General features: G+C 36.3%; 2 protein-coding genes across 3 annotated transcripts; both read right to left on the reverse strand.

The window, feature by feature from the left end:
* Positions 1-10,805: 10,805 nt before the first annotated feature.
* On the reverse strand, positions 10,806-52,765 carry LOC125837913 (D-lactate dehydrogenase [cytochrome], mitochondrial). 2 transcript variants are annotated; one of them, XM_049516987.1, is made up of 18 exons: positions 52,455-52,765; positions 51,636-51,735; positions 51,250-51,350; positions 50,481-50,529; positions 49,230-49,322; positions 48,166-48,280; positions 47,285-47,345; positions 42,460-42,496; positions 42,328-42,389; positions 40,082-40,178; positions 28,248-28,322; positions 22,954-23,062; positions 21,204-21,313; positions 19,130-19,192; positions 17,887-17,966; positions 17,646-17,776; positions 11,714-11,757; positions 10,806-11,129 (listed from the first exon to the last, which is right to left on the reverse strand). In XM_049516987.1, the coding sequence occupies exons 1-18, from the start codon at positions 52,721-52,723 to the stop codon at positions 11,010-11,012; spliced, it is 1,716 nt and encodes a 571-aa protein (XP_049372944.1). In that variant the 5' UTR covers positions 52,724-52,765; the 3' UTR covers positions 10,806-11,009. The 2 variants fall into 2 exon arrangements, with proteins under 2 accessions (XP_049372944.1, XP_049372945.1); XM_049516988.1 differs by lacking the exons at positions 21,204-21,313; positions 22,954-23,062.
* A 17,511-nt stretch (positions 52,766-70,276) lies between these two features.
* On the reverse strand, positions 70,277-70,693 carry LOC125837869 (uncharacterized). Its single transcript, XM_049516935.1, has one exon. It carries the CDS (start codon positions 70,691-70,693, stop codon positions 70,277-70,279), a length of 417 nt encoding a protein of 138 aa, XP_049372892.1.
* Positions 70,694-72,089: the final 1,396 nt, after the last annotated feature.

Consider the following 72,089-nt stretch of genomic DNA (forward strand, 5'->3'; position numbering starts at 1 on the left):
TAAGAAATGATAGAATCTAGACACAAACAGATGTCAAAGCAGGATAAAAGAAAATCACACGAGCATACCAGAATATAAAGAACTAAGTACAACTAAACTAAATCTAACTGGACCGCCATAAACCTAGAAGGAACACTTATTCGCAAGTTTAAATAAAACTCAAATGGATCCCCATAAGCTCGACAGGTACATAAAACAGATAAAACTATTAAGAATGAAGTACGGTGAGTTCAGATCCAAGAAGCATAAAACGGGCCTCTAACCACAAGTAACCAATAAAATGGATGCTCAACTAAAGAGTTTAGAGCTCGGACCCCTCACCGTTGATGAAACTCCCACGGGTTAGTAAGGGCCACCAAGCTAAAGAGTAAACTCCTAGGGGCGTCAATCTGCCCAGCTAAAGAGTAAACTCTCAGGGGTGTGTCGACTCCAAAGAGGATAAGACTAGACCTTTAGTTTGCGAATAAAGGGCCACCCAGCCAAAGAGTAAACTCCCGGGGACGTTAGAACATCGAAGGAACTCATATCAACCATCAATACCACTGTGGAATGACTTTCACTCCTAAGTAATTAGTGCAACACTCCAAGATCGAACCAACTCCAGTCTCATATCTCCAAACGAAGCCCGAAACTTCAAATATCACACTTGGGGTCGTAGAAAATGGGAGAATGGATAGAAGATCATCAAAGCTAGGTCAACGCATAAACTAAGGCTCGTTTTATCAGACTTAAGTCTTCTACACCAGTCTACAAGGAGTTAAGCCATTTGTCACCATCCAAAGTATACCCTAGGTGTAACATGGCATATAGAACCCCGAAAGGCCCTACACAAGCCATTTAATGCTCAGTCTACGGTTAATCAGGATATTCTGTTAAATGGTTGATGAGTTGAAGATAGTTATCGTAGGTAGGTCCTAGACTTGCTAAAATTTTAAGGTCCAATTTGAGTTCTACAGTTGGGGTCTACGAACAGTAAAAGGTTTTACGGGCCGTAGACCAGTTTCGTCAAAAGTGACCTTGAAATAGGCTACAATGCTTGGTCTACGGTTGATCAGTACGGACCATAGAACTTCACACCCGTATACCGGTCCCGACAGTTATTTTTAAGGGCTTTTGGGTCTTTTCCTCTATCTCTTAAGCCTATACTATGTTGTTTTGACATCTATCCTATGCCCTATATAAAGACTTTAAGTCCTAAATCTACTTACTTTAAACCCATTCTCCTATTTCCCAAAACTTAGCCAAATTTATTCTCCTAAATTCCCTTTCAACCTAAGGAAGAACAAGAAGCTAGGGTTCAATCCAAGGTCTTCCATTCAACATTCATCTTGGGCTTTGAGTAGCAAGTTATGTGGGTATCCACCCATGAAGTCCATTCCTCTATAGAGTCCCCAAGGTTTTCAATATCAAATTGATCAAATTAGGATTCTTCTTAGTTCTACATGAATTTCATTCAATTATTATTCTAATAGTTGTTTAAATCTCCTATTGCATGATTTAATGTAAATTACATGATATCTAGTTGAAATTACATGTACCCAAGCATGATCCATGACTTTAATTATGAACTTATAAAAAATCCATGAACTATGAATTTTGAAGGATTATGCATGTCTTATGAAAATGATGGGGTGCTTTTAGATGAAAGTATAAATGTTGTTGTGAAAAGTTTTCTCACATACAAATATGATCATGATTGAGAAAGGTATTTCTCATATATATATTCACATTGGTGAAAGGTTTTCTCACCTATGTTTGAATTGTAATTTATGGAGCTATTATATGTTTTGATCTTTAAGATATGTATTGGTATTGATCATTGCTTTCCTATGTTATAATGATATTTTATTTTATCTATTCCCTTCAGATTTAGACTTAGCACTGATAGGGCTTTGAGGTGGAGGCCTCACATAGGTAGTCTCTGGTAGCAACCTTTTGTCCCTAACTACGTGCCCCCGTAGGATTGTCTTAAATGACCTAGCTAGTGAATCCACTTTAGCAAAAGATAATGTGTACAAATTCTACCTTAGCAAGTAGAATCCCCTTCTTTCGGTATGAGGGATATACCGGATTCCAAGATATAATTCTCATGGTCCTATTTTCGGTTAACGCTATTATCCCTAAAAAATGATTAGGATTATTCAAAACTTTCTTATATCTATTATTTTTAATGCATTGACCATATCTTACGAATTTTATGTTGTTGCTTATTTAAGACATTAATTGTTCAAAATTATTCATGCATTACATGTTTAAGTTATCCACGTTGTTATGTCTATTTACATTTTACGCATATTGTCCCATACTTAGTATATGTAATATTACATATACTAATGCATACTTGTGCCTACATTGTCTCATTGATGTAGGGTCTGACGCTCCTACCTCTCACTCTCGAGGCTAGTTGATCATTCTATCGAATTCAAGATTGGTGAGTCCTCATGTTCCGAGGACTGATACACTTGCTTTATGTCTTTCTAGTTTTCAAAAATGATATATGTGGTGTATGGGTTACATCCCAACCACTTCTTTTGTTGTTTAGATGACTTGTTGAGACTATGTTAGACTTCCGTTTTATCAAACTCGTTTATGATATTCAATTTTTTCTTTTAAAATCTTTAATTCTATTATCTTGTATAATGTATGCTAAGTGACTTGTGTATACGCTATGTTACACCTAAGGTATACTTTGGGTCGTGACATTATTTGATTTTGATCTTATTGTGATTGTTTAGACTCAGTTAAATGCTTTCCAATCAATTCTATGTGAACCTATGCATGATAGATGATCTTGACTATTCCTAGAAAGGTATGAATTTATAATGAAGTTATGAAGCTATGATTGATGTTTTCATGAAAGATATGCATGATTTATGAAAAGAATTGTATTATGAACTAGGTCGCTTTAAGATTAGCATCATCTAAATTGTGAAAGGTTTTCCACATTAAGGGATCATGGTTTGGTGAAATATTTTCTCACACATGCATGATTCAAGATTTAAGGAGTTATTCTATGATGTTTTTAGCTTGAATTAGTAGCTTAATTGTGTTTTTTCATGGATGAAGATATGTTTATGTTTATTAATAGTTTCTTTAGGATGTTACCTAGTACAGAGAGGATATTGAGATGGAGACTCTCCCGTTAGTTGAGGCCAGGTCTCTAGTAATAATCTCTTTGTCCCTTACTACGTGCCCTCGTAGGTTGTCTTAAGTGACATAGATAGTGGATCCACCTAAGCTAGAATTTAAGTTCCTTGCCTTGGCAAGTAAGGACATCTCTTTTCGATGTAGGAGCAAGACACTAGATTCCACGTTATAGCTCACATGGTTTATGACAGTTAATAGTAAATATCCCAAAATATGAATCAAGTTACTTTCAATTGTTTTATTAATCTTTACTTATGATTTAATATGCATTGAACATGTTCAAGTTTTGTGATGTTTCTGTAAAGGCTTTTGTGATGTTTAGCTTGGTCATGCATTTCATGTTTTCGATTATGTCCCTTTATCATCATGATTCATGTTCTACGCATACCCCTCATACTTAGTACATTCCATGTACTAATGAATATTTCTGCCTACATTATTTCACTAATGTATGGATTGACGACACCTCCCCCTCTGCTCGTGGCGATTTGATCACTTTAGAGATTTGAAGACTTTGTGAGTCCTCATACTCTGAGGATCGTGTTGTCTTCATTGCTTTCTTATGTCATTACTTTTTGGATGTTGTACTTCGTGTACGAGTTACGTCCCGACCACTTCTTGATGTTGTATAAAGGGTAGTCAAGATTATGTTAGATTTCTGCATAAAAGTCAAACTCTTTATTCATATGAGATTCTTTACTTTTTATCTATTACAATGTTTATATGTATGTCAAGTGGCTTGTGTAGCACATTTTGGGGTCTTATACACCATGTCACGTCTACAGTGTACTTTGGGTTGTGACACTATCACTTTCTTAAAGCATTTAGGTGTCTTTACTTTCCATATCTACGTCCTTATAATAAACATAAGTTTTAGTTCCGAACAACACATTGTGTTTTTCTAGGCTACAGTACAAGATACTTAGGCTATATATTCCTTGATCCAAAGTCAGGTTGGTTATATTTGTCCCGTTATGTGCGTTTCGACGAAGACAAATTCCCTTTCTTCTCAAATTCTCTATTAGGCTCACCTCCAATGCACACGATCCAATCTAAATCTCCTGGGCTCTCATCTCCGGTTCAATTGCCTATCTCTTCTCCCACGTCTCATGTTCCTATACTACCTAATGTGTATAAATCAACCTCGACCGTAGTGTCTCCAACTTCCTCTCATAATCACACCACTATTCCAGTCCAAATGGTCCATTCGTCCCCTGTCCCTATTGATTCCAAAATAGTTGAGTCTCTTCCCTCCATACCACTAGTTGTTGATCTCTCATCATTCCCATCTCTTCCTGCTCACCCTATAACTACTGCATTGCACACCGCCAAACCTGCTCGTGTCCCCAAGTTGACTATTAGGACTAATACTATGCAGCTACACAATATGCCACCATCCACCAATATGCCATTGCATTGACCTCAATAGTTCCTCCAACTAGTGAACAAATATGCTTCACCACTACTAATAAGTTTTTGGAGTGGCGTGACGCCATGACTTGAAAGATGATTGCTCTTTTGCATAACAAAATATGGTCTTTTGTTCCTCGCAGCCCCTCGATGAACGTTTTGTGGTGCAAATGGGTTTCTTGATTCAAGAAAAAATCCGCTGGCATTATTGAAGGCTATAAGGCCAAGTTAGTGGCCAAAGGATTTCATCAACAAGAGGAGCACAATTTTTTTGAGATGTTTACTCCAGTCGTCAAACCCACCACAATTAGAGTTATATAAGCCATTGATTTAACTCGTAGTTGGCCTTTGCGACAACTTGACATAAAAAATGCTTTCCTTCATGGCGACCTTTGCGAAGAGGTATATATGCTTCAACTTTCTATTTTTACTCAGCCTCATCTCCCCGATCATGTTTGCAGGTTGCACAAGTCCTTATATGGACTCAAAAAAGCCCCTCGTGCATGGTATTTGAAGCTTCATAGCTTTCTTTTGAGATGTGGGTTTCTCCAGCTCAAAGTCTGATGCCTCTTTGTTTGTTTATAATTCTAATGGAATCAAGGCCTACGTGCTTGTGTATGTAGATGATACAATATTGGTTAGGATTTATTTTTCATTCTTGGAGAATATTATTCTTCGATTGGGTTCTGCCTTCGCCATCAGAGATCTTGGACCGTTGAGTCTTTTCCTCAGCATCCAGGTTGTGCGTACAAAAGCTGAACTCTCTTTGTCCTAGTGTCACAATATTAATAGCTTATTGAAATGTGCTAAATGCAGCTATGTAAGCCACTGGTAACATCCATGTCTACTTCTACGAAGCTTCACCAAATGACAACAATCCTTTTCATGGTCTGTCTCTATACCGACAAATTGTGCCAGCTCTTCAGTATCTCACCCTAACATGTCCAAATTTGTCTTTCGTGGTGAACAAAGTATGTCAATATATGCATAATCCTTCCATAATTCAGTGGGTTGTTGTCAAAAGGATATTACGATACCTGCAACACACTAAAAATATGTGTCTCTTCAATCCTAAGTCTGATACTCAATTTCTTCAAGCCTTTATGGATGATGATTGGGTTGGCTCGTTGGATGATCGAAAATCAACATGTGATTATGCTATCTTCATGGATCCGATCTAATGTCTTGGTCATCAAAGAAACAACGCTGCTAGGTTGTCAACTGAATCAGAATATAAAGCTTTAGCTGATGCTGCTGCTGAGCTAACTTGGATTTAATCACTCTTATTTAAACTTGGTGTCTCTCTACCCAAAGCTAACTTCATACTATCTGTTAATCCTATATTTCATGCTCGTACCAAACATGTGGGAATTGATTTCTATTTTGTCAGGGATAAGGTGGCGCGATAGGACCTACTTGTGCAGTTCATCTCTTCCAAGGATCAGCTAGCCGATATATTCACCAAGCCCTTGTAATTGGCTCATTTACAGTTCTTAAGGGACAAACTTCAAGTTAGTTGTCCATCTTTCGTTTGCAAAGGGGGAACTGAGACATAATTATTTGAATTGGATAACAATACAACTCTAAAGAGTACCTATTATAAGTGTAGGAGAAAACACATAATTCCCCCCCCCCCCCTCCCCTCCCCAAACTTGGCAGAACTACTTACTTTAGCACTTAAACTACAAGGGTTTTTAAATACCCCCCCCCCCCTAACATATTTGAAGTGAATTAAATACAACCCTTAGAGTAGAATACCACTCTCACCTGCCACGTCACAACCATGTAAGCACCACGTCATTAATTTTCAATCTCTTTTTTGCTTATTCACCTTTTTTCTTAAACATTTTCTTAAAATTCATTACGCTAATCAATTAATTAAAAATGCATTTTAAAATAAAAATTGCCCCATCTTCTTCCACCCCTTCTCTTCTACCTCCCTCCCCCATCTTTCTTCTTTCTTGATTTCACCATTTTCAACCTTCACTAGCTTCTTCTCTTTCTTGAATTTCCAGCCTTCAATAGTTATTTTCTTCTTCAACATTCATCAAAAAAGAAGAAAATAAATAGCATACTTACTTTTTCTTCTTCGAACCCTCTCTCTCCCCCACAAATTTGCCCCTTGGAGAATAATATTTTTTGAAAGTTATTTTTTTCTTAACAACTCAAATGAAAAATGAAGATTGTGTAAGAAAGTTGATAGATCCACATTTTTTGCATCACAACCAATAGAATTCAAAATGGGTTACTTAAAATTCAAGAAAGTTTACATTCAATAATATGAATTAGGTGTTGGGTTTTGTGATTAATGAAGGGCTGGTTAGGTGAGGGATGAAGATAAAGGAAAATTTTTAATATGGAAGAAGAAAGGTATAAAGAGTGCTTCAATGGGGAAGAAGACATTTGGGGAAGACAACAAAATAAAGAGAGTACAAAAAGATTAATATTTTTTTAAAAAAAATTGAACCCACAAATTTCATTTACTTCTATACAAGAAATTTCACATTTTTTTTAACTTTAACTTATAATTTTTTTTTAAAAACTATTAGTTATATATTAGCCAGTAAAAAAATGTCATGTGTATGATTTTACCATTTAGTTTATTTTTATTTTTATTATTTCACGCACTTTGAGGAGAGTGAGTACACTTACTTTGCCACGTCATCTCTTAGGGTGGTCTTTAATCAGTTTAAAATTGTTAAGGGGGTATTCAAATGCCCGTATTGTTAAAGTACTAAAGTAAGTTTTGCTGTCAAATTCAGGATGAATTTAATGTATTTACTCTAAGTGTAGTTGTGTGTATCTAAAATGCCTTAATAACTCACAATCCTTATAGAACTCTTCATAGAACTAGTACTGTCCTATATAAGATGTACGAGAAAATAACATAAATAGTCCCTTAACTATAGGAGTAGGTCTAAAATGGTCCCTTAACTATAAACTTAACGGATATAGTTCTTTAACTATTCAAAAACTTATCAACTTTGGTCCCTTAACTATATACTTACCGGTTTTAGTCCCTTAACTATAAAGTTACCGATTTTAGTCCTTTAAGTATTCAAAAACTTATCAGGTTTGGTCTTTGTCCATTTTTTAATATAAATAGCTTAGGTTTATATTAACGGAATCCATGCCTCGAGAAATTAAATTCTTTAGCAATTTTTTATGTTGTTTCTCTCTCGGCTACTTTTTCTTCAAATTAACCTTATGTGAAGAACCTTAACCTTAACGATTTAAAATAAAATTCACGAGGAAAGAAAATATAAGTCATAAAGCATATTTATTGCTACTAATGACTTGAATATGCTAAACTTTATTATAAAAAGGAAAAAATTATTTCCCGTTAAATCCAAAGTTTGAACTCCAATGACTTCATTGAACGAAATTTGTTTAATTTTTCATAAATTGAAATTTATAAAATGGTAGATTTGCACTTTTTAATTTTTTTAAAATAGATCAATTTTATTATTCTATTCATTTTATTTTACGTAAAGAATTTGAGTAAATTAAATAAAATCCGCACTAATTAGAATATTCAAGTGCGGCTTTAAGTCATTAGCAACAATTATATGCTTAATTTTATCCTCCATTGAGTAAAATTAAAACATATATCTTCTTTCCTCATTAATTTTATTTTGAATTGTTGACATTATTGTTCTTTTCATAAGAGTAGTTTGAAGAAAAAAGGGAGGGGATAGAGAAACAACTTTAAATATGGGTTAAAGATTTAATTTCACGAATATTTCCGTTAATATAAATCTAAGCTATTTGTATTAAAGAGATGGACAAAGACCAAACCTGATAAGTTTTTGAATACTTAGAAGACTAAAATCGGTAACTTTATAGTTAATGGACTAAAATCGGTAACTTTATAGTTAATGGACTAAAATCGGTAAGTGTATAGTTAAGAGACCAAAGCTGATAATTTTTTGAATAATTAAAGGACTATATCCGTTAAGTGTATAGTTAAGGGACCATTTTAGACCTACTCTTATAGTTAAGAGACTATTTATGTCATTTTCTCTGAGATGTACTATTGTCGTGTATTCGTTATTGAAAGAAGAGAACTTCTTGACATAAAAATTTCTCTGTATTCTAAGAGAGACCAAGATACACTTAACAGGATAAAGTGAAATAAAGACAAAAACTGAGCTAGTGCTTCGCGCCATGGTAAATGTTGAGAAAGATGTTTTTGATAAGAGTTTACCCATCAATTGTGGTACCTAGTGTCATACTTAATTTTGCACTTCATGTCATACTTAGTCATTGAACCCCATATTCATCCTGATTTAAATTCTTAGACTTCTGCTTATACTTCAAAGTTTTAAAGTGTCAGTTTTATCTCCAAAAATTCTTCTTAGCTCGAAATCAAGTTTTACACAATAAAATTTCACGTAATAAGTATAAAATAATTATATATCGGCTCAAACACTACTAAAGTATAGTATTCAAATGGTGAAATGTAGTCAAGAATCAATATATTTGTAGTAAACTATAGTATAGTCTTAATTCTTGTTAGATGGCTAGAAGATAAGGTTATCTAAATTGTTCTTGTACATATATCTAGAATAGTATCTAGAATCATCCTTACACAAGTATAAATAAGGATGACCTTGTACATTCGTATACAACCCAAATTGAAAGCAATTCAAGAATGTTCTTCCTCAACAAAGTTCTCTACCAAAATTCTTCATTCTCCTTTCTAGCTTCCTCTTCTTTAGTTGAATCTTCTGATCTTAATTACAAATCTTGGGCTAGTACAAAGTCTCCTTAATTATACTTTTCTTCTGCTATTCTCTACATAGTATCAAAGCCTTAGCTGTAGATTGGTTTCTAGTTATTATTTCAAGATCAAGTTAGGGGAAAATTTAGCTGATTTTTGTATATGGATTTCAATGATCGTGCTAACGAATTGGGGATGGAGTTGTTGAACCAATCCAATTACAATGTAGGAAAGACATGTATGGAATCATACATTGTGGGAGAGAATTTGCGGATTGTTGTTAATGGGAGTAACGACAAGTCCTCCTAACGACGGACCAAAAAATAGTAACACATACAAGAAGTGGAAGCAGATTAATGTAAAGACAGTTCATTCTAAAGAAGAAAATCTTCTCCAATTTATTTGATCATATTATAAGGTGTAAATCAGCTCATGAAATATGGAGGACCCACGATCAACTGTTCAACAAGAAGAACAAAGCTCAACCAGAGAAGTTGGAGAATGAATTTGCTAACACGTAATCTCTCTATTGCAAAATACTTCTTAAAGATTAAGAACTAATGTTCTGAGAAATCTTTATTGAATTTTAATGAGGTTATCTCTGAAGCATAAATGAGAAGAATTGTCATTCGTGGTTTGAAACCTAGATATATTATATTTGTAACATCGATTCAAGGATGGGCTCAACAACCATCCTTGAAGGAATTTGAAAATTTATTATCGTCATAAGAGTTACTAGCCAAATAATTGGCTGCTGTATTTGCCAAAGAAGGGGAAGGAAATGCTCTTGCAGACGACAAGAAGAACTTTAAAGGAAAAGCAAGAGATGTGCCACACTCTCGCTTCTCAGATGGTTCAACCTCACCTAGAAAGAACGAAGTGTCTTCTAACAATTATAGTAAGAAGACTCTCAAATGTTATCGGTGTGGCAAAATAGCATACATAAAAAGATATTGTCGAGACAAGGAGAGCAATATGGCTCGAACTGATAAAAATACTCAAGAAGAAGACCAGAGAATGTTCTTAGTATTTGAGACTCTAGCTTGAGGGGGAGTGTTGATTTGTAAATATCTAAGTGTGATTAGATATGTTTTTGTAGGATTTCAATTGATCTAACACAATCATAATATGCTATTGAATAAGTTAGGATATTAGAATATCTCTTGATTCTCAAATCTCCTAGAATCAAGGGATCTAATTGCTAGCTAGTTTATTTTTCTATACTATAAAATTGCATCTCTATAGATGAATAAAATTGTACAATTTTGATACCAAAACTTACATTATGGTTACCGATTTACCATACTGAAACCGAACTTCAACATACCGAATTAAATTGGTATGGTAATGGTATAATGATTTTAAAAACCGAATACCAAAATTACGATATCAAAACTTTCAAATACCATACCGTACCATACCATGCCCACCCCTAGTTATAACTACTAAGTTAAATTGGTTGGTACGTGGGTAAAGATTTACCAGTGTGTGTGTGTGTGGAAGAACATAAAAACTCAAAAGGCTGTCATGAGAAAGGGAAATGAATTGCTGCAATGTTTCCTGCAATTACACGGCTTAGAACTTGCTGAATCTGCAGATCTTAAATTGTTATCATTCTGCATTAGCAACGTCACTGCTAGTACACAAAACTTGATCTAACATAGAATACAATGTCACAACAGATAATTGGGGGAAAAGAGAACAAAGGAAACCATTTCACGCAGCTATCTCAAAAACATATGTGAGGGGGAATAAGCTTGCCGGGGTTCATGATATTTTTGGGATCTAAAGCATCCTTTATCCTTTTCATCGTCCTCAAATTCTCAATCCCAAGTTCTTTTTCAAGATACTGAAAATACAGTGTAAAAAAAGTCAGTTAATAACACGTTTAGAAAACTAGGACACTGGAAATTAGTTTGGGTGAGCAAGAAACAAAGCATACAAATTGAATCCAACACCAACTTAATCATCAAAGATGAAGTCAGACACATTTTATATTATCCAAGAACAAAACCTTTGTTTTTTACTTTTTTTTTTCATAACAGGGAAACTAGAAATTGTTATAAATTGCACTGGAAATTACCATTTTCTATTTTCTAGTGAATATCGGAAAATAAAATCGATTCTTCTTGTTTGGGAAAAAGCTCCCTCTTATTGCATTGCAATAAAAAAAAACCGATCTAGTTAGCTCTGATATTACTTTGCCTTTTTTCATTGGCTTCTCCTTTTTTCTTTTTGAGGTCTAATAATGTCTACAATGTTGTGGTCATCAAATATAAACAGAATTTGCTTTTATAACAAAAAACTCGTGCAGTGTTTTTCTGGTGTACCTTGTGGATAATGTATAGTTAACCAACATTCATCACTAATCATGTTTATGTGAACAATTAACAATAACACATCAAAAAGCCAAAAAGTGTTTGAACATTTTACCTTCATTTTCCCAGTACCAACACCATGTTCTCCAGTACAGGTGCCTGTTTGGCAAAAGAATGAAAATGGTAAAGACCATGCACATGACTTTGATGAAATGGTACTTCTATAAATCATGAAAAGAAAGAAATACTTTCAGGTGAATCATTAATGGCCAGAACTACAAAAGCTGCTTAAAAAAGCACGCATGTTCAAATTTCACATGCAAATAACCTGAATAGGACAATTGGTGTAAGGTTTTGGGGAAAATCCAGGAAACATATCAGAGGTTGAGACAAATCCACCAGCTGCTCGTTGTCCTAGTGGCTGAGGTTGTCTTCTCTTGGTGCTAGGGTCAAGGGTTCAAGGCTGGTATAAAGGAAAGAAAATCAAGAGGTGGAGACAAATCCAGGAATCAAATCAGTTGACTGAATAGAGGCAGAAAATCCTTATTATTGAAAAGAAGGGAGGAAAGAAGAGTGGTAGCTAAGCTTTCTCACCCCATTGGATCATGCCACTCAAACAACTTTTCTTGGAGATGCAGATTACTGGACAAGCAGACCAAGTAAGATCAAAGATCAAGGGTCAGATTATGCAGCTCCTGTATTAGCTATACTTACCCTTCCCAAACTCTGGCGGTGATGTACTGATCAGAACATCACTCATTGCTTCTGCTCGTGCTTTCACATGGATTGAAACTTTGGAAAAGGGTTGGATATACCCCTGATCCCTCTACAATTTTTTATTGTTTGAACCACTCCATTATACTTTCTATTCACATATACCCCTACTGTCCATCAAAGTTCTAATATACCCCTATTTTAGTAGGAATGACACATGGCATCCTCTAATCAAAAGATCCAACCCACAAGGTAACTAACCAGTCCATTTGGATAACCCATAACCCAGTCGGAACTCCCCTTTCCTCGATTGGACTCGAAGCTTCCAGTAACCTTTAATGGAGTTTTAACTTTCTTCTTCAAGTACTGATTCAAAATTGTTTGATACTCGTGTTTCAAGTGCTAAACCTCAATTTCCCTTCAGATTTAAGCAATAATTGGTTGCCATTTGAAGATTAGAACCACCAAATTTGAAACATTGAAGAACTTCCAATGGAGTCTTTAGCTCACATTCCAGTTCAAAGCTATCCTTAGTAGCTACAGAGGCAAACCCACTTGGAAGGTACGGGGGTCACGTGCACCCATTGAGATTGGAACTTTTTGTGTATATATATATATAACTAGGCACCCACATACACAAGTCTTCATTGGGGCCTCTGGTTTAGCTGCTGCTTTGCTTTGCTCTTTGACTATTGTAATGCGAGTTCGAGTCCTAATACCAGCAAACATGTTTTTTTTTTTTTTTCAATTTTAGCTGATTGAGTTTTCTACCACTTTTCCATTTTTCCCCCTCGTTTTTGTTTACTTTCAGCCCAATCCCCTTCCCCTCCGCCACCTGTGCTTTAAAAAAGTAATTAAACCCACTTTTTTCTTCACCTAGTATTTTTCTTTTCTTTTCCCGGGTTACTCTACCCAAAGCTTGCACCTTACCCTCTTTTATGTTTTATTTGTTCCCTTCTTATTCTACTCTAGTTATTTTTTTTAACTTTTCTTTGTCTATTTTTCATTTTATTTGAAACAAGCATGTTATGTTCTTGAGAATTATAAGTAATTGCTAGATAACTTTTAAGATTCAGATATATGAAATGCATTTGTTCTCATTATGTCACTTTTCAATTAATTTATCCAGGGTATGTAGCTTAAGTTTGTCATTTACATTAGTTAAAATGTAAAGAATTCTTTTTTTTAAAGATTATCTTTGCTTGTATTACTAGTGGGCATGATTTTCATATTGAAACTTGTATTGATGCTTGAGCGGAGTATTGCCTCCGTTTCAATTTGTTTGACCTATTTTAACTTGACATGAATTTTTAGAAATTAAAGAAAACTTTTGAATCTTGTGGTTTAAAATTAAAGATGTGTCAATGTACCAAAATGCCCTTTAATCTTGTGGTATTAAACATATCATGTGGAAAGATGAAATTAAAGAAATGCTAAAGAAAGAAAAGGGTCATTCTTTTTGAAACGAACTACAAAAGAAAAGTAGGTGAAACAAATTATAAGGGTCATTCTTTTTGTTGAAAAATATTATTTTTGCTATTTCTTTTGTAAAGATATTGCACTTGAACCTAACTCAATCCCAAAAACTAACCCATGAGGGAAGGATTGCCCAAGTCTATATAAGCAGACCATCTTTCCATTCCTCAATCAATGTAGGACTCAGACCCACTCTCACACCCCCTTCACGCCAAAACCCAACGGAAGCGTGGGCTAGAAGTCCAAATTGGATGGACCTGGTTCTAATACCATGTAAAGATATGGTACCTAGGCCTAACTCAACCCCAACAGCTAGCTCGTGAGGGTAGGATTTCCCAACTCCATATAAGCAAACCACCAATCCATTCCTCAACCAATGTGGGACTCTAACCCACTCTAACAAGCCTAATGAAAAGTGTTGTGTTACTAGAGTGAAGTTGTTTTTAATTAACAAAACAATGCAATTACGTTATTGAAAATGTTTTTCTTGCTTTATCCTTGTCGATAAAAGAAAGTAATTTCTCTATCGAACATATCAAAAACCTATTAAAAATCAAATAGAATGAACTAATAATAGATCAGGATGAATCGAACCGTATCGAATACACACTCAATCATACTTCATGCATGTCAGTGCAACATGTAGCTGAGGCACCCATTATCTTGAAATCTTGGGCCCGCCTCTGAGTAGCTAATCACAATTTTATAATTGATGGTGCTAAATTCAAATGTTTTAAAGCTAATGATTAGCTCCAAATCAAGCCCCAACAAGAAACAACTCGATTTAACAAAAAAAATCAATTCTAAAACCCAGGTAATGTTGTTCTTCAAAACTTCTATTCCAAATTTGCTAACGCACAATACTAACTGAATTCAATTACCAATGAACAGTGTGAAGATATGACACCTCAACCTAACTCAACTCGAAAAGCTAGCTCATGAGGGCAGGATGTCCAAGTCCATATAAACAAACATCTTGTCTAATTACCCTACCAATCTGAGACTCTAACCAACTCTAAACCCCACCTTCTTCAGCGCCCAGGCCAATTGGAGCCATATGAAGACATGACACCTGGACCTAACTAAATCCCTAAAGTTGGCTCATGAGCGAAGGATTGTCCAAGTTCATAAAAGTAAACCTCTAGTTCATTCCCCAACCAATGTGAGACGTCCCACTCTAACAAACAACAAATATTTTTAGCCCTTACTCTTGAAAAAAACACTTCAATGCAGCCATCAAACATGACATCTTTTAGTCACATTTTTATAATCCTTCATCCATGTTTTTTCTCACTAAAATGGGAGGGAGTTCAAAATCAAGCACTGATATTTACCTCTTTCTCTTTCACTGAAATGGGAGGGAGAAGTGTAATGAGACAATTTGTGTTTATTAAGTTTTAGCAGTGTTTTAGATGACGAAAGGCAATAAAAGGCGACAAGGGTCTGCCTCGCCACAAGGAGAGGTGAGCGGCGAGGCGCTTGCCTTTTTGAAGTGCGGCACCAATTAATATAAAAAAATTAAAATATTTAATTGCATATGTAAATAATCAAAATCTCAATAGCAATAACATATTTACAAATATTTAATTCAAAAACTGAAAATAGATAGTACATAATAAAAGTCGAGGACTTGAATGAGAAAACATAATAAAAGTCGAGGACTTGAATGAGAAAAAAAAGCAAAAGTCAAAACAGCGGTAGAAGTGACTTTGAAGTCCTAAGAAGAAGGAAAAAGAAACTAAGGAGGAAGAAATACGAAGAAGAAAAGAAGAAATATGTATTGGCTGGACTTCGGAGTAGGCGGAAAAGTTTGGTTGATCATCACAGGAGTCTAGTCGTAAACCCTAAAATTATCTTTCAACTTTTAAAACCTTAAATTGGTAGCCTTTTTTTAAAGAAAATACAAAGGCGACGCTTTTCTTGCCTCTCGCTTCTCGCCTTTTGTCGCCATGGCGTTGCCTTTTTAAGATCGCCTGGCCACAAAGCTAAAAGGCGATGAAGGGTCACCTCGCCTCGCCTCTCGCCATTGGCGACAAGGCGATCGCTTTCACAACACTGAGTTTTAGGGATTTTAATTGGAAGTGGGTTAAATTAATGGGTCGCAGGTTATCTAGGATCGAAGTGGTCTATTTTAATTTGAGTTGGACCTTCCATTTTCAAGCCTCCATGATGAGTTGATATTTTACCAACTTATTGGACTCAAATTCATGAATTATTGCTATGTTTTAATGTTAATGAAGGGAATTTTAGGCCCTAGTTCTCTTTTATGCAGACATTCCTCGGAAAAATCAAGTTTGATGGATTTTGAAGATTAAAGTCACTGAACCACACCGGCGAAGGAACCGGGAAGGAACTGGTGTCTTGCCAACTAAATGTCGGCTTGGCTAGGGCAAAGCTGCCTCAATATCGGCGTTCAATTGACGTGGTACAATGCTTGATTAGCAGCTCGCTAATCCCAGCGCAGATGCTCCTACGAGAACTCAAGGTTGAAGCGGCGAAGCAACTGGCGCTTTGGATAGGCATTCCGCCGGTCCAGCGCAAGCTCAAAGACGGAAGTTGTAGGGAAAAACCACAGAGAATTTAGTGCTTCCTTTGGGAGGTGCCAAGGATAGAATAGGCATTTGTGTAATTATGTACTTTTATCTTCTTTCCAATTGGGGATAAGGGGGGACTTCTTTGTTGGATATTCATAGAGAATAGTGAAGAACTTTTAGCTTGTAGAGGAAAAAACTTCAAATTTGTATCACTCTAAGATTGAGATTCAGATTTTGTGAATCACATTAGCTTTTATGAGCAACTAAGTCCTTAACTAGGGGTATGTGTGCGCTAGACGAGGGTGTAAAACCCCAAATGAGTATTTGATTAATCGAGACTAAAATTGATGGTATGGAATGGATCTATGGTTTGTCTTGAAGTTTTAATCTAAAAATCAGTGGTTGTAAACATTGATTGAGCTAGCTAACACCGTTTTGGCTTGAGAAAGAAAAATGGAGTTGGGTAGGACTCAAAAGCAAGGACTTGTTGAAATTACTCCATGGATTTGAGCTAGGGATGGGATAATCTAAGTAATTTCTCATCTAATGATACTTGCTAGGGATAGTCTATCTACTAAAGCAATGTTTGGTGTTTTATTGAAAAGGGTCTTGGAGTTTGAGAGAATCCAAGGAACATACGTTTGATAGTTCGAGAGAATATCAAATGTAGCCTAGACCAAATGCTATCCATGTATCAATCAAAGTTGTGATTAATCTTTGCCTATTTGAGTTGAAACCCCAATCGTTATGCACACACCCCTAGTCTTTTCCAAACTTGGTAGATCATATTTGCGCTGATTTTCCGTTTGTTACTTGATATTGGTGAATTTTAGTTGTTACTAACCCCTCCCCCACCCTCCCCCCCCATTTTATATATGAGTGTTGAGAATTCAATTTGCTAGTGTGTTTTGAGTTGTGAAATCAATTGAAGAAGATCCCATCTTACAATCCTTGTTGTTCGACCCCGACCTTTAAAGTTGTGTATTGTTCTGCATACGACCGCCTATGCCCCGAAAAATTGGACATATTGGAGCTTTTATCAATCCACATGTCCAGTCCGTCAAGTTAGGGTTAGATATGAAACTTTGTTTGATGGTAAGGGCTCATAAGTCATATAGCCAAATAGTATAACGGGTGACTAGTTTAAACAAAAGAAAATAGTAGAGGGGTATATCTGACCCTTTCCTGTTGAAACATCATAGCCTAAATGAAGCTACACTACATTCTTTCTTTTTATATTTCCTTTTTCTTTGGCAAGGTGTTGAATGGAAATTGTCGAGGAAAAAGGAGGATCACTAAGCCCCAGAAAAATGCAACTTGTACCTTCCATTGATAAAGCGGTATGGACCATGAAGTGGTTTAACCTTTCAGCTTCTCGTCGTTGTTCCTCTTTGGTAGGATCAAATAGAACTACTACGTGGAAATTTCCATCACCAGCATGAGCAATGACGGTGCTGTTAAAAAAAAAGAGGCAATGAGCATTATATATTATACAGACTCGTATTCTTAAGGTCCATAATGCCCAATCCATTGAGTACAATAATTGTGTGCATACAAGACATACCACGTTAAAGGAGAAGCATCCAGCTCTTGTTTTGATCTTGAAATTAGTTCAGCAAGATGTGACAAGGGTACACACACGTCCTGCAACAAAACTAAGTGTGTTAATTAAAATGAAATTAAACAAAAAAGAGAAAATGTTAACAGGTTAAGAAGCATATAAATATTAAAATCTTCGCATAAATGAGAAAATAGCCAATATATCATCTCCTATTGTAATCACTTGTTAATAATGCTTATGGGTTGGGAATTTAACTGAAATAAAAAGAAGAATCTTTGCAGAAATGAGAAATAATATATCATGTCCGATTTTAAGTGTTTCTAGGTTGGGGTTTAAGTGAAGGAAACAATACAACAGAATGCTAGTCTATACTCTCAATTATTTATTGCTTAAATCAATATCCATTAGCAGCATCCTAGCATGGTTCAAGGAGCTCATTTTCAGTCCAAATAATCATGTACAAGAGCCAACTTCCATCACTCCAATCCTGTGTTTAATTATCGGCCCAGCATTCAAAGCAATAAAGACCTATAAGTTCCAGAAACATGGATGCAGAATGACCAATGGACCAATAGGTTCCAAGAGAATGGAGGTTCTGGTGCTTTGCAACAGAATTATAGGCACGCTCTGAAATACCATGGGCAGAATGCTTTTCCAAATATTTATAGGCCCCAAGACGCCACCCTAGTTCTGCTAGGATTTTTTCCCGATTCTAGGAACATCTATTTCTTTTCATTTTTGATTACTGAGAAATCTGAGGCCAGTACACAGTGTTAAACTAGGTGGTAATACACCCCCCACCTCCGGCCCAAACGAATACCTTTCTCCACTTAAATACCAAGCTTTTGTTTGCACCTGCGTTCAAACCCATGACGTGCGCCTAACCCAAACATCATGCGATGTGCTCTTACTACTAGACCAAAGCTCTTGGGGCTTCCAAAAACATCTAATTATAAAATGTCATCTAAAATTAGCTCAATTTATGACTAAAGGGTGAGTATCAATTACGAATCTAGAGGTAGCAACAGCACCAACTCCTAATTGTCCTATATTCAGCAATGCTTGTCTTTTCCCCTCATTTTTGGGCAGAGATGGAGGGATTTGGGGGATAAACAAAAAAATCTTAATGTAAATACCTACATATGAATAAGATAAGCTTTAACAAATGAAAGTAAGAAGGGAAATTTGAACACATAAATAATGTAGATGGAGAATATTTTAGTCTAATGTAACAGTAGAAACAAACCGTTATCATTGCCTCACACTTAGGTTTCATTGCAAAGCAAGCCCAAAGTGCCTCCTTTCTTATCTACACAGATAACTCGATTAGCAAACATTGTAGAAGGACCAGTTACTAACTATTCAAAAGTTGGCTTCTATACCACATGGAATCACATTTTCACTGAAGTCAGTTGCTATGAGCTCCATAACATAAGCAATAGGTTACTTTTTATATTGGAACAAATATTTCAAAAGTCAATTTTGGTTCAGCTGTTTCAATGTTTCCGGTCATGAGGTGTTTACGTAGGAATTGGAGTTCTGATCATGCTGATGACAGCCAAATGAAGGAAGACTTTCAAGAGTAAGACCGAGTTCAATGAAGGTACTTCCTACAAATTTTCGACAGATATGATCACAATTGTATCTATCAAGAATTGACACTAGGCATACCTTATTTTGGAGACTATGCTGCAGTAAAAATGTATCAAATGAAATTAAGCAATTGTTCTAACTACAGTTCTCAAAGACTCCTACTAGGAAAAAGAATGAATGCCTTCCTTTGCAGAAACTTATATGACAGTTCTTGCACAGAGAAGAACATATAACTACTACTCAAAGTGCATCTTTTCTATGTTCTGGAAAAAGGGTGATCAATTCAAATTACCAAAGGGGTGAGATTACCATGTCACATGAAGCTATTGTGGGGAACTCATAATTCATAAAGACATAAATGAGCAGTCCTGAGTATAAGGGAAATACTTATTCACCTTCCCATCACGAAACTAGAAAATTACAATTGTAGAAGAAAATCAATTAAGGCATTCTATTTTTCCTAATTCACATTCCCTTATCTATTTTTGTCAATACTATCTTCCCTATTTCCTAATTCTTTTTTTTTTCTAATTTTCAATTAATTGAACTAGAAAATTACAGTTGTATTGAGTAGTATGTATTTTCCTCCTCATTTCATGGTACCATTTTGGTGCTGAAAAACATATAGGAAAAGATTAGGAACTGCAATTACCGATAAGTATGCAATCACTTGGCTATTTTGCTGCAAAATTTGCATGTTCAATCTACGAGAAGTCATTGTTTAAAGGTTCCTATCTTACCAGCTAGAAGTTGGGAAAAGGGACAATATACCCCTCAACTTTGTGATTTAGAGTGGATACGCCCCTCATTGAAAAAGTGGTGTGAATATACCCTCGCCATTCAACAAATGGAGCATATTTACCCTTTACGTTAACAGATTGAATTTTTAAAAATTCTAAAACTAATTTTATAATTTCAAAAATGTCATGCAACTTCAAAAATTATCTAACTCGCTTTCTTTTCCACTCTAGACCCAATCCAGACCCAACCCAACTAAAAAGAAACTCAATCTCTCTTATTCAGACTAAACTCAAACCCATTTTATGATTGAGTAGAAGAGGGTTGGGTTTTTTTCCATTATTTGGGTTGGGTCTGGAGGGGTAAAAAAAAACGGGTGATGTAATTTTTTGAAGCACGTGACATTTTGTGTTTAAAACCTGATTTAGGATTTTTTTAAAATTTTTTTATTCAGTAAATATAGGTTTGTTAATGAAAAGGGTAAATATGCACCATTTGTTAGATAACGGGGTATATATGCACCACTATTTTAACGAGGGGTATATTCGCTCTAAATCGCAAAGTTGATGGGTATAGTTGTCCCTTTTCCCTTTTTCCTATAATGAGAAAATTATACTAAAATCATTGCTTAGTTACTAAAGTAGTGAACAAGCTCTCCTTGTGCTAGTATATTTTCTTTTATGCAACATAGCATGAGACCAGAAATCTGAAAAAGTTTCCCTATACTTATCTTAATTTTTGGCACTCGAGGAGGACTAGGGTTTTCATAGAAGTTACCACTGTTAGCTTCAATGGTCAATGTACTTGATATATCATTAAATATTGATGTTAATGTAAACACTAAAAAGTTACTACTCCCTCATTTTATAGGATCTAGTTAGACAGAACTAAAGGCTGAAGAAAAATGGCAGTCTTATGAAGAAATATTGAATAGAAACATAACCAAGAAAAGATAATATTGAACAAACAGAACTAGGATAATAGAGTACCTTCCAGAGTTCCTTTTTCTCTTCAGGATCTTCAGCAAAAACAAAATCAGAACCATTGTGCTCAGAAGCTATCTTCTGAACAATTTGTGTTTGCTCACGCGCGTATGCCTCTGATAGATAACAGCACAGAAGTGAGGATATAGCCAGTTAAATAATACGGCCTCAGTACAGTTAGTATTGACTATATCCCTTCCCTAAACAAAACACCATGCTCCCAAGAAAAACATCATTTAGGTTCAATCAAGAGTTCTCAGAGTGCATAACTTAGTAAGCTTATGAGGCACACATGAAAAGGGCCAGCTGGAAGCTCAACACTCAGCAGCTGAGTTATAATCCCTACCCAATCTAAAGACAAAATAAGTCAATCATCCTAATCTACCGAAAGGAACTTTTTGTCAAAACTATGGTTAATCCATATGCACTCCTATATTCTAAGTTATCTGAATTGTTCTTCTCACTTACTATTCTAGGAAAGGGGCTTGATTTTTCACCTATAATGGTCATCTATTGAAACCGTTCTGTCACATTACAGAAGCGGTACAAAGAACTTGTTCGACCGGATTTATAAATCAACAAACTTCAAATTGTTCATAATTGAATTTCAAATCACTTGTCTGAATAACGGGTATGATTAGTGAGTACCTAGAAATTATTAAACAAATCTGATTCCATCAAAATAAGATCTCCATACTGTAATAAATAAATTTTCGAAAAACACATGATAAATGAAAAATAAAGACAGCACACATGTTAAAGCTTTTTGTATCAACTATTAGTCTCATTAGTACATAAATCTGGCTTTAGGAAACTCAAGATAATATTATTGACAGAAAGGCAAGTGTTATTCTAAGAGAGAGATAGAGTGGAGGAGGAGACGAGCAGTGGAGGAAAGAATGGAATGGAAATGAAAGAGAGAATACGAGTGAGAAAACAGGGAAACACTGTCCGAGTTCAACTGAAAGAGATATCTCAAAGACCATGCTGGAGAGAGAGAGAGAGAGAGGAGATAAGTGGTTTGACAAGGGAGCTTCAATCATCTTTGCCAAAACGAGACTGAGTAAGAGGGCTATTAATTGACACCTCCTGGTGCACCATTATAGATGTACTAAAGGCATGACCATCATCATTTGGACTTGGATTTGAAATAGAAATTCAATGATTTGGTTGCCTAGCCAAACAAGTAGGAGTAATTTGGACTTAAGGATGTGAAACCCAGATGGTCAAATCCTTCCATCCAAATGGTACCGTTAGTCATTATCAAAATAATCAATAGAACTATAGATACAAGCAAATTCTCATTTATGAAGTATAAAAAAGAAAACAGTAAAGGGTATATAATTGCCCTTAAAAGTATGTGAAATTCACCATATTTTCCCTCCATTAATAGTTTGGCCCAATTATGCCCGTCACTACTTTATTGGGCCAAAATGCCCTTATTCACACAGAATTTAATCGAGGGCATATTTGGACCTACATGCATACTATAGGGGCATATTTGGTCCAATTTAGTTCCTAACAGCAATTATGAAACAACTTGTAAAGTTGCATTTGTGAAGAAACTTGATTGAATTGTAATGAATTTTCTCACCAATTGAGGCATCACATAGAGCACATTCTGAGCCATTTTAAAGCAACTTAACATGTCGTTTTGTACAACTTAAATTAAAAGTTCTAGGTAAAGATACAACAACCATAATGTCACAAAATAAGAAAACTAATTGCATTGATTCAAACCGCAAAATATCTTTACCTGTGCCTACAAATTCAAACATCAAAGTTGGAATCTCTGGCAATTTTTTGTCATTTGCAAGATTGATTGCTCTAATTTGAACTTCATCCAAGAGCTCCACTCTTGACACCTAATGTGCATTGGAAAAAAAATAATTACTTTGGAAAATTATGGTTTCTACTTTGAATTTTTCAACAGTTAAATTGAGAGCCCCTCAGTTTCCACATTGCTGACTTAAGCAATACAAAATGAGCTCGTACACAAACTCACCAAGTCAAATTATCAGTTCATGCATATATATGAATGAAAAGAAAATAAAGATTCAAAACGCATTAACTTATTTGGTATCCTCTTGAGATGTGAATGAACAGAAGTTCTTACACACAGACGATAATTAGGTACATTTTACACAAGAGCATAATTAGGTTCTTACATATATGCTCCGGCAAGGTATAGGGCGGCCCTGACAACGTGAGCAAGAAGTTGTATCATCAAGATGCTCATAGTGATGGTGTCGGTTAGAGAAACTACCCCAGAAAAGTAAAGTATTTTGTTTTAGTGTTTGCTATTACTGCATACCTTATTAAAAGCTTTAATGATATCACTTCATGTTCAAGGTTTACTTCAGTTAGTTATTTTCAGTCTTTCATTTAGTTCAGTTACTTGTTTCATTCGTTTTTATTACATATCGTATGTGAGAAATATAGGAAAAGAATATTATTGAATTGTTGTTGTTTACATTATTACATTGAGACTCTATTTATAGAGTCTAGAATACAATCCTTTACCAAGTAGGATACTATTTAGTATTCCTATTTCTATTTTTATTACTATTCCTATTCTAATAGGATTGTATAAACCTATTCCTATTCTAACACTCCCCCTCAAGCTAGTGCATACAATTGATGTACCTAGCTTGTTACAAATGTAATTAACACGAGGACCGATGAGGGGCTTGGTGAGATATCTGCAAGTTGATCACTCGACTTCACAAAATTGACAATCAATCTCAATGTGCTTGATCTTCTCATGAAATACTGAATTTGATGCATAATGTCGATAAAACACAGAGTGATAAATTACAGTGTTGAACTTCCCAAACCAAGCTTGAAGGATGTTTCAAACCATAGACTGACTTACGTAATCGACATACAAGACTACTAAACTCCCCCTGAGCAACTAAATTAGGTGGTTGCTCCATATAGACTTCTTCACAATGCAGTGGTCGCCGAAAAGTGCTCAAAATCTAGTATAAAGTATATGGATCATGTTGGAATCAATAGACGAGTCGATATTAAACAAGAAAGTCACAAAAAAAACTAGCCGGAACATGCTTATATGCCGGAGTATTAGATTTGATGGCTAAAAGTGGTCACAATCTAACAAATAATATTATATTGGTAGGGTCGGAATGATGTCACGACCCAACTAGAAAATAAAAATTATATAGGATAGTTCGAATTGATGGAACGACCCCATTGAAAAAGAAAAATAATATGGGTAGGGTTGGAATGATGACATGACCCTACTGAAAAAGAAAAATTATACGAGTAGGGTTGGAATGATGGCACAACCCCACGCAAATCAAATTTGAGGAGTCACCGGAAAGACAACTATGCAAATCAAATCTAAGGAGTCACTGAAAAGACACATGATACTATGCAACTCAGATATGAAAAAATAGTTCAGAAAAATCCACGGTACTACACAAATTAAATATGAAAAGTAGTCCGGAGAGATGCATGGTGCTACGTAAATCAGATATGCAAAAAAAGTAGTCACCGAAAGGATGGCACGGTGCTACACAAATTATATATGAAAAAGTAGTCACTGAAATGATGGCACAGTGCTACACAAATTAAATATGAAAAAGTAGTCACTGGAAAGATAGCACAGTGCTACAAGAATTAGATATAAGAAAGTAGTCACCAGAATGATGGCACGGTGCTACACAAATTAGATCTGAGAAAATAGTCACATTAAAGATACATGGTGACCCAACTTTTGCTAACATAATCATTGGCCAGACAGGCAACATATATGGGTGCCACCCGCCGGTAGCCGAAGCTCTTTGATTTTCTACCAAGATCGTAGAGGCTCTGATACCATGTGAAATTAGGTCTTGGGCCTAACTCACACCCCAAAAGCTAACTCAAAGGGAGGAGGACTGCCAAGCCTTATAAGGAGTCCACCTATCTCATTAACCATCGATGTGAGACTTTTGTCATTCTTTAACACCCCACCTCACACCCAGTGCTTAACATCTGGTGCGTGGGCAATTTCGATTTTGGGAGCCCCAACATCGGGTGAGATGGGTCCTACTCTGATACCATGTGAGAAATATAGGAAAATAATATTATTGAATTATTGTTGTTTACATTATTATATTGAGACTCTATTTATAGAGTCTAGAATACAATCCTTACCAAGTAGGATACTATTTAGTATTCCTATTTCTATTTCTATTACTATTCCTATTCTAATAGGATTGTATAAACCTATTCCTATTCTAACATCGTACATTTCATGTACTTACATCATTCGACGCTACATCATTTCATGATGCAGTTACAGGTATTCAGGATCATCAATGGGCAATCCATTGAGATCACTCGTTCGTCAGCCTTTGGTGAGACCTCCTTGCTTTCGAAAGACTTCAAGTCTTATTGTTTTAGTAGTATGATTTAAGGTAGTCGTGTGTCTTGTCCAAACACCTTCAAACAGTAGAGGCTTCATAAATAGACAAAGTTAGAAAGATTATTTCAGTTTCCTACTCAGACGTTTGATTTATTCTATCATTTATATTGTAAGTCAATATTTTCAAACAATTTATGAGATTTAGTCGTTTTGTTAAAGTTCTTTAAAATTTTAGCTTCTTATGCATGTGTTTAGTCTTTCGCTAAGTAGTCAGTCAGGTCAAGGATTCACTTGGGGACCAACAAAGGTTTCGAGTGCTAGCCACGTCTAGGGTGTATGCTCGGGGCGTGATACAACATTTCCTCAATATTGAGGAATACAACGTTACTATTTCAAAAAAAATTACCCAATTACCAAGGTCCAAAGAAATATGTCCCTTAAGCCTCTACTCCTTGAGAAAAAAAGATATTGCACCTTACCTTTGCCTTGGAAGGTCTATCTATTTGGAACAAAGTATCTCAACACAGGTTATGCTAATCAGTTGATATACATGCTTCTATACTTCACAACTAAACATGACCTAATAAAGGCTCTTATGCATGAACCTAGTTTATATCTACTACTACTAGTATCCTTAGGCCCTAGTGGCATAATAGAAAATACACCTTCTGTGCCTAGATTATAGATGACTCATAGAAAACATACCCTTTTTTTTTTTGTTTGTAAAGGTAACATATTTGCATATTTATATCTAGACTACACAAAATCTGTGGAGTCACCCATAATTACAGAGGGATGCAGAAGAAAACACTTAATCCTTTGTCCTCTGACAAGGATTCTAAAACATCACAATAGATTCATGATCGTCTAATACTTTCCCTTACACCAAAATTAGAAAAGAACTAACACATCATTTTCCTCTTCTGAATATGATAGGATTTATCTTTAAGGCATCTTAGATTTTTCTCTTCAAAATTGTCTACCAAATGAAACCTGGGACAATCTTCCATCTCTCTTTCTAATCCAATTACCTTCTCTATTCCAACATGCTAGAACTTCAGGTATTCTTCTTGGCATAGCCCACATAATACCTCTTAAGTTGATGAAGATTTTCAATAACTGTAGAGTCAATTTATGGTGCTAGAAGAGATGATTATTTGTCATTTGCCTCTGCCTCTTCTATCTAGAATAGTTGTTACCCTCTTTTGGTTAGATTATCCAGTGTCAGAACTGCCTTTTTTTCCAATATCCATGTAAAGCAGGCAACTTTAGAATTTTAACTTTCCAAATCAACGTCGTAACCAGCATGTAATCTGGTTGTGTTTGGTTGAATTCCTTATAAATTGATTTAACAGAACTTTCCTTGCTTATTCCCTTGCCAAGTCATACAGTCCACAAAAGTTGAAGCCCTCTTGAATTGTTAAAACTCTGTTGGTCGGTCTATCTCCCAATTATTTAATAATCTTCTGAAGATAAAGTTCCATCCTTGATTATTCCATACCTCTCCTGTTGTTGCTTCTTGTAGTTGAGTCAGATTATGAATGTCTGGAAAAAGTTATTTCAGAGGTCCTTGGCCAAATCAATTATCCTCCCAAAAGGATATCTTCATGCCATTTCCTATACTGAAACTTGACTTATTCATGAACTACGGCCACAAATTCTCAGTTGACTTCCAACGACCGACTCCATAAGGACCATTTACAGTTTTGGATGTCCATTTTCCTTACATGCCATACTTCTCCCTAATCACCTACTTCCATAATGATTGTTCTTCTGCACCAAATCTCCATAACCACTTCATCATTGAACTTTGATTATGAATACTCAACTTCTTGATTCCCAGTCCCCCTCCTCCTTAGTAGTTGTAAGGGAGTTCCATTTAACAAAATGGATATTTTTTTTGTCACAGTTTCCTTCCCACAAGAAGTCTTTCATATAACATCTATTCTCTCCAATACATTTACAGGTGTAAAAATATGGCACCTGCGCCTAACTCAACCCCAAAAGCTAGCTTATGAGGGGAGGATTGCACAAGTCCATAAAAGGAGACCACCAGTCCATTCCCCAACCAATGTGGAACGATTACTCACTCTAACACCCCTTTCACGCCCAGGCCCAACTGGAGCGTGGACCACGAGTCCAAAGGGGGGTGAATCTGACACTGATACCATGTGAAAATATAGCACCCGGGCCTAACTCAACCCAAAAGCTAGCTCATAAGGGGAGGATTGCTCAAGTCTATGTAAGGAGATTATCAATCCATTCCCCAACCAATGTGGGACTTTTACCCACTCTAACCACAGGTATTGGAAATACTGACATCATGCAGGTAGGCATAGCATCCAGTACAGAATTATCAGGACATTAATCTACTTTGTCTTTGACTTGTACTTGTCGACAATCAACAAACATTGCCCATCTGTGCACAACTATCTCTTTCTTTTCTCTAGAAATTTTACACGAAAAATCCGTACAAATCTAGTTCGCTTTTATTTTAACTCATATAAATTAAATCAGGCATAATTATATTTACATGCAATAAATTGCAAAGATGTCAATGCACTTAACAGAGCCATACAGAAAACATTATCATGATTATACATTAGGAGACTGGTCCAACAAACATCATGGAATTTAATTATCATTATTCTAATACATATTAGCTATTGAGTTCTAACCTGTATACCAGAATGCATTGTGGCTATAGCAACATCCGCTGCATCTTTAATTGTAGGAAAGTTGCACATAGCAACCTGTGCCAATATCATGTAAAAGAAAAGTTCAACCAAAAACTTTTTACAGTACAATATAAGAAGGCAAAACTCTCTCTATAATGGGGATACATAGACTGGCCTAATACTAAGACAAACATGAAATATATGATTAAGCTTCTAACTTAATGAAGATACACGATGTCATATGGAAATATTTATTGCATCAAATTCTGAGGGACATTACATAGATCAAAAGCAGTACCTTCAAAAAAATTATTATTGGAGAGATCACACCAACGAGGCCTAGTTTCTCTAACAAGCCTGACACCACAAGAACCTCAAATTCTTTCAAGGCTCCATAGGAACAGGGCAGTGTGTATCTTATCAAGTTCTTTTATTCTCAACAGCATCAGGGCATATGTAATTGAAGATTTCAAGAGAAGAGAGAGTCTTCTTTGTATTTCTGAATGATTTTACATATAATGAGAATGGGTACTTATAAGTTCTATGACTAAATAATGAAAGAAATTATTAGTTAATCAATTTCAATTAATACTATATCAATCTCCAATCAAACTCTATCAATTTTCTCCTATAATTATGCTAGGAAATCAATATCAATCAACACTCCCCCTCAAGTTGGTGCAAATATGTCACACATGCCCAACTTGCAAACTAGAGTATGGACTACGGAAAGTCCATTTGTTGAGGCCTTTGGTAAACAATGTCAGCTAGCTACTTTTCTGATGACATATGCAACAAACTCAATGGTAAAATAACGTCACCTAGCTACTTTTCTGATGACATATGGAACAAACTCAAGACACTACTCATAATTTTTTCTTTGATTAAGAGTCGATCAATGTCAATATGCTTTGTTCGGTCATGCTGGACTGGATTATGAGCTATACTAATTGCAACCTTGTTGTCACAATACAAGGAAAGTTCCCTTTTTCGGACAATCTAAATTCTCTAGTAGCTTTCATAACCACGATAGTTCACAAACATCCTGGGTCAAAGCTCAATACTATGCCTCCGCGCTTGATCTAGCAACTACACTTTGCTTCTTGCTTCTCCAAGTGACCAGACTTCCTTCTATGAGTGTAGAGTAACCGGATGTAGATCTTCTATCATCTAGAGATCCAACTCAATCTGTGTAAGTAAGGGCTTCTATTTGGAGGTGACCATGTCGAGAGAAAAGTAGACCCTCCCCTGGAGCGGACTTCAGATACCAGAAAATGTGAAAGACAACTTGCATATGAGGATCTCGGGGATCATGCATCAACTCACTCACAGTATGATTAAATAGGCTATGTCTAATCTAGTATGAGAGATATTAGTCTTCCAACCAACCTCTGATATCTCTCTTTATGAACTATCTTTCCAACTCTGCTTTAGAGTTTCTGATTGTTTTCAATGGGAGATAATGCTGGCTTGCAACCCGTAATACCACCCCCCCCCCTTTTGGAATGCTTAAATTAACCCATACCTTTGGGGAAAGACTAAGGATGATGAATAAGTTAACAAGGATGTGGTAAGACATTCGGATTGTTCAATGGTCATAATTTAAGTTTTGAATTCAAGCAAGTTATAAAATAATGTTCGGCAAAAGTTACCGCAAGTTACTTTCATAATCTTTCAGAAATATGGGTTAAATGTCTCAAAGTTTTTTTCCTAATACATAAAGAGTTAGAGGACCCAAAACCTATAAAATTGAAGGTCTACGAGTCTACTTTCCAAAGCATTATACCGTTCGTCCATACGACTTCAGAATAGAGATATTTGCATATTCGTGAAGGCTCTGCAACATAGGCGGCTAGTGGGCCCCCTAGGTCGGTTGTAATTATATAAGCGGTCTTCTTTTCTTATTTTCTCATAATTTTTTGTAGAAAAACCAGTAATTACATCCCAAATCAACCTCATATGCTGATGATCTTGGCTTAAGCCTTTAACGGAAATTGCTCTATGTCACAAGCTTGTCGTTTTGGTATAATTGTCTCTATGAATATCTTGATATATCTTCGGGTGTTGTGGCAGCGGAGTAATGGCTTTATAGGGTGTTCATGGTGCTATTCCGAGGGTGTATGTCGAGGTACGAACCTTTTTTATTGGTTTATAGCTACTTTACACCTCGGGTAGTATTTTAATAGTGGAAATTTGTATTGATTGTCTGACTGTCTTAGTAATTTATATCCTTATTTGTTAACTAAGATTATCCCATGTTGTACTATCGTGAGGGTCAGGAAGAAGTACGATTGTGGTGTGAATTCAATGGGAAAAGGTATGTTAAGGCTAAACCTTTTTGGCAAATTTCCTCCTTTCCTCATCGTATAGGTAAATATAACTTGTTCTTTATAATTAATTTTTTATAGTATTCAACGCCATAATAGTTGTTGATTGAGTTGGTTGTTGGAGTTATATATGTTAGCATGATTGGACAAATTCTAAATATCTGTACATATCTATGTTATAACTCTAAATATTTGTGTAATGATGATAGGAGATAGCATAGATTAATGTAGCATATTTTCAGAGATATTACAATTAGGAATAACATATATTTAGGGATATATAGCAGATTTTTAGGCATGTAAATAAGAATTCTTTCTATTTAATGGAAGAACTCTCATTTGAGAGAACTCATTCAGCAAAATTGACATAGCAAAATTGACATGGTATTAGAGCCTTTTTCATTGCTTTGATTCTTAGTGTCTTTCATCGGTGGTTTCTTCAGAATTTTTTTTGAAAGTTTTGGTTCTGCTTAGTGTTTTTTTAGTCAACAGTAAGTCCTAAGTATCTTGGAATTTTAGGCATCTTGGAATCTTAGTCTTGGTCATTCTGGTTATTTTGTATCATTGCATTTCTATCTTCCTTATTGTCAAGAACATGGCGTCATATTAGTTTGAGTCCTTCCATGTTCGTTTCACAGGAAAAAATTACTCTGCCTGGGAAATTCAATTCCAACTATTTGTCACCGGAAAAGAATTATGGGGACATATAAGTGATCCTACTCCTACTGATCCTACAAAGCTCGGTCAATAGAAGGTTAAAGATGTTCGGGTGATAACACCCTCTTATTGTTCTTAATCTTAGGCCATACAAGACAGCAAAGGTCATGTGGGATTATTTACAAAAGGTTTACAACCAAGACCATAGCGCAAGACGCTTTCAATTAGAGCATGAAATTGCTATGTATTTTCAAGGAGATCTCTCTGTTCAAGATTATTTCTCTGAATTTCAGAACTTATGGGCAAAATTTACCGATATCGTTTATGCTAAAATACCTTCTGAATCTCTCTCCATCTTTCAAGGAGTTCATGAACAAAGCAAGTGAGATCAATTTTCGATGAAATTACGATCTGATTTTGAAAATGTTCGCTCCAACTTGATGAACCGTGATCCATCTCCCTCGTTGGATGTCTGTTTTAGGGAATTACTTCGTGAAGAGCAGCGTCTCTTCACACAAAATGCTTTTCATCAAGGAAATGTTGTCACTGTCGCATTTGCAGCTCAAGGGAAAGGAAAGGGCATGGATATGGCTAGAACTCAATGCTACAGTTGCAAGAAATATGGTCATATTGCTAGCAATTGTGGCAAGAAGTTCTGTAATTATTGTAAACAACAAGGATACATTATCAAAGAGTGTCCCACAAGTCTTCAAAACCGTAGGACAAATGCTTTTCAAGTTGGGATAAATGGTTCAACTACAGATAACTCGTCTTCAGTAGGACAAGTTCTTACTCCTGAAATGGTACAACAAATGATCTTGTCAGCATTTTCAGCTTTGGGGCTGTAAGGTAATGAGGTAATATCTAAATTTTGGCTTGTTGATTCTGGCGCTTCCAATCATATGACCAACTCAACTAATATACTCAAAAACATCCGTGAGTATAATGGTCCAACACAAATTCAGGTTGCCAATGGTAGTAATTTACCCATTACCAAGGTTGGGGATATTACTCAAACTTTCAAGAATGTTTTTGTATCACCAAAGCTTTCCACTAGTCTTATTTCAGTTGGCCAATTAGTAGATAACAATTGTGATGTGATTTTTTCTCGTAATGGTTGCCTTGTGCAGGAACAGCTGTCGGGGACGATAATCGCGAAGGGGCCTAAAGTTGGAAGATTGTTTCCTATACACGTTTCTACTCCTCGTGTTCTAGCTTTTGCTTCTACCACTACTAAGAATGAGGTTTGGCATAAACGTCTAGGCATCCAAATTCTATTGTGTTGCTGCAAAGTGTTTTGATGTCATTCATAGTGATGATTGGGGCATTTCACCAATTATTTCTCATGCTCATTTCAAGTATTTTGTGACATTTATAGATGACTATAGTCGGTTTACATGGGTGTATTTTCTTCGATCTAAATCTGAAGTGTTTTCCATATTCAAGAAATTTTTGGCTTACGTTGAGACTCATTTTTCCACATGCATTAAAATATTAAGATCTGATTCTGGTGGTGAATATGTCTCATGAATTCAATAATTTCTTGCTTGAGAAAGGAATTATATTACAACGCTCTTGCCCATATACGCCACAACAAAATGGGGTTGCTGAGCGTAAAAATCGTCATCTTTTATATGTCACTCGTACTTTATTGATTGAGTCCTTTGTTCCATCTAAATATTGGGTTGAAGCTTTGTCTACTGTTGTCTATTTGATTAATAGACTTCCATCTAAAGTGTTAAATCTTGAGTCTCTATATTATCGTCTTTTTCATAAGCATCCTAGCTATCATAGTTTTCATTTGTTTGGTTGTGTTTGTTTTGTGCACCTGCCTCCTTTTCAACGCAATAAACTCTCTATTCAATCTATTAAATGTGCTTTTATGGGCTATAGTAATTTGCAGAAAGGTTTTATTTGTTATGATCCAAAGACTAACAAATTTCGTGTTTCTAGAAATGTTATTTTCTTTGAGAATCAGTATTTCTTTCCTACTCATGTTGAGTCATCTTCTATTTCTCCTCTTCTTCCTACTTTTGAAGATTTGTCATTGTCTTCTAAGCGGTTCAAACCAGGATTTGTGTATGAACGACGTCGGCCAACTTTACCCCATCCCGAAACAGATCCGCCACCTGAGACTACTCCATAACCAGAATCTGAGATTTCTTCAAGGTCTGCTCCTCTTGAGCCTCCTTGGCGATCTACTAGAGTGTCTCAAACTCCTAAACGATATGGTTTTTCTTCTACTTTATCCACCATCTCTATTCCAACAGGTTACTCACAAGCCTCCAAGCTTGAATGTTGGCAAAAAGCAATGGAGGAGGAACTTTTGGCTCTTAAAGAAAATAACACATGGAACATTGTTCCTTGTCCTCCAAATGTCCGTCCAATTGGATGTAAATGGGTTTATTCAATTAAACTTAATTCTGATGGAACTCTTGATCGGTACAAAGCTCGATTGGTGGTCCTTGGCAACAAACAGGAGTATGGTGTAAACTATGAGGAGACTTTTGCACCTGTAGCAAAAATGACTACGGTGCGAACTATTATTGCCATTGTTGCATCACAAAATTGGCTTCTTCATCAAATGGATGTCAAAAATGCTTTTCTTCATGGTGATCTCAAAGAAGATATTTATATGAAACCCCCACCTGGTTTGTTCTCATCACCTACATCAGATGCATGCAAGTTGAAGCGGTCTTTATATGGATTAAAACAAGCTCCAAGAGCTTGGTTTGACAAGTTTCGATCTACTTTGCTTCAATTCTCTTTTGAGCAGAGCAAATATGATTCGTCTTTGTTTCTTCGAAAAACATCTGTAGGTTGTGTTCTTCTTTTGGTGTATGTAGATGACATTATTATCACAGGAACTGATTCTTCACTAATCACTAGCCTCCAGCAACAGCTTAAGGATTCTTTTCATATGAAAGATCTTGGTATTCTTACATACTTTTTGGGGTTAGAAGTTCATTATAATTCTTTAGGTGTGTTCTTGAACCAACAGAAATATACTCAGGGCTTGATTGCTTTGGCTGGTCTTCAGGAATCTTCCTCTGTAAATACTCCATTGGAATTGAATGTGAATGTAAAGTACTGTCGTGCGGAAGGAAATCTTCTTCCTGATCCAACTTTGTATCGACAATTAGTTGGGAGCCTAAATTATCTTACTATTACTCGGCCTGATATCTCTTTTGTAGTTCAACAAGTGAGTCAATTTATGCAGGCTCCACGCCATCTACATTTGTGGTTGTCTGTCGCATCATTCAATATCTCTTGGGAACATCTACTCGTGGATTATTCTTTCCTAGTGGTTCTGAGATTCAGCTTAATGCATTTAGTGATTCTGATTGGGCTGGCGTCACGGGTTGGTGCATGTTTCTTGGAGATTCCTTGATATCTTGGAAGAGCTAGAAGCAAGACCGTGTATCAAAATCTTCCACCGAATCTGAATATCGGACAATGTCTACTGCTTGCTCAGAGATTGTTTGGCTTTGTGGTTTACTTGCAGAAATTGGATTTCCTCAATCAAATCCCACTCCTCTCCATGCTGACAATACAAGTGCTATTCAGATTGCTACTAATCCAGTTTTTCAGGAAAGAACCAAACCCATTGAAGTAGATTGTCATTATATCAGAGATGTTGAAGATAAGAGAGTCATTACTCTTCCACATGTATCCGGTGATCTTCAAATAGCTGATGTGTTTACAAAGTCTATAGCACGACAACGTCATAAGTTTTTGGTAGGCAAATTGATGCTTTTTGATCCACCGGCATCAATTTGAGGGGGGATGTTAGCATGATTGGACAGATTCTAAATATCTGTACATATCTATGTTATAACTCTAAATATTTGTGTAATGATGATAGGAGATAGCATAGATTAATGTAACATATTTTCAGAGATATTACAATTAGGAATAGCATATATTTAGGGATATATAGCAGATTTTTAGGCATGTAAATCAGAATTCTTTTGATTTAATGGAAGAACTCTAATTTGAGAGAACTCATTCAGAAAAATTGACAATATATATGTATATGTATACAGTTGAGTTTCCCGTTTTGCAATTTGTCTGGTTTAGCTGCTACCACATGTTAAAAGCATCGCAAGAATCTTCTCATATAAGTTGTCATTGCTTAGTTGGCTATTGATAGCTTGTCGCCTAGCCGATGCCTTAAGGGCTTTGTAATTAGCTCTGTAGCTTTTCACGTTGATATTGGCAGCATAGCAATTAGTTGGGCAAAAAATTATGTGATTGCAATGCCTATAAACTACATAGCTCTCCTATGGGCCTTTGGTATATCTTGACGCCTATACAGCTAAAAATTAGAGTTGTAGTTTTACCTTACGGTAATAGCTTCGTGGCTGCCTATTGAATTATAGTGGTGAGTTGTTAGGTGTTCCGCCTATTTGTTAGAGACCTTATACTTCAACACGACAAACAAATTATTGTGTAGGTCGCTTAGAAAGTCACCTTACTTGTTGATAAATCAGAAGATTGTTTGATTCATCAGTTGTTAGTATTTTGGACCAAGACTTTGAGCCATATATATATATATATATATCCCTTTATTGTTGCCTAGAAGGGACTTTGACAAGCTTAGCTTGCCTATGGAGTTATACTTCGCTTATAAGAGCTATAAAATATCAAGAAAGACCATGTTGAAGACTATAGAGCTATATTGAAGTCTACACATTTATGAACTTCATTTATGCCTAAGTTGACAATTTTGACCATTAGTAGGGCCTTGTGTACTCGAGGTGCAGCTATAGGAGCCCAGAAGGCTCAAATACAATTATAAAAGCCTAGAAGGCTTAGTTACAACTATATGAGCCCAAAAGGCAAAAGATACATATATAGGACCCCAAGTGTTCTCAAGATACAGTAAATCTTAGGAAAGATATGGCTAGTTGATGTCCCCAAGTTACACATTGCCTTATTCGACTAAGTTAGCTATCGTGGTTGATATAGATATTCCTCATTGAGATATATATTCTGTTATTAGCGACCCCATGTTTAGGTAAGGCGTGATGATTATTTGTATAAGTTACTTATAGCCACATTGCTAGCCTTCAAGATATTTGATTGTTAGTTATTGCCCTCAAAGCAATTGAGATTAGCTGGAGAAATAAGACATTTGCCTACTGGGCTATGTACAGTTTGCCTAAGAGGGCTATGTGCTGCCTACGGGCTATATTGTTGCCTAAGAGGTCTATATTGATGGTTAAGAGGGCTATGTGTTGCTTACGAGGCAATATTGATGCCAAAGTGGGCTACAAGATGCCTGTGGTGCTATTATAAGGTACTGATTGCCTTCAGAGCTATGTATAAAGTGTCTAAGAAGCTATTGAGGTGTAATAAATGCCTAAGGGGCTAGGGGATTACCGGTAGGTGTGTATTGACTAAATTGGCACCTTCCGAGCATATAGGGGCTCAGGTAGGTGGTCTTGTTTGTACATATCGAGCTAATGGGAGCTCAGTTAGGTTGTTGTTTGATTATATTTTATATGCTTAGATTCAGGAGCAAGATAGTACACTCATCTTATTCTTGACTTCCTACCTTATTACTTTCGGTATATTATGATACTTGCTCAGTTATTCTATTTCCTTCGTCCATTATTTCGTACTGATGTCACATTGCCTTGGGGCGCTACATTCTTGCCTATATGTCTTGATAGACAGGTACATAGGTGTCTTCAAGAGTGTAACCGAGTTCTAGCAAATAGGCCAGCTCCCCTTCTTCCGAAGTTGCCAGTTATGAGGTTTGCTAGTGTTTTATGATGTTCATCTGATGGGTAGATTAGGGCCCTATTCCGCCAAATAAAATACTCATAAAGGCTTGCAAACTTTGGGTTGCATAGATGTGTGTTGTGAGTTGTGAGTTTTGCTAGGCTTGTTGTTTTGTCCTTTTAGAACAGTGGCTTATTGGCCTTGCTCATATATTTATATGTGTTCAGTTTATATGTTTCTAAAATATCATGGTGGCCTCGACGGACCGCAAAACATTGCTTCTTTTTAAACATGATAGTGGCTTCGATGACCCACACATGATTTAGTTTCTATTCTATATGAATTGTTGGAATTAGCTGGGTGTGTTGACAGGGGCATTTTTGGCCAAGGGCTTATTTTTAAGTCGAGATGTACTTGTTTGTTTTTTTTATTTAAGGGATGCTATTACATTGGCGGCGTAGTTGCCGAGCACTGGTCGGCTTAGAGTCAAGTGTGGCACTAGGTGCAATTGCATCCCTAAGTTGGGGGGTGTCACACAACCTATCATACTTTTTTCTTTCAACAAACTTTCTTTGAGAAATAAAGATTCCTCTTTTTAATCTAGCAACCTCAATTCCCAAGAACTAGTGTAGTCTCCTAGATCCTTAATCTCAAATTCTTGTGCCATTAACTTCTTCAATTGGGCCATCTCCTCCTTGCCATATTTTTCATTACGATGTCATCAACACAAACTATGAGAAGAGTGAGTTTACCCTTTTGATGTCTCATAAAGAGGGTATGATCAACATTGCTTTGTTAATTACCAAGGGAGATCATTGCTTTACTAAATTTGTCAAACCAAGCTCTAGGAGATTGCTTCAATACGCACAAGGCTTTCTTTAGTTTGCATGCCTTTCCTTAACTTTATTCAATACCAAAACCAGGAGGAATCTCCATGTACACTCTTCATTTATTCACATCAAACCTTTGTAAGTCCCCGTCAAGATTAGCTGCACAAGACAAAAGAAATCTAGTAGTGTTCATTTTCACAACAGGAGCAAATGTTTCTTGATAATCTACTCCATATGTTTGAGTGAATTCCTTAGCCACCAATCTTGTCTTGAAGCTTTCAGTGGAGCCTTCGGCTTTATGTTTCAAGTGAAGGCCCATTTGCGACCTCCATGAGGTGGTGTAAAGTTTGTGTACACTCTACCCTCCCTTGATTCCACTTAGTGAGATTTTAGTTTTCACTGGGTGGGTATGTTGTTGTTGTTGGTGGTGGTGGTGGTGGTGAAGACCCATTTGCAACCAATCAACTTCGTGTCTAGTGGTAATGCGACAAGTTCCCAAGTCCAAGTCCATATATGGAGACCAAATTCTCATCCCTTTTTCAATGTGGGAATTCATAACACTCCCCCGCACGCTCGGACCTCGTTAACTAGAGCGTGCACACTATAATATGGGGGCCCAACATCGGTGAACAAAGAATGAGGATGGGTTTGGCTCTGATACCATGTAGAGATGAATCTTGGACCTAACTCAACCCCAAAGGTTAGCTTATGAGGGGAGGATTGTCCAAGTCCATATAAGGAGACTAAATTCCCATCCCTTTTTAGATGTTGGAATTCTTAACAGTTTTTAAGTTTCAGGAAGAAATTCCACAACTAGCCAGTTACTTCACATTGGATGAACAAATGATTGACTGTTCCTGCAATTTTCCCATAGAAAAAGATCTAGAGCAAAGTGGAATTACCCTCTTCATTAAATTCTCTTGTGTCAACACAGCTTTTTTAGCTAGTAACCACACAAAGCAAGACACCTTGTAGGGAATCTTGGCTTTCCATATAGCTCTCCAACGCCATTTGAGTAGCTGCAGATTTTGAAGGTTCAGCTTCCTGTATGATGCACCTACTTTAAAAATCCCTTTACTGTTTCCCAACCACTGCAATCTGTCCTGCCCTGTTTCCAGACCACTACACTGATCAATGCTTCTAAAAAATTATGTTACGCTTGGAATTTCCCAGTCATTGAGGTGTCTTCCAAATACAAAATTCTACCCTTGAGGAGTCCATAAGTCAGCGATAGTACGCTGTTGCTGAAGAACTAGATTTTGGATTCAGGGAAGATTTCCTTCTCCATGCCAATAATTCATCCAGAATCTAGTTTTTATGCCATGTACCACTTCAATCTTGATGTTTGGTTTGAATTCATTCCAAAGTTCTCTAACGGATTTCCATAAGCTAACACCATAAGGAGTGGTAACCTCCTGTGTCATCCAACTATCACTCCTTCATATTTTGCATTTATGATTGTGCCCCACAGATTCTGATTATCATTTGAGTATTTCCAAAGCCACTTCATCCTCAAAGCTTTGCTCTGGTTCTTCATGTTCTTGATCCCAAGTCCCTCAACTCTCTTTTCAGTGATCACAGTTTTCCATTTGACCAAGTGATACCCTTTTCTTTCCTTGTTCCCTTGCCACAAATTTTCTCCGGATGCTATCCAACCTATTGATGATTCCTGTTGGGACAGGAAATAATGACATCATATATGTCAGAAGTGCATCAAGCACAAAATTTATCAGAGTTAGACATCATATATGTCGGAAGTGCATCAAGCACAAAATTTATCAGAGTTAGTCTTCCCTCTAGTGAAAGGTACTGAGACTTTGATCATTCTTGAGATTTATATACCAGTCTTTTGTAGTTCTCTTAGATGATCCACAGTGTGGAATTTGGGGAAGAGTTTTAGATTAATAATTTGAGATACTAATTGTTTTGTAATTAAGTATTATATTATTTGAAATACTTATTTAATTTATTAAATATTGTAAATTGATGGTGAAGGTATGGAGTTTGGTCTGCCTGGCCGGTGTTGTGTGCTGGGTGCGAATCACGTCTAGGGGGAAATTTTGGACATGACAATATAATTATCATGAATGAGAAGATTTCATGTTTAACATTTACCATTTGTTCAGAAGAACAGAAAACAACATTTCTTTTTCGATGTAAATTGATTATGAGTTTTTGATGGTAGAAGGTTAAAATGTAAGAGGATATTCCCCAAGTACGTGAAATAAATTACAGAGTTGAATGTTACACTAAAGCATGTCTGTCAAGGAAAAGGAAAAACAGTAAATACCACTGACGATTGTGGAAGTTTCTGCAAGCGCAAAGTAATTTCAGTTATAACACCCAAAGTGCCTTCACTTCCAATCAGCAGCCGTGTCAAATCGTATCTGCAATAGGCAGTTTCACCACTTTAAATGAATGCTACGTGGACAGTTTCTTAATGTACAAAATCGGAAACTGATATCAAAACTAAAATAAAGAATTGTTTTGTAAGTGAGAAAGAAAATAACCGCAAATTATAAGGTAAGAAACATTCAAATAATCATTCCAGAAATGTTTAATCATACTGATAGTCATCACATTTCTTCAGAATGAAGAACAGAGAATATATGAACAAATAGACAGAAGTGTGAGAATACAGAAACCTTATGTAGTAAACATTAGACGTTGCAGAATGATTATTTTTTTTGAAATGATAAGTCATCATTAATATATCACAAGGAGGTACAGTCATAAATTTTACATATCAAAACCAAAAGTACATCTTTTCTTATTTTTTGAAGGGATTTAATAAGATGTATCACTGCTTTGACATCATTGCCAAAGTTCTGTTTACAACAAAATAAAACGAAACTAAACACTTCATTTTGCCATTCTGGAAAGAGTTGCCTTTTGTCTTTAAACTTCTTTTTCAAATATGTATAATTGAAACTTCTTTTTCAAATCCCGTCTGTAACATAGATCCACTGCTTTCATGACATCATTCTTGATAGTTGAGAAGAAACGAACACTAGGACTAACTCAATCCCAGAAGCTAGATCGTAGGAAGTATCACCCAAGACCACAACATATTCCCTTAATAGGTGTGGAACTTAATATCCCCCTTCCACACGCCCAAAACTGAGCAACTCAATTAGAGTATCAATAACATAACATGGAGACCCAACATGGAGAAAAGCAATTTGATGGTCTTGACACTGACACCATATTGAAATTGTGTGATCCACTCATCTATGAGGTTAAGCTCTGAAAGAGAGTACATTTTTATTTAATTAATTGTCTTCATTAATTATATACGAGCATAATTGAAAGAACCATATGGTATATCCACCAGGTTCGGGTGCTTTATTATTAGCCCATTGCCTAATAATATCTAAAATTACTTGCCTTGCAAAGGGCCTCCATGACCACATGTCTTCCTCCTCAATAATTTTATGATATACTATGTAAATATTACCTGAGTCTCTATTTTCGTTAAATATTGCCATGTCTCTTAGAAGCTTTGTACAGTATCTAACAAAGCCATTGAATAGTTTCCATGCTCACTATCATTTCTCTTGAAGTTCGTCCTTCTTTCAACCCACTCATACCAGATGATTAATTCAAATATCATATCAAAACATTTTAACACTAGTCATATAGTAGACCCTTCTATACATTAATACAAAATCAATGGGGTCATTTGATTGCTTACTAGCTATGTGGGATCATAATGCAACAATTGTTTATGCGGTGATAAATAATGACGGAATTGTTATATGGTGATTAACAACGAAATGATGCATGAACTACTTAGTTTAAAAGGGAATTTTTGTCTAAATATTTTGATCCCCTCATTGCTAGTGCACGTTTCCTTATTCCACATTCTATCGTGTATAAAATAAAAAGTAAATTTCCGCATAACTTAAAATGGGTATTTATCTTATGCAATATTTTATATTGGGATTAATTTCTTTAAAATGGGATTTTATATTGGGATTTCATTATACTTTTATTTAAAATGTTCTCCTAGCAATTCATGAAATTATCTTAAAACTTCGTGAAAAATATCCTCAATTTCTCCCCCTCCCTTCTCCCCAGCCCCTCACAACTGATGAAGAACTCCAAAATTTGTCTCCCATATTATTAGCTTGCAATGCAACCAAATACCTCCTCTCTTACGCACAGCTTGCTTCCCAACATGCAGAATCTCGGTGAATCTACTTTCAAAATTCATAATGTGCGACTTTTTGGAGTTCAAATTCCATCTCTATCTAAGTTGACTGGAGGCAAACTCCTTCAACCGACCTTCCTCATTAAAATTAGTGGAATTCTTGTTTGATAAATTACCAAGAGAAACAAGGGGAAAACAATGAAAACAAACAGCATTATCCTTACAGAGAAGATGCCTGTGCTTCCGGTTAGCATACTTGCTGAAAACCAAATTGCCTATTTTCATTCTTCATTTAGGGTATTAAAAGCAAGATCAAGTCGTCAGAATGAAAAGGAAAAAGAGATAAAGTTATGAAACTTTGAGACTGATATAAGAAAACGCACCCAGCAGCACTTTTCCTGGCACGGGATGCAGTCTTCATAACTTCTCCATCAGCTAGAACAACCTGCAAGAGAAACTAAATTTAGAAACTGGATGTCCCATCTATACAAGTTTTCGGTGTCAACATTACAAACCTTGAGGCTGATGACATTATCACGCATTGTACCATACCTACATGCTAAGAGAAAGAACTCTTAGTTGGAGACAAGCCAGAGAGTAATAAATCTAAGATTGACAGGATCAAGATAATTGTAAATCAAATATTGATCAGATCACACTCAGTATTTTTTGCTCCAAATTGAGATGTAATTTTTCAAAAACTGTCAACAAGCATACACAACTTCCTCCTCTTGCATTTTCTTATTGGGGCCACTGCAGATGAACCATCAATAACTATAGTCAAAGGGAAAAAGCTCAAATAAGCCATTGAACTATCAAAAATGGTCTATCCATGCCACTCGTTAATAGTTGGGCTAAATGCCACAGCGATTGACACATTTGGCCCATTCGTGTATGTGAGAAATATAGGAGAAAAATATTATTGAATTGTGTATCTACATTGTTACACTGAGACCCTATTTATAGACACTTTATTACAATTATTTTTCAAGAAGGATTCTATATACCATTCATGTTCCTATTCCTATTGCTATTCTAACACTCCCCCTCAAGCGGGTGCTTACAAATCATATGTACCGAGCTTGTTATAGATGTAATTGGCACGAGGACCGGTGAGGGACTTGGTGAAAATATCTAGCAGTAGATCCCTTGACTTCACAAATTTTGTAACAATATCCCCTGAGAGTATCTATTCTCTGACAAAAAAAAAGTCAATCTCAATGTGCTAAGTCCTCTCATGAAATACTGGATTTGATGCGATATGAAGTGTCACTTGATTATCACATACAAGTTTCATCTGACCAATTTCTCCAAATTTTAGTTCTCTCAGCAATTGTTTGATCCAAACTAGCTCACAAGTTGCTATAGCCATTGTGTAACACCCCAAAAATTTCTAAATTAAGACTTGAAGCAATCTTCATTTGAGTATAAGCATTCTTAACTGTTTTTAAATGTTTCTTTCAATTTGATGCTTATGTATGCTTGAGTTAGTCTTCAACTTGTCAGCCAGGATGAGGGTTCGCTTGAGGGCCAGCAATGGTTCTCGAGTGCCGGCCACGTCCAGGGTGTAGGCTCGGGTCGTGACACATTGCTCGATATTTTGCTTTTGCACTAGACCAGCAACCACACTTTGTTTCTTACTCTTCCAGGACACCAAATTACCTCTTACTAAAACACAATATCCAAATGTAGAGCGTCTATCAGCGGGTGATCCTACCTAATCAATAGTTGTATATCCAGTGATAATGATCATGGTCTCGATCCTCGAATAGTAGTCCTTTACTTGGAGGTGATTTTATATACCGCAGAATATGAACAACTACATCCCAATTACTATCAAAAAGGAATGTTTTAAATTGACTTACAACACTCATAAGAAAAGAGATGCTAGGTCTAGTCACCATGAGATAATTCAACTTTACAACCAACTGCCTATACCTTCTCAAATCACTGAACGACTACCTCTATCCGAGTTTACAATTTGGATCCACAGGACTGTTAATAGGTCTACATCTCATCATTTTTGTTTCCTCGAGAATGTCTACAACATACTTGCATTTAGAAACAACAATGCTTGATTTGAACTAAGCAACCTCAATACCTAGAAAACACCATAATTTACCAAGGTCTTTAGTCTAAAAATGTTAAAAGAGATGTTTCAAATTAGTGATACCAACTTGATCATTGCCGGTAATAACAATATTGTCAATGTAAATCGCCAAATAGAGACATAAATTTGGTACAGAATGCTGATAAAACACAGAGTGATCAACTCCACTACGAGTCATGCCAAACTCCTGAATATTGTGTTGATCTTCCCATATCAGACTCGACCCACCCCCCGAGCAACAAAACTAGGTGATTCTTCCATTTAGACTTCTTCATCAAGATCATCGTGCAAAAAAGCATTCTTAATGTCTAACTAATGAAGAGGCCAATGACGATTGGCCACCATAAATAAAAATAGATGGCCAAATGGTATATTTTAGCTACAAGAGAGAAAATATAGCAGTAATCCAACCCAAATATCTTAGTATACCCTTTAGCAACAAGGCAAGCCTTAAGCCGATCAATTTGACTGTGTAGACCAACTTTGACTGCATAAACCCAACGACAACCAACAATAGATATACCTGCAAGAAGGGAAACAAGCTCCCAAGTACCACTCATATGTAAAGCAGACATGTCATCAAACTTAGTTTGCCTCTATCTTGGATGAAAAATTGTTTCACCTGCAGTCTTGGGGATGGAAATAGAGGACACAGATGATACAAAGGCATAATAAGGTGATGATAGACAGTGATAACTCAAGAAAGTATAATGGGGGTTAGTATTACTAGTGGATCGTAAAACTTTTTGAAGTGTAATCGATTGTTTAGGTGGAGGCAAATTTGTTGTAGGAGCAAGGTCCAGTAAATGACATGAATCATCTAGGCTTAATGTTGGACGTGAACGACGATGATAAGTCGGGAGTGGTGGCACAGCAGATGGAGATGTAGAATTGACTGTATATTCCTCAAAGGTTGGTATAGGTAAAACCTGAGATATGGTTAAGGCCTCAAAGTTATCGGCATGATCAAAAGGTGTATAATAAGGTTTAGATTCAAAGAATGTGGCATAGACTGACATAAGGTATTGATGAAGATTAGGTGAACAGCAACGATACCCTTTTTGAACTCGAGATTAACCAAGAAAAACACATTTGAGAGCACGAGGGGCTAATTTATCTTTCCAGTCATGAACAAAACAATCCTCGCAAAAACACGAAGGGCGATAAAGTAGAGATGTGACTCGGGAAACAACATGGAGTAGGAATCTAATTTTGAATGGAAGATGAGGGAATTCTATTAATTAAATAGCAAGATGTGAGGACTGCATCACCCCAAAAATGAAGCAGAACATTTGATTTAATGAGAAGAGTGAGTAGTCTTAATCAGATGTCTCTATTTCCTTTTTGCTTCCTTATTCTGTTGAGGGGTGTACCGACAAAATGTCTGGTGAATAAGTTCTTGGTAAGTCATAAACTCTTGAAACTGGGAGGATAAATATTCTAAGGAAGCTAAGGGGTGTACAGACAAGATGTCTGTTGAATAAGTCCTTGGTAAGTCATAAACTCCTAAAACTAGGAGAATAAATATTCCAAGGCATTAACACTACGAAAAATACAAATAGAGACACCAATTTGATTTTGCATTTCAGCACAAAAAATTTTGAATGGAGAAAATAACTTAGAACGATCTTTCATTAAGGAATTCAAGTACATCTTGAATAATCATCAAACTGCCCAAGTTGCATGCTTCATTAAGAAAATCCAAGTACATCTTGAATACTTGAATTCACTGAGGTCTTTAGTATGGAAATGTTAAAAGAGATTTGTTTCAAATTAGTGACACTAACTTGATCATTGCTCGTGATAACGATATCGTCAACGTATTCCACCAAATAAATACACATTTGGTGCAGAATGTTGATTAAGCATAGAGTGATCAACTCTCCACTACGAAGGGGTTGCACGGATTAATCATGCATGCCGCCATGCACCCAAGTTGCACGGTGACATGCACATTGGGCATAGATGTCAACTAGCAATAGTCACCTCGAAGTGTCTTCAACACCTCTACCCTCTTATAAATGCTTTAATAAAAACAAGTATCGAAAGATGAAATCAGCATTTAGACATGCAATTTTGAAATCATGAGATGAAATCCCAAATTTTCCAAAAAGCTTGATTCGATAATTTCATATCATAATTTCACATTTTTCAAATACAAATACTGACCCATAAGTTTACATTTTGTAAAAGAAAAGAACCACCATTTTGTATGTACCTACTCTTTATTTCATATGTAAACAAAATTTATAGTTGATATTATTATCCTTACCAACCTTTAAACCATTTACATCGGATATAACCATTTTTCTCACCTACCAAATTTATTATTTTTTCAAACTAACGCCTACTTTATTTAGTATTACCAACCAAATTCAATAGTGTTTTTGACTATTCATATCGCATGGTCATGAGTGTTAGTTCATCTTCTTGATCATCTGATCGAGAAATGTATATTCAACGTGACGAGATTTTCCGTATTATGTGGAGGGTTATATTAAAGAGTACTACACTACAACTCGTGTTTAATTTTACTTTTTTATTAGAGTAAAGTTCGATCAATAAATGTTGTATTATTTTTTAGAATAGCTTTGTGATAGTGTATCATACTTTTGTTATGAACTTTTGCTTATTTAGTAAAATTTTATAAAAAAATTAGAGCAATTTTGATAGTTTTCCAATTTATGGGTTTTTTTATGTTTATGAACAAAAAATTAAAAAGTCAAATTGCATATCCAAACAAAACTTCATCTTCATCTCATATAATTTCATATCATGATTTCATCTCACATGGTCAAGTGGGCCCTTAGAAACAAAAGTCACATGATGTATTTTTTTTATAACCATGGCGTCAGGGCTAGCTTTCTCGCACCTCAACTAATTCCATAGAATATCTTTCATCAGCAACAAGCAACAGATACTAGGTAACTCTGTCCACCAAGGTTAGGACAGATGGGAAGAATCACCTAGTGTTTTTGTCTCTGCTGGAATTTGAACCTGAGACCTCTTGTACTCAACCCACTTCATTGACCACTTGGCCACACCCTTGGGTGCCACATGATGTGTTAATTAATCGTAGTATAGCTTTAAGATTTGCCACAACACTTGATAGGAAAAAAGAGAGAGAGAGGAGTTAAATTCTGAAGGCACATGGATATAACTAAAGAACATTTTCCAGCAGCAAATGCAATGATCAGATTAACACCATGGAAACAGTCTCGAGCAATTACCTCACTGCTAAAGAACCAGAGCAACGTGTAGCACACATTCCTCCGATGGTTGCCCCAGGTCCTGAAACAATGTCATGTTCCACTTCTCAGAATATAAGTACACTTACGACATATCACCTGAGATGAGCAGAGACTTCGTACATAATAGTGAACAAAATTTTAAATTAATAATGGAGCAAGGACAAAAAAACAAGGAAAAAGATATAATCTGCTCAGCACTATTTTTTAGCCCAACATTACCAAAAAAAAAATCATTGTCTTAGCCCATATTTGTTTTTTATTTGGACCAACTTATAACAGGAATCCTTCAAACAAACTAATAAATCACTTCAGAAATATTCTTTTTTTTAATGATAAGTAACATCAGAAAGAGTTTTGCACTTCCCAAATTGTTCAAATCTTTTGTTCTACATTTCTCTTACAGTTGAATGGAAAAAAAAAATGCTTTTTTTATGAAGATCATAGTCTGATCTAACTTTTACTGATACAATTTTGAGCACTTATTGTCATGTTATATGGCAATTGATAAGCTAATATGAAAGGATGGGTGGTATTGAATACTGGAAACCTATGCATAGAATGTGTCTGGATAAAATATACATTGCCTAATTTTCCACTTTATTGTCAAAGTGCTTTTATCATTTCCTACTTAGCTAAATATAATGATAATGAACTTTTTAAATGCCTTAATCATGTGTATGGAAAACATCAATTTTTAGCTGGTGCACAATGTCTAAATGACTGTTCAGCAGTACTCCCAAAAAGTAAATAATAAGTTTGAAACATCCTAAAGCCCAAGAAAGGAATTTATTCTGAGAGAGAGAGTAGGAGTGACAGAAAACTACAAACACTTTTAACCAAAGAAATATAACAGGACTGACCAGGATCAAGGGGAAAAAAGAGACCATACGACTCCAAGTATTCATTGAGCTCCATCCATCCAATGCCTGGTTCAACCACCACATCCATGTCCTCAACATGCAAAGCTTTGACACGCTACATTTTAAGTAGATTCACAAAGTAAAGTAAGGACTAGGGGCAAGGACCAGGGAATAATGCAAGAATATGATTGCAAAATGATTTTTTTCATGACTGCAATTGCCAAGACAGCCATCATGTTTAACTGAAATTGCATCATCACACTGGACACAGTTGACTGGAATTACCAAATTAATATATTCACAACTTACAAGTTAAATTTTTTTCCTCTTGCAAGCTCATATAATAGGTTAATTTCCAGGCGAAAGAGACGAAAAATTTGTAAAAATAGGGGGGAAAATAAGAAACATGGTGGCACAAAGAAGACTCCGTGAAGGACCAAAGCACCTCAGAAAAGACCAAAAGAAATGATCACTAAATCCCACTTAAAGTATCCAGCAAAAGCTGGCCTTGGTAATCCACTTAACCCTTCAGGAGGCATGGACTATAAAAAGAGAAATTTCCGCAATTCTTTTAATATTATATCAAAATGGGCAGTTCCTGCAGCAATTCAATAACTAATTGGTATTTCACTATCTGTAAAGCATCAATGATGGTTTTGAAGAGCCTCTTACGGATCATTGACTATTTATCATATTCGAAAAATAAACCAAATATATGTTTTCAAACATTTTGGGATATCAAGCCTAAGTGGGCAGCCAGGTGGAATCTCCAATTAAATACATTAGGCTTTTGCAGAAAAAATACCAAAAGGCAAAAGCAAGGGCCAAGCCCTTAATCTTCAGTACAATCTGCTCTCTGAAAATACAATTTTGAATGAATAATCTCAATTGTTTAGTTATAATGTGAAAATGGTCGATGAGATACTATCAAGAACCATATTAAATCAGGTCCTAGATGTGGTCAATTATGCTTGGGATCCATCCATCAAAAGTAATATAATTATGTGACCAAATAAAAAAAAATAGAATGGCATATAAATGAAATTTTATATATAAGCCCTTACATTCATCAATGTCATATCAATGCAAACACCACCATAGGGAGATAAGGTGTGTCCCTCGATAGAGGTAGCTCCACCATAGGGAACAATGGGGACCTGCAACAACAATATTCTCAATTGAATTAGATGGTGTAGATGAATCAAACAAGCATAAAGTCATATAAACTGGGTAGTCAAGGTTTCTTACAAATATTCACTTAGGGAACATATGGATATGGACAACTTATACATAGATTCAGTTGAATTGTGGTTTTGATGATTAACAAATATGGCAGCTCAGTTGGTTGGTTGTTACAAGCTAAAGGACCAGGTCCGGTTAGTCGGTTCTTGTATAATGCCTGGCACTTACTCCTGCAGGAGTAGGATTCACTTTCGCACAAGATATTTCATAGTTTTGTAGAACCTGACCTAGAAGCCGTTTATTAACAGGTCCAAGTTAGTAAGGAAGTAGAGTCATAATTGAAGTACAATTAATGGGAAGTGTGTGACATATTTTCTTTTTCATACATTATCTAGATTTAGGAGATATTATTTTCCATACATGTGTATTCTTAACTCATGTTGCTAACTATGTGCTATATATTGTTTGTGATTGTCTTCTTGCATAATACACAGTTACTTTGACAGCATTGAGAGAACACAAAGCAAAGAAGCAATTCCTGTGAGCAAGAGAGATATCAAACTGAAGAGCCAAGTTCAAACAATTGAAGCTACCTTCAGTTCTTTAGTTTGTCTAGATCTTGTAGTCGGTGTTCGAGTTGTAACCTTATTTGCTTATTCAAGAAGCATCACTGTGAGGTTTTTTCTCAAAGATCATTTTGCTTTTAGGCTATGACATTAGCTTGGAGGTAGTAGCTACAGTCGTGTTGATTGTAGGTTGTAAGTGACTGATTTAGTCTCTTAGGTTATAAAGAAATGGTTAACTAAACTAACAATAATATAGAGGACATCTTTTACACTTACATACTCTTGTGTAGGTATATTAACATGTTTAGTTTTATTCACATGGAATTCGGCACAAATAATACAGCATAACTAATGCAGGCAGTATCAACACAAAATCCAAAAATTGCAACCATGCAATTTAAATGAAAGAAATTCAAGTTACTCTTCAGCAGGTAAAGGACATGAAAGTTAAGACATCTCCATCTACCAATAAATTATTTGAGAATGCTCAAGTGCTTTTTCATTGCCTTCCGTCAGAAAGTCAATGCAACAACTACAAATTGAAGAGTTCGAACAGAGAATTCAGACCTTATGCATGTTACAAGACTTAACTATCTTAGACACCTCCTCCTCAGACCTGCATAAGGGAGAACAGGTAGGATGATTTATCGTAATGTTTTTCAATAGATAACAGCTTCACCATGAACAATAAATTCACGGTAAAAATTAAATAAAATCACCGTAGCTCCACCTTGCTTAAAAAACTAATGTTTATATGGAATTTGTATGCATTAAGATTAAAAGGATTATACAAAGCAGACTGATTACTTGTCTGTACCATGTGATAGTCGACTTCCCACATTTTCTAAGTGAGTTCAAATTGCAAAATATCACGTTTAAAATGTATAGGAGTGTGAAAAAATCAAAATTTTCATTTACTTGGAAATGCAAAGGTGGAAGGACATCCATGTTACTATTTGATATGGTAGCCAAGAAGATAACAATAAGCAAAAGTACTGTCAAATTGGAAACCTAAACAATATCTTAGAATGTACGACAAATAAAAACAATGGCGTTCATCTTGAGAATAGGAGAGTTCACAAGACAAACTCTCCTAACTTTCAAGACCAATCATTGTTTCTGTCCTTTTTTTTGGAATGACTTGTGGATAGGGAACACTTGACATAGAATACATGTCATCATGCCCAAAATACCTATGCACAATAGAACTTGTGGCCCAATAAAACATGAACCAAATTGCTTTGGTGGCTCAGTGGCCAACAAGGAATTGAAAGTACATTCCACATCAGAAGCAAAGAAATTAGAATAGTAAATTGGTTCAAAGAATGAATCTGACCTTGGATAAACTACAACATCAGGAATGTTTACAGCTTTATGAAAGCTGTTCTGTGGCTTCCCGTGAACATATCTCTCATCTTCATCCATTGTCATGTTATCCTACATCATATTGTTTCAGCATAGCTCAAACCAATTACAAAATTACATACAAAAATTCCACTATTTAGCTAAAAGTAATCTGATGCTGCTACAGGCTTAGCTAGCAGTGAAGATGATTAAATTAGTTAAACATAGATACAGGCTTAGCTAGCAGTGAAGATGATTAAATTAGTTAAACATAGAAAGCATGGTATATCCTTATATTCAGGAAGTAAATTAAGGACCAAAATCTTAAGATGTATTATTAAATAAGTTTACCAAAGAAAAAATATTAAAATATAATACCTGGCAAATTCCCTTCAATTCTTCTATAAGCTCTGGTGGAACTTTCCTAAGAGAACCTTTCACGACATAATCTGTGCTACCTTTGCCACCAGTTTTCACACTTCCAAACACATAAGAGAAAATCAATAAGTCCCCACATCTAAAGGATAGAGATTTATATCTTCATGCACGCATTTCACTAATCAATTGGTCAACAATGACATAATCCCTAATCAATTGAGGTCAACTATATGCATCATCTATAGCCATTTCGCTCCATTCAGGTTCATTCCATTCCATCAAACCTCTTACATTCTAAAAACCCATAAATATCCTAGCACAAAGCATGTTACTTTCTTATTTTCCAACATGACTTTTCCATACTCACTCATTTTGCACAGAAATAAAAACGAGTGTCCTCCTTTTCATTAAGAACATTTTTTTAACAAAACTACTGATCCACACAGATTATTCATACATAAGCTTTATAAAATTCAAATTTCCAAATTGTTAAACCACAAAAAATGATTAAATCTCAGATAATAAACACAATTTAAGAGAGGAAAAGATATCAATGGCATTACTCATTTATCAATAGACTAACAAATGTAAACCAAACAAAGTATTACTCTTTCCAATAGTTAAACCCATCATTATTCCAATTTCTCTTTATATCCAACATACATAATCATAACAAAGCTCATTTTCAAGAAACCCCAAAAGAAAAGTCCACTCATTCCGATTGTTAAAATCACCACCATGGGGTAGAACTCTCAGGTAATAATTCTACTTCAAAAAGGTATTTATAAAATTAGGAATTTATCAACAAAAAAAGACTACCTTTTTAGGTCAGAAAGTGGAGCATCATTCAGACAGCGTGAAGGGTAGTTCTGTGACTGCAATGCAAGAGAACCAGCAGAGACAGCAAGGGCTAAAGGGATTAAAGAAGCAACCCATGATGGGATTGTCCCCTGCCCCTTTCTTGAGCAAGTTACTGGCTCTGTAAGGCTAGATGGAATATGGGGTCTCTGAAAATTTGAAGTTCGTAGGTTCCTGCAAATGGGTTTCGAGCAAGAACGTAAACGGGAAAACAATGAAGAGAAAGCCATGGACAAAAGTTATTGTGCACACAACAGTTCTGTTTTCTTGGCTTATATCGATTTAAAAAAAAATGGCTCAACTGAATATAGAACAGAGCTGCGGATTGTCCAGCTTGTCGACCAAAGGGGGCTTTTTTGTAATTTGAAGTTTTTGTGCTTTAACCAATTCTAATGCTCTCAATAAGGTTTTTTCCCTTTTTTTTGCACCTAAATTTAAATTGTTACTCCCTTCATCTTTTCTGAGTTGTTATGATAGAGTTTTTCACAATCTTAATGAAAAAATTAACAAGAGGTTATCGATTTAATCTACATAAGATGACTATGTAGAGTACCACAGAGACTACATGGACCAAAGAGTTTGTGAGCTATGAGTTATGAGTTGTGAGTTGTGAGCTGTGACAGTAATCGATTCTAATTTTTCCAACTGATTTCCACCGGAATGCCATTACGGCCATCGGCCAGCCTTCTTCAAGTGCTGGTCTGGTATTGCCATTTTCTTCTGAGACATCTTTTTTCATTCTTCAACACCCCCAACGCCCCAAGGTTGTGTGGACTGAGGAAGAGGTTGAAAGAATGAATGGATAGCCAAATATTGATGAGCTTAGAATAAAATTTTTGAAACAGTGTACTATAAAAGGAGATTGCGAAATTGGGTTGCTAAGAAATATACATATTCTAATAAGGTTTAACCGCAAGGAGGACTTCATTAATATGATGTTTTAAACTAGTTACTATATATTGTCTAAGGATGGTTATGCCTCTCATTTATGATGCAAAATTCAATGTAAAGGTGGAGACAACCCATGCGATGACATGAATTCCTTTCCGAATTTAAAACCAACTTACCTTGTTAAGGAATCCATAATCTCACTAGCATTAGCAGTTGGGAAGCATTTACATCTAGACATGATCACTATAAACAAGACTCGACCTAGTTTTGTTAGCGTCAAGGTACAAGTGGATTATCTTGCTGAATTTCCTAAATTTGTGGAGATGGAAGTGGTTAACGAAAATACTAGTCTTTAGGGAGGAGAGACTTAACATTCAATATGATATGTTATCAAAGTATTGTAAACAATGCAAATTACAGGGACATGTTGTAAACAATGCAAATTACAGGGACATGCTGAAACTAATTGCATGGTTTTACATTCTGAACTTCTTAAACCTAAACCTATATATGAGGGGGGGTAGAAAATTTGAATGAGGCTGAAGTGACTGGTCCTCAATCGGAGGTACCTTTTATTAGGCTGGGAAGACATCTAAAAAAGGTATCGTACAAGTAGAATTATATCTACAATTAAATAAACAATGGAAGAACAAGAATGGGAATGTAGAGTTAAGTAATGATAAAACTTTTGCAGCACTAATGGATGTGCGTACAAATAAGGAGATGCAATTATCACACACATCTTTCTTCAAATTATATAAGGAGTCTAGAAAAGATCATAATAAGGCAATAGTACATGATTTAAACAAGGAAGATGGGAAACAATGAGGAAGAATTCAAAGAATACGGAAAAAGCTAATTAGCAATAATTGAATACCAAAGACTGGGTTACAAAGATATTTACAAAAAATAACAATAGAGATAGCACCACCGAAAAAAATAAGGATAAGGGACAAGAAGATAATGTAAGTATTGAAGTAAAAGAATCTGAAGATTTGTCTTTCGGTGATTGCAATCAGGGGTTGAGCAAGGAAATGACAAAGTCTGTTGGAGAGAATGTTGAGGTTGTTCTTGCAATTGCAAATGTTACTAATGAGCAACAAAGATCCTTTGAAGTTCCTGCAAGCAATATTGAAGGAATTCAGGATAAGGTACAAGTTGAGAATGTTAGTATTGAAATAAAGGATCTAAAAGTGCCTTTATAACGATTCAAGACTACCCCTAGACATGACATGGTACCTAGAATTCTGAGAGACTCTAAACTAACCACATGACATAGCATAACACTAAAAAAATAATATACATAGCTGAAATAACATGAAAAACAGGATAAAGTCTCAATTGATAATCTCAACATAACATGGAAAATCTAAGTACAACACACATATGCGAAAATACTAATGTATGAATAAGCCTCTAATCATAAGTGAGTTGCTAGGAAAAGTCCTAACTCACTCGAACATATGAAATTGAAAGTAAAGTCTGAAATGAACATAAGGAACTCATAAGTGGCATATCTCCGAACCATGAGGACTTACCAAAAATAGTGCAAGTTGATCAGAAGTCTCTTACTAACCACAACCACAAGAATATGCGTCAAAACCTATATTATAAAACAATATAGGAAAAATGTATGCGGTTAGTAACGGAATGTACTGATTATGGGAAATACATAAACATGACATAATAACATGATAAGTATGAAAATATGACAATGCAATAACCAAGTAAACATAATATTAAATCCGATGATCTGAATTTTAAAGCATAGTACAAGGTCATGCAAGATTTAAGTTTGGAAATGTGGGAGGTACTTCTAACTAACATATAATTGTGTGAGCTAAACATGGAGTTCAATGTATTGTCTCATCGAAAAGGGCTCAATATATTGTAACACCTTGGACTTTGAAAGAGCTAAATTGAGATTCGTACAAGTTACTCTTCAATTGTGAGTTTTGGATCAACTTCAAACGATCATAACTTTTAGCACATGATTAGTTAGGTGACCCATGATGTACCAAATTGAAGGTTGTTGAGTCCTCTTGATGTGAGGCTAAAAATACATATTTTTAATCATTATTTCCTCACATTTATTATTTATATTTGTCCTTTTTAAGCTTAAATTTTATGGATTGTGTTAAATGGTATATTTTATTTGTAGGATTAAATTGGTGAAAAAATGAAGAAGTTTGGAGCTAAAATGAATTAAAGATGGAAGGTTGAAGAAGGAAATCAAACAGACAGCTTAATGGATTAAATTGAATAAAATAATATATTTATATATATATATATATATATGGGAATGACGGTTGCAATTGAGGAATTTCAGTTTGATGTTCGCTGCTGCCACGTGGCAGCAAGTGAATAGTGAAGAAATAAGTTGAGGCGGCAGCACCATGATTCACGCGGCGGAAAAAAATAAAAGGAATCCAATTCCTTTTGGTTTTGGATTCCTGATTTAATTTGGATTCAAGTATTTTATTTAGGGTTTCATACATCTATAAATAGTGCATAGAAATAATTATTTGAAGAGGGGGGCCAAGAACCAAGATACAAGACACAATATAAATTTTCTTCTAGCTTAGGAACTTTGGAAGAGCTGCCGTGAAGGCCGGAGAATTGTGGTTTATTCTTTCTTCTCTTTTATTATTTATTTGTTTTCGTGATTAATAAAAGATAGTTTAGCTATTGTTCTTAACTTTTTATGATTAACACAAGCATATTTATTTTAATAAATTTTGATTGTGTTTTTGAGATAATGAGTAACTAACTTTCATAACTAGGGTTGTGGTAACCATGAACGATTAACAATGTATGAATAGTAAATAAGCAATTCTTGAATAGTGTTTTGCATGCATTGATAATTCTTTCGTTTAAAAGTCTTTTTAACGAGTGAACGCGTTAGAACTCGCCTTGTTGCTACTTGCCGGATCAAGGAGGTAATCAACAAGAAAAGAATTATCAACATAGATTTAGTGTGATACTATCTAATAGGCTAGTGTCGATTGGTGCGAAGTAATAACTAAGCTAAACATCGATTATGATGTCTAATATGAGGTAAAGGTAATGGTTAGTAAATTATACACACGTAGCCGGATCAAGGTGCGGGGTGAAATTCTCTAGATGCTGGATCAAGGATTTAGAGATACCTAACTTATCACTTTGCATGTAATACACTAGAAAATGATTACTATTATTAGGATTTATGCGTTATGAGCTTATGGGGAACACATTCCTAGTTACTTTTAATAATCTGAATATAAATAAATACTTAGTTCAAAGCTATCTTTTTATTGTTTGTTTATTTTATTTCAAATTAAACCCCCCCCCCATTGTTATGTAACGACTATCGAGTTAAATATTTGCTATTGACAATATTCTTCCATATTCTCTGTGGGATCGACCCCGACTCATAGTTAGGTAAATATATTGCATACGATCGTTTATATTTCTTTTCAAGAGGTATATTTGAACGTTATCAAATAATTTTCCAACACTGTTGAGTTTGCTAAATTCTGAGTTTGGATGAAGGAAATATGTATGTTTGAGTACAACCTATCTAGCTAAGACAATTCATCCATTTTAAGGAGGAGTATTTGGTCCTTTCCCTACCCCACTATGCCTACACTTGTTCCTCTAAATCATATCTTCACTATCTTCATAATACTAACTATCTATGCCTTCATTAATCATTGAGAGATCCTATATATCCTAATCGTAGATCTTAAATTCACATTTCAAATCAAGGTAAGGTTAAGAGGAAAGTTCAAGAAAGTCATTTTGAGTAATTTTGAGAAGACTTTTACAATTCTCAATAACTTGATATAAGACTTGACTAAATGAGTATGAGAATGAGGAGAGTTGAATTTCATAATTCAAAATAAGTATAAAGGAACTAAGTATTCTCAAATATGTAATACTTTTACATTTAAAACGAGAGAAACATTGATTTCTAAATGAGTTTATGAGGAGTTTTGAGCACCACCTCTTTTAAGAGGATCTTTTGAGTAATTATCTCAAATTGAGAAAAGATTTATGTTTTTAAACATATGATCATGAGTTATATTTTATTGGGAGTAGTATTGAGCACCAATATGGAGATGAGCTTAGGCAACTCAAAATCGTCATAAACCATGTATGCCAACATGGTAAAGGGTCATACATTTTAGATGATTCCTTATTGCTTTTAAGCATAGCTTACTGGATCCACTTAGTTGAGGTGTTTTAATACCCTGGCAAGGTATAGGACAATTTTGGCAGCCTGGGCGATACGTTGTATTATCACATAGCTCATAGTTATGGTTATCGGTTAGAGAATCTCCCAATTAAGAGTAAAGAGTCTATCATTGTATTTTTATACATCATTGAGTTTTATCTCCTTTTTTATAACATTTTAAATGTTGCATCTCTTATTGTTGCTTTCATGTTGAGTTGAGTTGAGGTGAGTATTTCTTCCAGCTTTGTCAGTTTTGTTAACTATTGCTTTCAGTTTTCCTCTTGCATACTCGTACATTTAATGTACTGACATTATTCGACCTGCATCATTTTATGATGCGGATACATGTGTTCAGGTTCATCAACAGGCGCTTCGTTGATCCCGTTGCATTCCAACTAGCTTTGGTGAGCCTCCTTGTTTTCTAGAGGGTTCAACATTTACATTTTTAGCTTTGTTAAGATGTCGTGGGTCTTGTCCTGACATCTATTGTAGTATTTAGAGGATTAATAGACAATGGTAATATGAGAAGTCTTTCATTGCTCCTTATTGATGTTTTAAAAACCTTGAGACAATATTTATGTTTTATTGAGTATTTCCAGATAACTATTGAGAAATACATAACTGATATATGTTGATTTTGATTATGCACTTTGAGGTTTCTATTTTACTTGGGTAAGCCTTCCGCTGAGTAATGAGTTAGGCCAAGGGTTCGATTAGGGATCATCAATGGTTTTCGAATTTCAGCCACGTCCAGGGTTGTAACACCCCAAATTTGAGTGAAAGGCTTAGCATGTTGAAAACCCTAAGATGTCACCTTCAAGGGACCAACCACACCTCATGGGTGAATTCATGCCTTGTGGGTGGCCCCCTAGATGAGCATAAAGGACACTATCTAGGAAGTGAACCATGTTAGGACCCATTCCCCGTGGATAGGTCCACGACCCATGGTTGGGGCAGTTGTCGATGGCCTAAATTCTCTGTCAAGACCACGCCTGACCAGGAGGATAGTCTCTATAAGAAGGACCAAAGATCAGTGAAAGAACCTACTGATTCTTGTCAGTCATAACAACCAGATCGGGTTAGCCTTTGTTTGCCCCATTGGCGAAGTCATAAGTTGTGGTGAATCCGTGTCGCTACTATAAAGTGCTTTCCATAGTTCAATAGAGAAAAGAGAAAAGAACATGTTGATTTCCTTTACTTTATTATTAAACTTAAACAAAGAATCCTTTGACTTTTAATGCCGAAACCTTGAAAGAAAGGAAGGGCCTCTTTCCATCCATAAAATCTCTTCTTTATGCTAGCACTTTCAGCTATCTTTCTTAACCGGCTTCTATCAAAGCAGCTTGTAAACTCCGACCATTGTCTCAGTGAAGTAGCCCATAGGTATGGGATATGAACGCTTAAGAGTTCTTGCTTAAAAAAACTGGGTCTGTTGGCGGCGTCTCGTGAGTGGGCATGTTGGGACGATTAAGTTGAGGGCTTAAGGGTCTTTTCAAGTTTTAATTAAATTGAAGTGGTGTCGTTTAGCCTAATTCTAAAACACCTATATAAGTATTTTTAACCTTTAAAATCCCCCATTCAAGTCATTCTCTCAAAACCCAAAAGAAAATCCAAAACTCCTCTAAAAAATTCTCTCTCTAGAAGTTGGAAGAAGAAGGAAGAAATTGGAGCTAGGTCAAGGTCAAGTCTCATAATATTCAAGATTTTGTGGACATTGTGACTAAGGTATGATGGATTTTCATCCATGGGAGAAAGTTCCTAGAATTCCATAATTTGAAGAAGAATTTCCCTAATTCTAGTTAGGGTTTCTTCCAATGTTATGGGTTATAATGAATGTTGATCCAATTGAGTGGATTATGATTGTTTATGATTGAATTGATAAAATTGCATGTATTTAGGATAAAATTGCATGCACTCATTCCTATCTCATGATTCTAGGGTAGAATTGATATAGTTGGGTTTGATGCCATGAGAGGGAAACTCTATTGGTTAGATATATCTTTATAGGATTGAGGAATTATGATTAGAATTGCTTGAGATTGAAGCATATATGATGAATATGATGTTAATTGCTTGAGAGTAAAGCATAAATGATGATAATGAGATGTAGTGCTTTGAGAGTAAAACCTAGACTATGAATTGTTGATTGTTGATGTTGTTGTATGGAAGGGATACTTCCTATAATGAATTGATAAGAATGATTGAATGATTTTGAAAGGTCTACTCACATGAATGATTCTAAGTTGAAAGGATTGCTCACCTAAAATGAATCTAGACTAAAATGCTTAATGAATGATGAGGCTAGAGGCGATTACCCTTGACCTCCATATGCAAGGATATGAGGTGATTCCCATATTCCTTAGAATTGAACAAGAGGTGAGTCCCCACGTTCTTACTATGATGAATGGGCATGGAGGCGAGTACCCATGCTCCTTATGAAATAATGTGGAGGAAAGTACCCGTGTCATATGATGAGATTGTAGAGGCGAGTACCCGCGGTCTAAAAGTAAGTAAGGCAAGAGGCGAATACCCATTAGCCTTTGTAAGCTAGGCATTGAGGCGAATCCCTATGTCTTTAAAAGTAAGTATGACTAATGTGATTATGTTATGAAGTTGATTTGCTTGGAGCGTTGCTAGATATGCCTTCCATGATGTAAGCTTGACTACAGGCAGATGACCCAAATCTTGGCTAAGGTTAAGTGAGGTTACCTAAGGGAGTATTCCTCTTTAAACTGTGATGCTTATTTTGTCTTGATTATGCTTATGCCTTATGCCTTATGTTGACTAATGCTTATTATTATATTGTTTATGCTAGCCTTCATATTTAGTACTTGATTGTACTAATTCATATTGTTGCCTACATTCTTATCAAATATAGGGTCCAGCGACATTGATTCTCACACTCGTGGTTAGCTTCGTTGTTGATCAAGGAAGTGAAGTTTTTGTGAGTCCTCATTGTGTTCGAGGATGTGAGCACCACTTTATTTTATACTTTCCTTTTATGTCTTAGACTATTGTATGGGCTGTGACCAAAGACTTTATTCATGTTGTTTAGATGGTTTGAGAAAATTATGTTAGACTTCCGCTCGTTTTATGAAAGACTTTGATTGTATTGAAAAGTTTTAAATTCCCGCTCAATTCTATTTCTTTATGTTATGATATGCTAAGTGGCTTGTATAAGGCCTCTCGGGGTCTTATACACCTTGTTACATCTAGGGGTACCCCTGGGTCGTGACAAACTTGGTATCAGAGCACAAGGTTTAGAATGGTTCTAGGATGTCTCAAACCACGTATAGTAGAATCTTGTTAGTAAGTGTGAAGCACGCCACATTTATGAATGAGAGGCTATTAGATGTTTAGGACACTTCACTTCTTCACTTCTCTAAGTTGTGCCATGGAGTTTAACTATATAAGTATTTCTCCTTATCCGTGCCCGATGGTTTTCGGGATATGACTACTAGAAGTGCTAATGCAAGAAGGATGGAGGGAGAGAAGGTTGATCGAGAGGTTCCTCCCCAAGCTCCTTCTCAAACTCCGATTGACCCATTGAATGAGAATGTAACGAATGCGAAGTTTAGGTCAGCATTCCAAGTGTTAGCTCAAGCCGTGATGGCACAAACAAATAGAGAGGTGGTAGCCCCCGTGAACCCAAATGTGGGTACCGCGGTGGCAAGAGTGAGGGATTTTATAAGAATGAACCCTCCTGAATTTTATGGTTCCAAAGTTGAGGAAGACCCTCAAGAGTTTATCAACGAAGTCTACAAGGTACTTGCCATTATGGGTGTGACTCCGGTAGAGAAGGCGGAACTAGCCGCTTACTAACTCAAAGGGGTTGCTCAAATTTGGTTTAATCAGTGGAAAGAGTCAAGGCTGGTTGTAACATCTCGCTAATTGAAAGAACTAGAAAGAGTTAGAATTGGAAATAGTCATTTTAGGAAAGAATGAAAAATCTGGAAATTTGTTAAGTTATGTTAAGTTTGGGTTTTCGGTCAACTTCAAATGACCATAACTCCTAGCTCAGATTGAGTTAGGTGTGTTTCCAGATATCGTAGAAAATATCTTGGAATAAGCTTTCCAACGCTATCGAGTTTTCTTGATTTTGAATTCATATGAGTGAGATATGCCCATTTGAAGTTGGGCTGGTAAAATAAGGAAAGTCTAAACCGGATTTTGGAAAGGTATTTTGGTCTTTACCATACCCAATTAAATTAATTCATTTTTGGTAATTACTTACGCTGTTGAAAAATTGAGTTAGGATTTTAGAGAAGAGAAAAGAAGAGGAGAAAAGAGGAGAAGAAGCAAGAATCGTCAATTCTCGAAGCTAAGATTGTGGATTTCTTCAGGGGGTGATCCCTACGAGGTATGTGAGGCTTTCATAACGTTGGGTTCATTCACCCACGTGCCAAACATTTTTATTTCAGTGTGAATTCGTCCTAAAAGTGTTGAAAGTTTGATGTTCTTGATATGTATTCTTGAATTTGATGTCGTTCTTGAATTGGGTTGAGATTGAGACATTTCTGAGATCATTACGTCGAATTATAGAGTTGTTTTGAGTTAGGTTCTTACATTTTTTGGGTATCTGAATCTCAAAAGAATTTGGGAAAAAGAACCAAGTTTAGGGGAATTGGGGCTGGAAAATGAAGAAGGAAAAAGTTGGGCAAATCTGGGTACGTCGTGGACCTGTTCCTCAGATTTGGAAATATCCTCCTCGCTTCGCAGAGCGGTCACGAACCGTTCTGCCACAAAAATTATTTTTGCGACCAAAAAAAATACATCTCCGCGTCGCGGACTAGTTTCCAAATAGTAATTTCTTGATTTTTTCTCATGTTTTACTATCTAAAAACACTCCTAAACATCATGAGATTGTTCCTATCACAAATCACGATCCTTGAATCCATAATTCAATTCAAGGAAAGTTAATAGTCAAGTCAAGGAAAGTTAAGAGTCAAGTTAAGAGCAGTTTATAAAGTTTTCAAAAGTCTTTAAAAAACGTTTTGACTTTGTCTTAAGACTTAAGTTTCGAGTTGGCTAAAGAGTTAAGAGTAAAGTTCATTTCTTCAAAGATAATACGAGAACTAAGTATTTACAAAAGTTAGAAATGTTTTCACATTTGAGCAAGAAAGGGAACATCGATTCCAAGAGAGCTTTTAAGCTAAGTTTTGAGAAATTATCTCAAACCAAAGAAAGAAGTTTTGCTTTAAAAACATATGAGCTAAGTATACTTTTGGGAGTAGTATTGAACACCGATATGGGGACAGGAGTTCATAATAACTCAAGTCTCCATAAACCATGTAGCCATCATGGGTAGTAAAGGATCATACTTATTAGATGATTCCTTAACTACTTTTTAGCATAAACTAGTGGATTCACTTAGTTAAGACGTCCTATATGACAGCAAAGTATAGGACAATTCTGGTAGTGTGGGCACGTTGTATCACCACTTAGGCTTATAGTGGTGGTTATCGGTTAGAGAAATGTAACGCCACAGAAACTAGTAGACCAAACTAGAGCCTTAGCTAGGGTTCTAGAGTTTGATACATGAGGATTAGAGTCGTAGATGAGACTTCCCGTACTTATAATGAGGGGTTTAGGGGTTGAACGTCAAGGCACGTTTTACACTCCGTAAACTAGTAGACCATCTAGGGCTTAGTGAGGGCTAAGGCAAGGGGCAAGAGCCAAAGCCAAGGGGGCAAACCCCAAGCCAAGGCCAAGGGGGCAAGGCCCAAGCCAAGGCAAAGGCTACCCAAGTTGGAAGCATAATGCCTCAAGTCCACGACCACTACCATGGCTTGTGGTGTGGTTCGTGAGACCAAGGTAGTAGCTCCCTAAGGGCTGCGTTAATGTGGCTTACCTCCATGATCCACTTCAGGACTCGTGGTCTTGACCACAGATCGGGGAAAGGCTCGTGAAGATGCCTTAGGAGGAGAGGATCCAAGACCTTTTAGAGCCAAGTAAGGTCCCTTGTTCACGACCAGTGGTCTTGACCATGGTTCATGAAGGGACTCGTGAAGTTCCCTTAAAACTTAGGAAGGCAATGCCTTGAAACCAAGACCCTACCTAGGGGCCACGACTATTACCACGATTCGTGGTCTTGACCACGGATCGTGGGAGGTGTCGTGGTCCTCCCTTGGTTGTGTGAATGCCAAGACACAAGGCCTAGCCACTGGTCCCAAGACCACGAGCAGCACCATGGTCAGTGGTGAGGACCATGACCCATGGTGCCTCTCGTGAAAGCTTAGGCAGTAGGCTGCCAAGTAGGGAAGTTATTAATAAATTCCAAACGTGAGAGTTTTGGGTGGGGTCATTTTACTTAGTCTTAAAAACCATATATAAGATATTTTTAGCTTTTAAACACCCCTTCAAGTAACTTTATCACAAGACCCAAATCAAATCCCCAAAATTAGTCTTCTCTCAAATATTTCTCTCTCTAGAAAATCCAAGAAGAAGAAGAAGATAGAGCTTCAAGGTTGGACCAACAACAATATCCATTGTGGAAAGCTTTAGTTAGGGATTTAATTAAAGGTATGTTTAGCTTTTTATCTATGGGTTCTTCCACCCATTGAACCCCCTTAGTAATCCCCCAATTGTGGATCAAAAACCCAAATCTAGCTAGGGTTCTTCTTACATTATGGGTAGGGTTTGGGTATGATTCCAATCTAGTGGATAATACCTAATTATGGTGGAATTAACTTTGTTTAGTGATATTATGATGAATTTATGTGATTTCAATGGTAAAACCTAGTCTAAATTGAAGAATGTGATATTTGTGGGTTTATGCCATTAGAGGTGAAATTGAAGATTCATGAATGATCTTCCTAAATCAATGTCATGTGTAGTAATTGTTCGAAGTTAGGAACATATAATCATGAATTGAACTAGACATTATTGAATATGATTGATCTTGATTTGTGAAGTTTGAATTGAACCTTTAAGGTGAAATATGGCTAGAATCACCTAGTAATGAATAATGTGATTGAATGCCTTGTAACTTAGGTTCATATTATGCTTTGATGTTGTAGAATTATCAAGAGTGAAGACTCATAGTAATGAAGATTAATCACTAGGGTTTTGAGAGTAAAGCCAATGTGATGAACTAGAAGTACTAAGGCTTTGAGAGTAAAGTCTAAAAGAGAAGTAGAAGTCTAATAGGTACAATTGTTGTGAAAGGCCCATAGTCACCTAATCTATCTTATGAATACTTGAAAGTGTGAAGTGATAGAATCACTTGAACATGGATTGGTTGTCAAGGACATCCTTCCATGAGATATGAATGTTAATCAAGGCTTAATAGTGAATCTAGGGGTATATGCTTGGCCCCTAGTGGATATTGACAATAAGATGGAGTGTCACACAAGAAAGGGTCCAGGCTCCAAGTAGAAAGGAGAACCACAACTAGTTGATGTGAGGAATATCCAAGAAAAAAGGGAACTCATACGTAGTAGAGTGTGAGTTTTCCTAACGTTAGGTCTCATGAGATGAAAGCCTTCACATAGTTGAGTTAAGGTTTCTTGTAGCAATCTCTATATCCAATGAACTAAGACATGCTTGAAGAAGCATCTCATAGTGTTATAAAGTATAATTGAACTAAGACTTACTGCATGAAGTACCTCGTAGTGTTCAAGAGTATAAATGGACTTAGACATGCCTAAGGTAGTATCTTATAGGGTCCATGTTGATGATGAACTTACACGTGCTTAGAGTAGTATCTCATAAGGTTTAATCTAATAATGAACTAAGATAGGCTTAGGAGAGTACCTTATAGTATTCTAAAGATAAAGAGAGGAACTAAGTTATAAACCAAGAAGTTGTAGTATGAGGACCTAAAAGTAGTACTTAGCATGAATAGTATTATGGGATTCTATTCATGCATTGCACAAGTATGACTTAGGGTCATTCACGAAATAGTTCTTATGAGTTATGATAGGACTGTGCTATAGTTGCCTTCCATGATATGTTGACTTAAGTTGATAGTTCCTTGTCCATATGAAGTAGGTCAATAGTGACCCCTATGAATAGAAAGCATGAATAGAGTGACTTCAAGAATATGCTTAGTGTGAGTGGTATTATGGCATGCCATCTCATGCATTGCACAAGTGTACCTTGAGGTTACTTAGGAGTATAAGTTCTTTAATGACATGAAAACCTAGGTCTTGACTATGAATGTGGACTATGACGAAGAATGGCCAAAAATAGGTACTTAGCTTGGATGGTATTATGGGATTCTATTCTTGCCTTGCACATGTATACTTTGTGGTGGCTTGTGAAGTAGTTCTCGTGTAATATGATAGACCAAAGTTTGAAGTATGTAAATATGAAAGTCTAAGTAAGGACTATGCCATGAACATGATTTATCTCCTATACTCATTCATTATGTCTTATGTTTACTTGTGATTATATGATGCTTCTGTTGGAAATTATGCTATGATTATGTTATTATCTCTTATGCTTATGTCTTATGTTGACTAATTATTTTGAGATGCTCTTATGATGTTGTGCTACCTTTCATACTTGGTACATTTTGTACTAACGCATATTGCCTACATTCTAATCAAATGTAGGGTTTCGGAGATTGGGTTGCTTGAAGGCTAGGTTTTTAAGGTGCAAGAAGAGTTGAAAAATTGGTGAGTCCTCAGAGCTTCAAGGACATAACCATTATTCCCTTATGTCATTTCTTTATGTTTTTAGAATTTGTATGGGGTGCGTCCCAAGACTTTTATTCATGAGTTTAATAGATGGTTCGAGGCGAAAGTTTATAAATACTTTCGCTTGCTTTATGAAAAGGTTTTAGATCGTATGACTTTAAATAAGTTTTAAATTTCCCGTACTTTTCTAGTATCTTATGTTATGATTATGCTAAGGGTTTGAATGAGACCCCTTCGGGGTCAAGTATGCCATGTTACGTCTAGGGGGTCCCTCTGGGTTGTGACAAGAAACTCCCACAGAAACTATATTACTTTATTATGTGTAAAGTTGAGTTTGTTATTGCATTTTCTTTAACGAACTAAGTTGTTTTCCACTGTTTTACAAGTTTTCCATATATTGCATATGTTTTACTACTTTATTTTGATTTAAGTCATTCATGAGTTTAGTAAAGCCAATGTAAGTGTTTCTTTCAGATTCCTTTCAAGATTATGTTATGCTTAGTTTTCCCCTTGTATACCCGTACATTCAATGTACTGATGCCATTTGGCCTGCATCGTCTTCTGATGTAGAGACAGGTAACCATGATCATAATCCAGCGCCTCGTTGATCCAGTTGAGCACTCAGAGTCTGTTGGTGAGCCTCCTAACTTCCCTGATGGCCCCTTTTATCATTTGCTTTTAGTATTTCATTGTTAGGATGATCGGGGTCTTGTCCCGACCTCCCTCATTGTTTTAGAGGCTTCATAGACAGTTAGTATTTCAATTGTCTTTACATTGTTATTTCTTATGTTAAGACTTAAGTTGCCACTTTGGCCAAGTGGAATGTTTGACCTTTAAATGTTCTAAGTTATTTTATTAAACAGTTGAGTAGAAATGCATTTGATCATTGTAATAATGCTTAGAGTCTTCCGTTGAGTAAGTAAGCCAGGACAAGGGTTTACCTGAGGATAGCAATCGTTCTCGAGTACCAGTCCCTCCCAGGGTGTAGGCTCGAGGAGTGACAAACTTGGTATTAGAGCCCAGAGTTCAAGAGTCCTAAGGAGTCTATGAAGCCGTGTCAGTAGAGTCCTAGTTATCGGTGTGAAGCGCGCCACATCTATAATTAGGAGGCTGCGACACTTAGGAAATGTTCTCACTTCTTTCATACTCATTTCGTGCGTTAGAGTTTGATCTTTAAAAAGTTTCTTCCAATTCGTGCTTGCGCGTGTTTTTTAGTTAATCATGCCTCCACGAAGAGCTGTCAGAGGTCGTCTTGCTAGGCGTAATGTTGAGGAGCAAGGGTTACCCAATGCACCTGAAGTGCAACCCTAATGAGAAGTTACCAATGCTGAGTTTAGGGAATTGATAAGAATGTTGAGTCAAGCTGTGACCAACCAAGTAGGGTAGAGAGAGAACCGACAGGAAGGGAATGATACTTCGAGGATTCGTGAGTTCTTGAGGATGGATCCTCCAAGTTTCACTAGTTCAAGCACTACTGAGAATCCAGAGAAATTTATTGAGGAGCTGAAATAGATATTTGAGGTTACGCATGTTGCCGATGCTGAGCGAGTGGAACTAGCTGTATATCAACTGAAGGATGTTGGCAGGACTTGGTTTGACCAGAGAAAGGTAGAGCTGAGGAAGCACTACCTACTAGTTGGGCATGTTTTGAGAAGACCTTCTAGGGGCGTTTCTTCCCCCACAAACTGAAAGAGGCTAAGGTACGATAATTTCTTACCCTTAAGCAGGATTCACTAAGTGTCCATGAGTATGATTTGAGATTCACCCAATTGTCCCGATATTCTCCGTAGATGGTTGCGGATATAAGAAGCAGGATGAGCCTGTTTATTGTTGGGTTGTCCCGTCTATCAAGCAAAGAGGGCAGGGCAGCGATGCTAATTGGGGACATGGATATATCAAGGTTAATGGTCTATGTGCAATAGGTTGAGGAGGAGAAGCTGAGGGATAGATAGGAATTCAGAAACAAAAAGGCAAAGACGTCTGAGAATGAGTCCGAGCAGCAAAGAAATAATGTGAACCGGTCTTCTTCCCAACAAAAGCAAAAGGGACCGCTCCATCATCTTCTAGTGCACCTGCACCCAGAAACAAAGGTGAGTACAATAGTCAGAATTCACAATATTTTAAAGCTAGACCTACCCAATCTTAGGGTAGTGTGGCACAAGGAGGTAACTAGGATCCTGCATGTGCTAAGTGTGGTAGAACCCACCTAGGTAAATGTTGCAATGGTTCCACAAGTTGTTTCAAGTGTGGACAAGAGTGTCACTTCATGAAAGAGTGCCCTAAGAATCGGCAAGGTAATGGGAATCATGGCAATAGGGCCCAATCTTCATCAGTCGCTCCACCAGACATGGTTCACCTAAAGGAGCTACTTCCCGTACTGGCGGAGGAACATACCACCTTTATGCGATCACTAGTCGCTAAGAGCAAGAGAACTCTCCAGATGTTGTCACTGGTATGATCAAAGTCTTTACTCTTAATGTTTATGCTTTGCTAGATCTAGGAGCAAGTTTATCTTTTGTGACTCCTTATGTTGCAAATAAGTTAGATGTTCTTTTTGAGAAACTCTGTGAACCCTTTTGTGTTTCTACACCTGTTGGGGAGTCCATTCTAGCTGAGCGAGTATATCGTGATTGTGTCATTTCCGTCAATCACAAGGACACCATGGCTAATTTAGTCTAATTAGACATGGTAGAATTTGATGTCATTCTTGGGATGGACTGACTTCATGCCTGTTATGCCTCAATTAACTGTAGAACTCGAGTTGTCAAGTTTCAGTTTCCAAATGAGCCAGTCTTAGAGTGGAAACGTAGTTCAGCAGTGCCTAAGGGTTGTTTATTTCGTACCTTAAGGCAAGAAAGTTAGTTTCTAAGCGGTGTGTCTATCACTTATTCCGAGTTATGACTCTAGTGTTGAGATACCTCATATTCAGTCAGTTTTATTAGTAAAAGAGTTTCCAGAAGTCTTTCAAATGATCTACCCGGAGTCCCTCTTGAGAGAGAGATAGACTTCGGTATAGATATTCTTCCGGATACTCATCCTATATCTATTATGCCATATATAATGGCACCAACAGAGTAGAAAGAGCTTAACGATCAGTTGAAAGATCTCCTTGATAAGGGCATTATTCGACCAAGTGTCTCACCTTGGGGCGCTCTGGTCTTATTTGTGAGGAAGAAAGATGGTTCCTTAGGATGTGTATATATTACCGCCAGTTGAACAAGGTTACCATCAAGAATAAGTATCCTCTTCCGAGAATTGATGATCTTTTTTATCAGCTTCAGGGTGCTACATATTTATCTAAGATAGACCTCAGATCAGGCTACCTTCAGTTAAGAGTAAGGGAATGAGACATTCCGAAGACAACATTCAGAATCCGTTATGGTCAAGTACCCTCACTGCACTGACCATAGTAAACCCCTTCTCGTTGTACCGAAATAGAGATCTGATTTAAACGACCAGGTACAACATATGAGTTCGATCCATTAGGTTCTTTTTTTTTTTCAAAAAAAAAGAGAGACAAGAAAACTTCTTTGATTACGATTAAAAAGAACAATCTCAAATAGACCAAGATCGAATTTCGGGTCATTTCTTGGTGAGCATGATCTGCCATAATTCTTCGATCCCTTCATTTATGTGCCAGAATAGAGAGAGATTTGGTAGGAAAGTGGAAGAGACCTTTTTGTATATGATAATCAAACGGAGTGGGAAAGCTGCAGTAATTCTTTGGAAAAGCCCGGTTCTCTTTGTCTTCGAGCTTTCATTCCTCAATCCACTGATTCCTTCCTTCATATACCTCCCCACCAATAGATAGAGACAAATAGGAATAACCGAACCACGTCTACAAAATGCCTTCTCGCTATGTTGTGCCTAGTAGTACCCGAAGCATTGGCAGTGAAAGAAGTCCCTCAAGCATTTAAAAAAGAACAAAGACAAGGGTTATACCTATTGGAGAATCCTTACTAGTCTCATCGATTACTCAAAATTCCACTCATACACAGGAAATGAAAGAGATTGATACTTATACTGATATCGAGCTAGAAGAGCACTGGATAGAGACTATAGGGTCTCATCCCTGCTTCAACCAAGAGATAGGGAGACAACATCGTAGCATGAAATGAGCCAATGCCAAGTGCTCTCTTTGTTTGCCGCTCCTCTTCTTCCAAGGCATTGAATAAAAGGAAAATGAGCTTTGCTCTTCTGGGCGCTAGGTTCTCCCGTGGTTCGCGAGAAGGAAAAAAGATGTTGCATCTGGCACGAGATGGTAAAGAGAGAGCTTCATCTATCGATGAACATCTGATTGACGGAGCTCTTGGCATTGCTTTGTTTTTCTCTCCTTTCCTATCAGCGAGTTCCGACCCTTTTGTTCGAAATTTCTTCGTTTGTACTGAACTGCTTGCAGAATCAAATCCTGTTCCACAAGATCCTATATCAGCTATACATATTCCTTGCATTTATGCCGAAGACGTCGCCAGTGCTATGTGCTTTGGCTATTATGAGTTCCTGGTCATGTCCTTTGGTTTGACCAATGCTCCTGCAACATTCACGGACCTTATGAATAGAGTATTCAATCCTTATTTAGATATGTTTGTTATTGTCTTCATTGATGACATACTAATCTATTCGATGAATGAATAAGATCATGCTAGTCATCTCAGAATAGTTCTCCAGACTCTAAAAGGTAGAGAGTTGTTTGCCAAGTTCTCTAAGTGCAAGTTTTGGCTTGAGTTTGTGGCATTCTTATGCCACATTGTGTCTGGAGAGGGAATTAAAGTTGATACTCAGAAAATTGAGGCAGTGCAAAATTGGCCTAGATCTGTATCTCCAACTGATATTAGGAGTTTCTTGGGTTTGGTTGGCTATTATATAAGGTTCCTAGAGGGTTCTTATATATTTCGTCCCCTTTGACCAAGTTAACTCAGAAAACAGCGAAGTTTCAATGGTCTGAAGCTGGTGAGAAAAACTTTGAGGAATTGAAAAAAGGTTGACTATTGCCCCAGTGTTAACCTTACCAGAAGGTACTCAAGGTTTTTGTCGTATATTGTGATGCGTCTAGAGTTGATTTGGGTTGTGTATTAATGCAAAATGGCAAAGTTATAGCTTATGCCTCCAGATAGTTGAAGGTTTACGAGAAGAAATACCCAACCCATGATCTAGAATTGGCTGCCGTAGTATTTTGTTTGAAGATATGGCATCATTATTTATATGGTGTTCATGTAGATGTATTCACTGATCAGAAGAGTCTTCAATAGGTGTTTACTCAGAAAGAGCTTAATCTCAGACAAAAGAGATGGTTAGAATTACTCATGGATTATGACATGAGTATTCTTTACCACCCAGGTAAGGCTAATGTTGTTGCTGATGCCTTGAGTAGGTTGTCTATGGGTAGTATCACCCATTTTGAGGAAGATAAGAAAGAACTAGCAAAGGATGTGCACAGACTTGCACGCCTGGGAGTTAGCCTAATGGATTCCATAGAAGGAGGAGTAGTGTTGATGAATGGGGCTGAGTCTTCATTAGTGTCAGAAGTAAAGGAAAAGCAAGACCAAGATCCTATTTTGCTTGAATTGAAGGCAAATGTTCATAAGCAAAAAGTATTGGCTTTGAACAAGGGGGAGATGGTGTATTGAGGTATCAAGGTAGGTTGTGTGTACCAAGGGTGGATGAACTCCAAGAGAGGATCATGGAGGAAGTTCATAGCTCCAGATATTCCATTCATCCGGGTTCCATAATGATGTATCGCGATTTGAGAGAGGTTTATTGGTGGAGTAGTATGAAGAATAGCATTGCAAAGTTTGTTACTAAGTGTCCGAATTGCCAACAAGTTAAAGTAGAGCATCAAAGACCCAG

The sequence above is a fragment of the Solanum verrucosum genome, unplaced genomic scaffold (assembly GCF_900185275.1).
Source record: "Solanum verrucosum unplaced genomic scaffold, falcon-dt-bn FXZP01000262.1, whole genome shotgun sequence".
NCBI lineage: Eukaryota > Viridiplantae > Streptophyta > Magnoliopsida > Solanales > Solanaceae > Solanum > Solanum verrucosum.

Bases quoted from the DNA above. Each gene is read 5' to 3' on its own strand.
- LOC125837913 (XM_049516987.1), bottom strand. From the start codon at position 52,723: ATGGCTTTCTCTTCATTGTTTTCCCGTTTACGTTCTTGCTCGAAACCC. The intron at 47,346-48,165 runs GTCAGTCCTGTT...ACATTGTTTCAG, and splicing joins CTTTTTTCCCCTTGATCCTG to GACCTGGGGCAACCATCGGA. The intron at 23,063-28,247 runs GTTAGAACTCAA...AATGCACATTAG, and splicing joins CAATGCATTCTGGTATACAG to GTGTCAAGAGTGGAGCTCTT.
- LOC125837869 (XM_049516935.1), bottom strand. From the start codon at position 70,693: ATGCAAGGAATATGTATAGCTGATATAGGATCTTGTGGAACAGGATTT.